The 72089-nt window shown below is 33.5% G+C and overlaps 3 long non-coding RNA genes across 3 annotated transcripts; 1 reads left to right on the top strand and 2 right to left on the bottom strand.

The window, feature by feature from the left end:
• Positions 1-6372: 6372 nt before the first annotated feature.
• On the bottom strand, positions 6373-9907 carry LOC141553325 (uncharacterized). The gene is made up of 3 exons (XR_012485399.1): positions 9837-9907; positions 9619-9701; positions 6373-6650 (listed from the first exon to the last, which is right to left on the bottom strand). It is a non-coding gene; the product is annotated as an uncharacterized LOC141553325 (long non-coding RNA).
• Positions 9908-24132: 14225 nt separating this feature from the next.
• LOC141553324 (uncharacterized) lies at positions 24133-27465 on the bottom strand. Its single transcript, XR_012485398.1, has 3 exons — positions 27414-27465; positions 27227-27309; positions 24133-25697 (listed from the first exon to the last, which is right to left on the bottom strand). It is a non-coding gene; the product is annotated as an uncharacterized LOC141553324 (long non-coding RNA).
• A 666-nt stretch (positions 27466-28131) lies between these two features.
• On the top strand, positions 28132-69348 carry LOC141555230 (uncharacterized). The gene is made up of 5 exons (XR_012486104.1): positions 28132-28218; positions 29829-29939; positions 30189-30239; positions 34664-34745; positions 69239-69348. It is a non-coding gene; the product is annotated as an uncharacterized LOC141555230 (long non-coding RNA).
• Positions 69349-72089: the final 2741 nt, after the last annotated feature.

Below are 72089 nucleotides of genomic sequence, written 5' to 3'. Positions count from 1 at the left end.
TCTTCCTTTAAAACGTTTTAAATGTAGGAATTCTGTGTGTGCTAAAGTCATCCTAATAGAGGCTCCCAATGACCTTATCTCTTTGTGATCATTAGACCATGCTCCTTACCTCTCTGGAGTTCCTTCAGATTGGATTCTTCCCTTGTAAAAAATGTTTCTGAGATGAGGAGCAACAATTCTTCTCTGTGGACTGCAAGTTTACTCTAGAACAAAGCAGATTAGTCAATATTGTACAATATTGTTACTTAATAAGAAAAATATATTCTAATGTACATATAGATCTACATAAATTTATATGCACAAGTGTTTGTGTGTGTTTTTTTTCCTAATAATCTTACTAATATCCTTTATGCTTCAGGGTCTCCACTCTCCAATCCATCTTCTAAACAGCTGTCGAAGGAATATTCTTGAAACATGAATGACCATATCCCTTCTCTGCTGAAAAACCTTCAGGCATTCTCCACATATGGACTCATACTTAAGTTCCTTTGTCTGACATTTAAGGTCTTCCATTACTAGATTTCTAAAGACTTTTCCAATCTTATTTTACACAACTTTACTACATGAATTCTACATGAATCCAATAATCTGGACTATGTATTCCATAAAATTAGTTCTCTACCATCCCTCTTTATGCATAGACACTGGAGGTTTTTCATGTCTAGAACAAATTATCCCTTACCTCTTACCTTCACCTGTAACAATCTTTTAGCTCAAAGGCACCTACTCTATCATATCTTCCTATTGTTCCCCAATTATTTATTCTCTCTCCCAATTTAGAAAAAAAAGAGTATTGGTCTTGGGAACTTGAACTGAAGTCTCTCCCATGGCACATAATTGCTTTTTTAACCTAGACAAGTCAATACAACTCTCTAAATTCTGAAAACGCTCTTCTTTTTTTTTTATATTTTTAATTAATTTTATAATTATAACTTTTTTTTTACAGTACTTATGCATGGGTAATTTTTTACAACATCATCCCTTGCATTCACTTCTATTCTGAATTTCCCCTCCTTCTCTCCACTTCCTCCCCTAGATGCCAGAAAATGCCATACATGTTAAATGTGTTATAGTATATCCTAGATAAAATATATGTGTGCAGAACCAAAACTTGACTAAAAACTTCCACACTGGGGAAATTAGAGCTTCTGTCCATATATAATATATAAATATTGATATATATGAACCCATTAGATTGTACCTCTCTATCTCCTTTTTGTGGATTCCTATCCAGACAAATCTTCTAAAAGTAGACTTCCCACAGTACTCTATCCTGAACCCTTCTATCTTCTTCCTCTATACTATTTCAAGTGGTAATCTCATCGGGTCCCATGTATTTAATTCTTGATTCTTTGTTGATCTTTCCCAAATCAACCTATTAGGCCCTAACCCTTCTGTTGCCCTCCAGTCACCCATGTTGATCTATTATTCAAACATCTCAACCTGGATGTCCAGTAGACATCTCAAATTCAACAAGGATAAATTCAGTCTCTCTCCATCCTCCCCAACCTAACTTTGGTATTGCAGAGATTACCCCTATCGTTCCAATGTCCTCAGCTCCCTACTATATCTCATAACCCCATATTCAACATGTGGGAAAGACATGGATTTTTTCCTTTTCAACATTCCTAAGATTTATTCTAGACATCGTCTTTTTGATACTGCTACCGTGCTATTTCAGACACTTTTCACCTAATAATTTCACCATCATCTAATGGGTTTGCCAGTTGCTTCAAGTGTCTCCCTATTCTAATCTTTCACTCAAATATCAAAGTGATTTTCCTAAAGCATAGTTCTGACCAAGTCACTACCTTTATCAGTGAATGCTAGTATTCATGATCACATCCAAAATCAAATATAATTTTGTCTTTTTGGTGTTCAAAACCCTTTAAAATCTCACCTCTCCCTCCTACTTTTCGAGTTTCTTTATATTTTAATGCTTTTTCATCCAGTGAATCCAGTTTCCTTGCTGTTCAATGAATACAACACTCCATCTTTCCTTTCTAGGCATTTTCTTCTATGTGTGGAGTACTCTTCTCCATTATCTCTGCCTTCTAGATTTCAAGGTTTTTTTGATATGAAAATTCAATTTCTATCCTCTACAAGTAACTTTTCCCAACTACTCTTAATACTAGTGACTTCTCTCTGTTAATTTCTATTTATACTACATATAATTTGTTTGTATATTGTTTTCTGTATTATTCTATGAGTTCATTGAAGGAATAGATGATGTTTTGCTTAATTTTTATATCAGCAATGGTTAGCAGAGTGTCTGCCACATGGTAGATGCCTAAGAAATGACTCTTCAGACACAAGAACACAAATATGTTATTATATATTCTTCATGTATATGTGCACATGAAATCATCTCAAAGTGAGGGACCAGTTAATGCTTGTTTTGGTATCCGTAACACTTCAAATAATACCTGATACTTGGAAGGACATAAATTAATACAAATATATAAGAAAATATGAAGAGACAGAAAAACAAAGAAAACAGAATTAATTAAATACTATACTAAATCAACAATAATAGAAACAATACTTGAAAAAAACCCAGGAAATTTGAACAGAAATGGATATAGAAACTAATTACATCTATTATTATTTAAAGGAATTTTCCACTCTCTAAATAGTTGCTTTCTTGTCCAACAAGGGCAGAAAAAGGAGTTTCCTATGAAAATGCAACTTATATTTGACAACTTAAGAGAAATCCTCTCAGATAAATGCTGACATATTAGAAATCAATTCCAAGGAAAAAACACTGAATTATGACTATAATGCTGGACTATAGTATATCATTGTCTATCAGCTCTCTCTCTCTCTCTCTCTCTCTCTCTCTCTCTCTCTCTCTCTCTCTCTCTCTCTCACACACACACACACACACACACACACACACACACACATATAAATATACATATATTTTCAAGGAAAAATATCATTCCAAGAAGGGATTAAAAACCTAGGAAAAATCACACAATGATTATGTTAAACCTGATGTTGCTAGATATTCACAGATATTTAATGTGACAGAATCAGGTAGATTTAACAATCCTTACTTTAACCTTACTTGACAGGTTAGTAGTCACACGGAGAACTTGATACATAATATTTGAAGCTATGTTAAAAGCCTAAGGAAAAAATGAGAAAACATCTTCCATTTGAAGAGAGAAGATAGTAACAAAGAAAGAGGGCATCAGAGGTATCCCAGCAGATATTCTTCCAAAAAAGAAGAGCAGCTGCTCTGGATTGAAACAAGCTTCATTCTGGACCAGCGCCTGGAGCTACTTTGGGAGACATGTCCTAGGATTTCTGAGAACTACTTGAGAAAGCAGACTCCTTTTCAGAGAAGAGCTTAAGAAGTTGTTATTAATCTCTAGTACTATCTAAGTGATAAACCTCAGTATAGACAAGTCTACTAATTGATGTAGATGTTATTTTAATTGGATGAAAGTTCTACAACTTCTGGTTAATTGCTGGACAAAGTGGAATTCTACTTTCTCTTGTGATAAGAATTGTCAGTACTTTATTGCATTGCCTGGAGAACAGATCCGAGGAGTTCTGAAATTTTTAAGCTGAAGAAGAATGATATTGAAACAACTTAATTCTGCTTCAAGGTTAAATCAAGGTAACATACATGAGAAGCTGCCCACTTCAAGTTTAGGGTTCAAGTTTCATTAGTGAATGTAATGCTCCTTTTTACTTAACAAGCATAACACTCCTTTTGCAGCCCAGTTGTAAGATAGAAGAGTCTTGCTGCTCTAGGAGATTGGAAACTATTAAAGAGGGTGCAGGTGATGGCAGAGAATGTTTCCTACAAGAGATGCTTGACATGTGGGCAGTTTAGAAAAGTTCCTCTAGAAACCTGGGTTTCTATACTTATTAGCCTTATAACTAGTTATTCGTGTGTGGTAATTTCCCCTATGCCCACAGAATTTGTTTGTATTCATAGGAATATATATTCTTGTACAGTCTTTTTCACTCCTATTAAACTTTTACAACAAGATCACTGTATGAATATGTATACATATATTGTATTTAACATACAGTTTAACATATTTAGCATGTATGCAACTAGCTACCATCTAGGGGAAGGGCTGGAGGAAAGGAGGGAAAAGAAATTTTTGCAAGGGTCAGTGTTGAAAAATTACCCATGCATATTTTTGTTAAGCAGAAGCTAAAATAAAATTAGTATTATGCACCCTGTACTATGCTCGGGACAGAAAAATAGCTAGAGAAACGTGGTTGTTTTTGAAGAGCTCAAAATCTACTGAGAGAAGCAACTATGTATATAAGAAACATGCAAGATAATGTCTGATCATCTCAGAGGAAGACCCAGCATTAGAGATAATGGCATAGATAATGGCAAGTTATCATTTAGAAAGTAGGATCTCTGCTCTGTTTTGTATGACGTTGTGGAGACAAGTTGAAAGTGAAGAGAATATTATTACAGGCATGGAATACAAGTCAAAAGTCAGAGACAGAACAGAGTATTGTATGTGGGGAACATCAATAAGACTGAATTGTAGAATGTGTAAAGGGTAGAAAAGTATAAGAAATCCAGAAAAGCCATTTTAAGACCATTTGAGAGTATTTTGTAGTTGACATAAAACTCTAGAGATAATAGGGAGCTATAGGAATTTATTAAGTTTGGAAATGACATGGTCATTGTATTTAAAACCTGTATTTTAGAAAGATCTTTTTGGCAACTGAGAGAAGAATATATAGGAGTGCAGTAAGATATACTTGTAGGATGTTTCCAATGTATAAATGAGATAATGAGGACATGCTCCCAGGGGTTCTTGACTCTTTGGTTGGTATAGCTCTCATCTTCTAAGTTCCTTTAAGTAATACTTTCATTTTCACCACACTCAAAGGAGGCATCTCTTATCCTTTATTACAGAATTCACTGTGTAATAGCTCATTTTGTAAGTGATTTCATACTGAAAGGACAGCATACAAGTTTATGTAGAAATCTTGAATGATCTTTCATAGATCAAAACCCAGATATTTTTATGCAATTTTAATTAATTTGATGGATTTCTTTCATTTATTTTGATTGTTTTATTAGTCTTCTATTAAAATGACAACAATTTTTGTCAATTTATTTTAACTCCCAATATTTCAGGGGTTATATATTAGTTTACTTCTTTAAGTTTTACAAGTTAAAAACTGTCATCTGCCAAAATATGTATGTCTTGTATGTCCTTTGCTTATTTGTATATATTTTAATCATCTTTCTTACACTTACTGTTCTACCTACCACTTCCAGAGCTATATCACTCAATAATGAGGAGAGAGAAGACATCTTCCAACACCTTAGAGTAAATGTGCCCTGAATCCTTAGAAGAAAATCTTCAAGTGTTTTGTTACTGCAGAACAAACCATATTTTTTGTAGATGTATACTTTCCTCCACCCATATTAAAGGCCTTTCCAGGCTTATCCTTTTAAACATAAATGTAAAATTTTCACAAAGATCTTTTCTGTGTTTATTAATGACAAGTTTTTAATTGTTTTATGATCACTTAGATATTGAAATACTAAAAACAAGCTCACTTTTTCCTTAATATTGAAACAGCTTTGAAGTCCTAAATTAATACAATTTGATTAGAGTGAATAATTTTTTTAAATGTTGTAGCCTTTTTGCCAAATTTTGTTGAACATCTTTACTTTGAAACTCATAAATGAGATTAGTTTATAGTTCTGTTTCTTCATTTTTTCCTACCTGGATTCAATATTAAGCTCTATCTCCTTTTTTGCTCTGATAGCTCATTCTGATGTTAAGGGGATCCTGGACTTTGGAGTTTTTTGAGCAGAGTTCAAGTTCTGGAATATCACACCACATCACTAATCCTTTGATTACATTTAGTGATGGACTATGTGATTCCCCTTTTGTATTACCCATGTTTAAGATGAAGATGTACACTGCTATAGGACTAGGTTTCTATAGGTGATTTTGGGGGGGGCTATAATATCCTTAAAGACCATGCACATAATTGGGAAGGGAATATAACTTATCAGGGGAAGAAGTGTTCTGGAAAATCGGAATCTGATTGAAACATTGAGTAAAATATAGAGAGGGAATTGCCCTGGGATTTCATCAAGATAAGCAGCTTCCAGATGAGGAAATTTCTTCTGCTAACAAGTTGGTAGTTATCTGTGACTTAAAGATATACTGAGTTGTCTATAGCATGGAGAAAGTGGTCATTTCTCTGGGATTTCACTTCTAGTATGTGTCAGAGATGGGACTTCAGATTTTTGTGGTTTCATTGCTTATTCTCTATCTATACTCTCCTCCATACTAAGGAATATACATTTTATTATGGTTTCTTATAGAAATTTTATCTCATCAAATGAACAAAAATCCAGGAATCATTTTTTATTTCAAGTATGATTTTTAACACGGGACTCTCTTTGGTAAAATAACAATATTCAATCCAATGAATTTCATCCAATCTTCTACCTTTATACATTTCCATTCTCCAAAACCTCCACACACCAGGTTTTTCTCTTTATATTCAATACTTGCAGCAGACGTATTTCCCATTAGCACAGGTTCCAATGGTTGCTTTCACAGTATTACAAGCTCCTCTAACACACATACCTCTGTCAAGCATACACTCATAAATGTCCTTATTTGAATTCAACGCTGTAAAAAAGAAACATTTCAGAATTATTGTTTAGCAATAAGGTAATACAATGGAGAGAATTAAGCAATTGATAATTGAAATGGTTTCCAATTCCAACATTTAACACTTCTTAGCTTTCCTACCTCGTGAAAATTATCTCAAATCTTTGAGTCAATTTCCTTTTTCAAAAAATTATAATCATTCTACCCAAATTTAAAAAAAAATCCCAAAATTGTTATGAGAATCACATTGGGATATGACTGGACTTATTTTTTCATTGGCATAGTATGTGTATTATCATGACTCTCTCCTATTCAGGAAACTTCCCTGGCTTTGAAGATCAAAACCAGATTCTTCTCTTTGACCTTTAAATTCTCTTCTATCTCATATGAAGATATCTTTTCCCCTTAAGTACATAATTCATTGTTTATTTATTTTTTTTTAGTAATTGCTTCACCTTGACCTTTCAGAAATTCTAATTTTTAGGATTCAGCAAAATTTGAGATTCAAGTACCATCTACATGCAAGCTATGCAAATTCCTCAACATTCTAGTGTCTTTACCATTGGATTTATTTTGACATATGTATACACACACACACATACATACATACATACATACACAGATACACGTAATGCACGCCCACATTGCCATCCCCAAAAGAATGTCATATTTCACAATTTCCTTTGTATTCACTATCACTGGAAAGGAGGAGGCAATAAATACTTCAGCATGAATTGATGTTTAAGGCACTTTTTGCTTGATTGTAAGGAACTATACATGAAAAAAAAATTCCTTCTAGTGAGGAATGTTGCAATTTGGTGAGGAAAAAGAAATAGAGACAAATGAGTTAAAAAAATAAAGTATCATGTTGTTTTGAAACAAAAAACAAACCAGCATCTCAGATATTCATGATAAAAAAAAATCACTTCTGACTTGATCAGGAAAGTTCCTGGAAGAAAGTCTTCTTAGAGAAGGCAAGGACAAAGTACAGTATGTGATCTGATATTTGATTTAGTAACATGAGGGGATACAAAGGACTACAGAGTGCAATAGTGGAAATAATTTTATCCTAGAATTAGGGACCTAGTTTCCAAATCTATTTATAATGGAAAAAAATTATCTTCTTTTTAAAATTAATTTTGCATGTACATAGCAATTGGAATTCAGTGACTTTCCCAGGATCGCACAGCTACTGTCTGAGGACGAGTTAGAAGTCAGGTCTTCCTGATTGCTGTATCAGCCTTTTTATTTACTGCTGCCCCAAGGAAATACTATCTTTCTCCAGATAAAGATGCCATGGACTCTGAAAGCTGATTGAAGCAATTATTTCACTTATTTTATTCTCTTTTTCCCATTTGATCTATTTCTTCTTTCACAACTATGACTAACATGGAAATATGTTCTATGTGATATCACATATATAAATTATGTCAAATTGTCTACCATCTTTTCAAGAGGTAAGGGAAGAGAAGGGGGAAAATTTGTAACTCAAAATCTTGTAAAAATAAATGGTAAAAAATTTCTTGATACAATTGGGGGAAAATAAAATGCTATTTAAGAACACTTGTTTATTGAATGAAAAGTTTATATTTGATATTGACACTGATTTTGATATCATGAGATTTAAGAAGCATCAGGAAATGGTTCTTCACCTTCCTCCTACTCATTTCTTTAAAACAAAAACAAAAAAAAGCCTTCCATGTCTGAGGGCATAATAATATTGTTTACATTTCTCCTAAATGTAACCCTCATCTACTAGACTTCTTTAAAAAAAAAAAAAACAGAATGTTTTTGGACTAGTAAGCTTCTCAGAGAAGGTTTCTACCAGCTCAAGGACCAATGCTGCTCGCTTCTCTCTTACTATAAGAGTAATCTGGGCTTAGGGGAAAAATAACATAAAATAGAGCCCTAATTCCATAGTGCCAAGTGAGTTTAGATAGAACACCCAGAATGGGGACAATGAATTGAACAAAGGCACAGATACTGAAATCTATAGAAAATTTTAATTTGACCTGAATCTTACTATTTGTGATCTGATTTACCTTGGAAAAGAAATTAACAGATGTAAAGGAATGTGAGATCTGTCATCACAGTAGCTAGGTAACAATGCTAGTTGAGTTTTAATCTTATAAATTAAAAAAAAAAAACTTTCTCTTCATACCTTTGTCTAGGGACAAGCATATTGATCATAACTATAACACATGGTCAATTTTCATTGCAGGTTACAAGATATTGGCATTATTAACTTCATTTTTACAAGTAACAAGATGAAGTTCACAGTATTTAAATAAGTGGAAAAATCAATAAGCACTAGAGAAGGACAATACACTAAGTGTTCTCAAAGTTCAGGGTTTTTCTTTACAAAAACAGGCCTTCCTTCGTTTTCTTCCTAGATTCTAAACCAAACCTTATAGTTTTTTTTTTTCTTTTTGCTTTAGACAAGTTCTCATTTGATCTTCATAATGCTCTTTGGAATTGATCAGTGCATTAAGAAATCTAAGGCCAGGGAGGTTCATTGACTTACTTAGGCTCATGCAAAAGTTGGTGTGACCTTTTCATTCAATGTTAGTAGGTGCTAGAGCTGACTTTCCCATTCTGGACTTTTGACTTTGAAGTCAATGATTGAGTCATCTTATCAGAGTTGACACTAATGAAACAATCTTTGTATGATATTGGAACCACATTAGAGATATCTCATTCTTCCTTGACCTCTCTTCCCATGATGTTTTAAAATTCCTTTAAATACGTAATTACAATCACCCCTGTACTCCCTATCCTTCTACCTGCTGGATACAAAGAAGCATTTGGTTACCTGAGTGAATACTGTTTTACTAAACATCCCCTTAGAATATTAAAAGGTGACATTCTCAATATAATTTAAGGGTAAGGAAGACCCAGGACTAGTCCAAGTTGCACTTCTTAAAAAAAAATAGAGGGACCAACAGGACCCATCTTCCACTTATCTTTTTGTTAATCTTCTCCTTACCTGTTTCAGCAGGAAAGAAAATAACAAAAAGCACCATAAACACAAGGTAAAGATTTCTCATCGTGAATTGACTCATGATGAACCTGGGAATTATAGGAAACAAGATGAAAGGCCAGTTCAGCAGAAGTTAGGAGAAGATAAGAAAATTAAGACCAGAACAGAATAAACCCAACAATATAAAAGTTGTCTGAGTTCAGTAAGTGTTAGCTTCTGATTACCTGAAATTCATTGAGAGAAACTTCCCTGGAGCCTGGAGTATCCTTTTATTTATTGATAATAGATATTAAACAACAGATTATTCAAATTTAATAAGCAAGTGTTGCAATTCACAGTAAGATTCTTAATCAAGCCAAATTAAATAACTAATGTTATTTATTCTGAAGACTGTCCAAGTCATGCAGCTTTATCTCTGGTTTTAAATCGTGTGCAATGGAGAGAACCAAGATGAATGTTTTGATAAAGTAAATCCTTCTTGCAAAGATGGCTCAAGGCCAGAATTTCTCCTCCCAGAATTATCTCAGCCAGGGTTCCTGGAGAGCCCATAAAGAATCTCATCCATCCACAAACTGATAGTCAAATATCTTAAAAGTCTGATTTGAAAAATAATGAGTTGATTCTCACCAGTTTAGAAAATCACAAACTGGACAGTAATCCCCAGTAAGAGTATAAAATGACTTCAAATGGACCTTGTTTGACAATATTCAGCTTCCATTCAATTAGTAAGCAGCAATAATCAATAAGCAGCATTCTGTGCTGAATTAGAGTAGATAAATAACATCTTTTACTGAAAAGGACAGGAAAGCCCAGTAGAGGAAGAGGAGAAAAAAGCTTCTAGAGGAACATTTGGCTTGTAGGTGCCAGTATTTATCATCAGAATGAGAAAACACTTCCTTTTCAAAGGTAGCAAAGAAGAGGAGATAAAGAAATATTTCTAGATTTGCTGAAGAAATCTCTTTGATCAAAGAGAAAAGGGTTGAGGGTAATCATTAATAGAATGTTGTAAGTGTCTTTTTATCAATTTATAATAAAAAGTACTTACAGCAGTTGAAAAGATCATCAGGTTTTCTATGTGCATGGAATATTTCTTATGTTTATTTCTCCATAAAAAGTAATTTTATTTCCTTCCAATTTCAATGTGTAAAAAGTCAATTAGCTATATTTCATGTTTTCCCCTATAAGAGGGCTAGAGATCATCACATATGATCGATCTTCCTATATCTCTTCCATTCTCTCCTGGATGAATCAAATCTTGACTTACTGTATTAAGAAGCACTAGTTAGTTTCAGTAACACATTCTGCAATTCTAAGTCAAAGCTCTTAAGTTATGATTTTCAACTCCAAAAATCCTTCTTCTAGACTAATTTTTCCCTCAAAAATTATTGTCAGTTTGGGAATCCTTTTCTCTTTGCTTCCTCTCTTGCCAACCTTTCTGTTTTACCTGGTTGCCAAACTGTTTTCAAAGTACGGTAATACCAAGGAGACAGGAGGAAAGACCACAGTTTGGGTTCATGGCTTCCAACATTCCCCTCCAACTATTTGCGTGGTATTTGCACATCCCTTCTCCTCTTTGGCCTTTTCTATTCTCTACTATAAAGAGAAAATTTAGAGCTAAAGAATTATTCATTCAAGAATCTGTAGATAAATGCTAAATTACTCACATAGCAGGTAAAAAATTATATTTGTAATTATTTTTTATTGTTTTATTTTTTCTGGTAATACATGTACATTGAATTTTTAATAAACATTTCTTTATTAATAATGTTGGGAGAAAAAATCAGAACAAAAGGAAAAAACAATGACAAAAAAAATTTATATTTATATTGCTCTCCAGAATGGTTAGATCATTTCACAAATTCACTAACAATTCATTACTGTCTTGATTTTCCCTCATATCCATCAACATATATCATTAACTTTTCTTGTTATTTAACCAATTTGAGATGTATGAAATGGTATCTCAGACTTGTTTTAATTTGCATTTCTCTAATCAATAGTGATTTAGACCATTTTTTCACATGACTATAGATGGATTTAATTTCATCACCTAAAAATTGTCTGTTCATATCCTTTAACCATTTGTCAATTGGGGAATGACTTGTCCTTTTATAAATTTGACACAATTCTTTATGAATTTTAGAAATGAGGTCTTTCCAGTTCCAATGGTCATGTGCTGTCAAGAGCTATCTATTCCCAGAGAGAGGACTGGGGGGACTGAGTGTGGATCACAAGTCAATAGTTTCACTTTTTTGCTGCTGTTTGCTTAAATTTTGTTTTCTTTCTCATTTTTTTCTCTTTTGATTTGAGTTTTCTTGTACAACATGATAATTGCAGAAAATGAATAGAATATTTGCACATTTTTAACATACATTGGATTACTTGCTGTCTAGGGGAAAGGGTTGTGAGAACAGAAGTAGAAAAAATTTGGAACACAAGGTTTTGCAAGGAAAAATACTGACAATTATCAATGACTTTGTTTTGAAAATAAAGAGCTTTAATAAAAAAAAATTAAAATTCCAATAAAAAATAGATCTGTATTAGAAATGCTGGCTGTAAAAATTATCCCCCAGCTTTGTTCTTCCCTTTTAATCTTGTTTATATTGATTTTGTTTGTGAAAAACCTTTCAAAATTTGTCATAAAGTTGTCTATTTTGCTGTTCATAATGTTCTTTAGTTTTTCTTTGCTCATAAATTCCTCCCTTTTCCAAATGTCTGATAGATATAGTATCTCTTTGTCTCCTAACTTGCTTATTTGCTTATTTATGTGCAAATCATAGATCCATTTTGATCTTATTTTAGTATGGATATGAGATGTAGATGGTAACAAGTTTCTGACGTTATTTTTTAGTTTTCTCAGCAATTGCTGTGAAATAATATGCTCTTACACCAGGAGCTAGAGTTTGGAAATTTATCAAAAACTAGACTACTATTGTAATTTATTATCGAGTCACCTCTATCTACCCTATTTCATTGATCCAGCACTCTTTTTCTCAACCAGTATCAAATAGTTTTGATAACTGCTACTTTGTCATAGAGTTTTATTTCTGATAATGCTAAGCCACCATCCTTTGTATTTTTTTCCTCAATCCCCTTGATATTCTTGTCATTTTGTTCTTCTGGATGAGTTTTGTTGTTATTTTTTCTAGTTCCATAAAATAGTTTTTTTGGCACTTTGATTGGTATGGCAATGAACAAGTAGACCAAGAATTGGTATTTTTGTGATATAAAAGTAGGCTACCCATGAGCAATTGACCTATTTCCTATTGCTTATATTTTACTTTCTTTATGTGAGAAGTGTTTTGTGGTTATGTTCATGTAGTTACTGGGTTTGTTTTAGCAGATAGGCACCTAAATATTTTATTTTATCTATTGTTTTTTAAAGTGGAATTTCTCTTTCTGCCTCTTACTTCCGGGCTTTATCAGTAACATTCAAAAATGCTAATGATTTGTGTGGGTTTATTATATATCATACAACTTTGCTAAATCTGTAATTGTTTAAAGTTGGTTTTTGAGTCATTTTCTAGTATTCTCAAAATATATCATCATACCATCCACAAAGAGTGATAATTTTATCTTCTCATTGAGTATTCTCATTTGTTTAATATCATTTTATTTTCTTATTCATAAAGTCTACATTTCCAGAATAATATTGAATATTAGAGGTGATAATGGGCATCCTTAGTTTACATAGTATTGGAATTCATTGTTCTTTAAATGTTTGGTAGAATTCAGTTGTAAATGTATTGGCCTTAGAGATTTTTTCTTATGGAGTTTATTATTGGCTTGTTCAATATCTTTTTTCTAAAATGGGACTATTTGTATAATTTTTTCCTCTTCTATTAATCTGGACAATTTATATTTTTGTAAATATACATCCATTTTGATTAGATTATCAGACTGTGGCATCCAGTTGGGCAAAATGTTCCTAATTATTTCTTTAATTTCTTTTTCATTCATATAAGTTCAACTTTTTCAGTTTTGATCTCCTTTTCCTCTATTTTGTTCATATAGCTATTTATATATATGAAATTTCCCCTAAGAACTGCTTTGGCTGCATCCCATTGTTTTTGGTATGTTGTTTCATGATTTTCATTGTCTTAGATAAAATTGTCAAGTATTTCCATGATCTGTTGTTTGACGCACTCATTCTTTAGAATTGAATTAGGGTTTAGATTCAAGCTATTCCTCATTCCTACATCAGGAAGAAATCCTATGAGTTAGTTATCTATACAAAGATGACGTCTTTCCAACCAAATATCACTGCCACAATGAAGCTATATAGCAAAAGGAAAAATAAAATTATTTAATCAAGCAGAGCAAACAGAAGTCAGCAAAAGATAATATATGAGATGATATACTAGATAATATCCAGAGTAATTGAGCCCTCTTTTCAAGAGAATTTCAAGATTTTTTGCTCAGCCAAGTCCCAGTTCTTACCCAAAATTCTTCAGTCTTTACTGTAGCAAATTAGGAATAGGAACATCAAAATTCTAGGTCTAGACTTCTTCCTAGATTATTTCCCCTTCATCAACCAGAAGGGAGGGTGGAATCCCAAACTTATTTCCTTAACTCCAAAAGCCAGACTTTTAGTCAAATTTTTCCCTAGTTTTCAACAACTCTATTTGTCTCTCACAACGTGAAGAATAAATGTATAATAAATTCCCATTTATGAGTAGAGTATCAATGGAAACTTTAAGGCAAGGTTTATATTAGAATTCCTTTGTTAGATGGAATGACAAATATTAACTTCAACTGAAAACAAAGATCTTTTCTATGAAATCCTTTACATGCAGCCAACTATTCTGAGTCTTATATTTTCAATGATGTTATACTCCTGGATAGATTGTTTCCACGTCTTAGATCTGATTTTCTTCATTTGTGAAACAAGAGTAAATAATCTATAAAGGTTCTCCTAGTGCTTAATTCTTTAATCTTAGGCAACAGAAAGTAATGAAGAATTTTTGGGCAAACTGAGCCATTGCCGAGGTGTAAAAAAAATTAAAAAACAACTGACAGGGGCAGCTAGGTGGTGCAGTGGATAGAGCACCAGCCCTGAATTCAGGAGGACCCAAATTCAAATCTCAGACACTTAAGACTTCCTAGCTGTGTGACCCTGGACAAATCACTTAACCCCAGCTTCAGAAAAAGAAAAAAAAAATAATTGACAAAATTTAGCTCAAGGGAATGGAGGTTTCTAATGGAGACATGGCTAAAAGGAACAGGTCCCTATTCTTCAGACAGGGCTCTAGAATGTCCAAGGAAGCTCCAGATGGAACATCTGAGAGAGGCTATGTTTTTATTTTTTGATCTTTTCTCGGTGTTAAATAGTCCCAATTCTTCATTAAACTAACAATCACAAATATGCTAAACTGCAGTTAGAGGTTTTCCTATACAAGCAAGCAGCAGAGAATAGGTACTGAGATATATAATGACCTGATATAGAGATTTCAAAGAACAAAATAATCTAGGAATGGAAGGAATACATTATCTTGTCATCTCCCATCTCTTTGGTTACATCTGAGATCAAGAAACACAATGTTTGGAATTCTCCTATCTGTGAGATGTCTACAAGTTTTATATTCACAAACTTCTTTACCAGGAATGTACCCTCTGTAAAAAATAAGCATTGTGCTCCGTGTGGAGGTTATTGTTTGTCACAGATAAAGGGCTGGGCATGTTGCTTGTGGCAGTTTCCATTGATCAGAATGGGGCATCTTTCTGAATGGCACAAAATAAACAGTGATTCATTGATTTAAAAACCTGTATTTATTTCCCTTCTGTCCTTTGCTTCTCATCTCGAAAATAGGGTAATGAAGTAGACAGAGAGCTGTGTTCTGGGACAGAAAACTCTGGGTTGAAGTCCTATATCTGATAACAAACTTCCTGATTGATTCCTGTCAAATCATCTTAACTCTCTGTGCTCCAAGTAGCTCAAGATGTCCAAATGCCATTATTTTCTCCTAAACTCTTCTCTACCTTCTACATTCTCTGTTAGTGGAAAAGACATCCTTCTAGTCTCTTTGTCAGCCTGAAACTCACCCTGGATTCCTTGCTATTTCTTTTCACCCACATTAAATGTGTTGTTTGGGGCTATGAATTTCACCTATGAAACATCCTCGGTTCTATGCCCAGCCCTTGTGCCAGTGACATTAGCCTTCTGGTAAGTTGCACAAATATGACATTTTCTCCAGTGTTCCTCCATGCCTAGAACAGTTTCTCTCCTCCATTTTGCCTACTGATCTCCTTAGCTTCTTTTAAGTCTCAAATAAAATTTCTTCTTTTTCTGAAAGACTTCTCTGGTTTGTTATTATTATAAACCTCATTCAGTCTTTTAATTATTTTGTTTTCATCCTGTATGTAGTTTACTCTATGTATGAATATATATATATTGTATATGTTTTTTTATGAATTATAGAAATGGGGTCTTTCCAGTTCCAATGGTCATGTGCTGTCAAGAGGTATCTATAGCCAGAGGGAGGACTTGGGGGACTGAGTGTGAATCACAAGATAATATTTTCACTTTTTGCTGTTGTTTGCTTACATTTTATTTTCTTTCTCATTTTTTTTTCCTTTTTGATTTTTCTTTTGCAACATGATAATTGTGGATATATGGATAGAAGAATTGCATATTTTTAACATACTTTGGATTATTTTCTATCTAGGAGTGAGGGTGGTGATAATGGAAGGAGAAAATGATTTGGAACACAAGGTTTTTAAAGGAAAAATGGTGAAAATTATGAATGAATATGTTATGAAAATAAAGAGCTTTAATAAATAAAAATTTCAAATTTCAAATAACAAATAGACCTTTATTAGAATACTGGCTGGAAAAATTATCCCCCAGCTTTGTTTTTCCCTTTTAATCTTGTTTATGTTGGTTTTGTTTGTGCAAAACCTTTTAAAATTTAATGTCGTAAAGTTGTCTATTTTGCTGTTTGTTATGTTCTGTAGTTTTTCTTTGCTCATAAATATCTCCCTTTTCCAAGATCTGATAGACATGCCATATTTCTTGCTCTCCTATTTTGCTTATGGTATGACTGTTTAAGCCCAAACCATGGACCCATTTTGATCTTATTTTGGTATGCGATGTGACATGTAGACTTTTTTACAAGTTTGTGACATTATTTTCTAGTTTTCCTAGCAATTTTTGTGAAATAATGAGTTCTTGTACCAGGAGCTGAAGTTTGGACATTTATCAAAAGCTAGACTACTATCGTAATTTATTATTGAGTCACCTATATCTATCCTATTTCATTGATCCAGCACTCTTTTTCTCAACCAGTGTCAAATAGTTTTGATAACTGCTGCTTTGTAATAGAGTTTTATGTCTGATACTGCTAAGCCATTATTTGTATTTTTTTCATTAATTCCCTTGCTATATTTATCCTTTTGTTTTTCTACATGAGTTTTTTTATTATTTTTTCTAGTTCCATAAATTAAGTTTTTTGGCAGTTTTATTGGTATGGCACTTAACAAGAAGACCAAGAATTGTCATTTTTATTATATAAAACTGGGCTACCCATGAGCAATTGACATATTTCCAGTTGTTTAGATCTTACTTTATTTATGTGATAAGTGTTTGGTAGTTATGTTCATATAATTACTGGGTTTGTTTTAGCAGATAGGCATCTAAATATTTTATTTTATCTATTATTTTTAAGTGGGATTTCTTTTTCAACCTCTTACTGCTGGGCTTTATCAGTTTTTCTTACAGGATTTATTATTGGCTTATTCAATTTCTTTTTCTAAAATGGGACTATTTATATAATTCATTTCCTCTTCTGTTAATCTGGACAATTTATATTTATGTAAATATACATCCATTTTGATTAGATTATCAGACTTGCTGTCATACAGTTGGGCAGAATAGCTTCTGATTATTTATTTAATTTATCTTTCATTCATAAGTTCACCTTTTTCATTTTTGATTCTGGTAAGTGGCTTTATTTTACTTTCCTTTTTCCAATCAAATTAACCAAAGTTTTATCTATTTTAGATAAAATTTAGAATTTTAATTATTTCATATTTATCCTGTATCTAGTTTATGTGTGTGCATATATATATATGTATATATATATATATTTTTTTTTTCTTTTCATGTGGTCTTCCCCTATTACATTAGACACTTTGTGGTGAGTGATGAGGGACTGTATTTTACCTCTTTTTTTGTATATTCAGTATTTATCACAGTACCTAACATTTAAGAGATACTTTAAAATGTTTAATAAATGATTGATTACACCCACAACATAACAATTCCTCATATTAAACTTTAATAAGTTATTATATTCTCCAGGTACAGGTGCTCTCTCCTATTCTATTGAATCCTGATCATTGAGATGAAGACAAACATTGAAAAAAGGAATCCCACACAGGTTTAGACAAGAGCACAAGCAAAACTTTCATGGCAATATTCTGAGCATTCTTCCTGGAAGAAAGTCAGGAGAAGAATAAGAGTAGTGGGATGAGAATAATATTCAGTGGTTCTTGGGGATTCTCATTCTCTAAAGACTTTAAAAGAAATATTGTATTTTCTTTATTTCTATTCAGTTGTTTCTCAAATGGTAATTTTGGCTTCTGAATCTATGTAATTGAAGTTTATAAGCAATGCCAGAAGACTGAATTTTAGCTATGTTTGTATAGCAGAGGGTAACTTAGAGAACAGTGGATAAATAATAAAGAAAATAATTAAGATAAGAGAACTTTTCAAATGCCTATCAAGTTCTAGGCACTCTGCTAGAAATTTTAAAAATAGAGAAGCGATAGATTATCTCGGAGAGGAAGAAAATAGCAGCAAGGCCAATGTGAAGGGAAATGAAGGAAAATCTTTCTCTAGAAGCAGGGATTGGAGCCGAATCTTAAAACAATCGAGGAGACAAAAGTGAGAAGAGGGGTGAGCATTTCAGGGATGTGTAAGAAATAATAGAAAATGGATGGTATCCAAGGATAATGTTTCAATTAAAATAGTTCTGTTAATTTTGGAGTGAACAAATTCAGGCAAATGACTAGATTTGAATCAATAAGATGGAAGACTTGAAGACAGAGTGAGAGGAGAGGAAATGAATGCACCTAACTCAGTGATCGCAAAAGTAACATTTAAACACTTTTTGATTGTTTAACCGATTGTTTTTTCTTGGGCTCAGACCATATGCCCTCAGCAACTTCTCATCCTTTCTGATGGCTCAAAGATTGACCTATTGCAAACAAACATTTTCTTAGGTGTGATCATATTACTTATTAGACAAAGGACTAGGTAAGGAGACTCTTTTCCTCTAAAAAGTTTTAAATATGAGAATTCTGTGTGTGCTAAAGTCATAATAGAGGCTCCCAATGACCTTATCTCTTTGTAATCTTTAGATCATACCCCTTACCTCACTGGAGTTTCTTCAGATTGGATTCTTCCCTTGCCAAAAAATGTTTCTGAGATGAGGAGGAACACTTCTCCTTTGTGGACTGCAAGTTTACTCTAGAACAAAGCAGATTAATCAATATTGTACAATATTGTTACTTCATAAGAAAAATATATTCTAATGTCCATATATATTTACATAAATTTATATACACAAGTTTTTGTGTGTGTTTTTTTCCTAATTATCTTACTAATAGTCTTCAAGCTTCATGATCTCCTCTCTCTAATCCATCTTCTAAAGAGCTGTGGAAGGGATATTCTTGAAACATAAATAACCATATCCCTTTTCTGCTGGATAACCTTCAGGCATTCTCCACATATTGACTCATACTTAAGTTCCTTTGCCTGGCATTTAAGGTCTTCCATTGTTAGTTTCCTAAAGACTTTTCCAATCTTATTTTACCCAACTTTACTACATGAATTCTAAATGAATCCAATAATCTGGACTATTTATTCCTTAAAATTAGTTCTCTACCATCCTTCTTTATGCATTGACACAGGTTTCTCATGTCTAGGACAAATTATTTCTTACCTCTTACTTTCACTTGTCACAATCTTTTAGCTCAAAGGCACCTACTCTATCATATCTTCCTATTGTTGCCTAGTTATTAATTATCTCTTCCAATTTAGAAAAAAGAGCATCAGTTTTGGGAACTTGAATTGAAGTCTCTCCCCTGACACTTAATTGCACTTTTAACCTCAGCAAGTCAAGAAATTCTCTAAATTCTGAAAAAGCTCCTTTCTTAAACTTCCACACTGAAGCAATTAGATGTTCCGTCCATATATAATATATAAATATTGATACATATGTAACTATCAGGTTGTACTTTTCTATCTCCTTTGTGTGGATTCCTATCCAGTAGTTCCAGTATACCATAAGTAGATTTCCCAGAGTACTTTATCCTGAACCCTTTTATCTTCTTATTCTATATTATTTCAAGTAATAATCACCTCAGATCCCATGTATTTAATTCTTGATTCTTTGTTAATTGTTCCAAAATTGACCTATTCGGCCCTAACCTTCTGTTGCCATTCAGTCACCCATCTTGATCTGTTGTTCTAACATCTCAACCTGGATGCCCAGTAGACATCTCAAATTCAACAAGGACAAATTCAGTCTCTCTCCATCCCCCCAACCCAACTTTGTTATTGCAGAGATTACCACTATCATTCCAATGTTCTCAGCTCCCTATTATATCTAATAAACCCATATTCAACGTGTGAGGAAGACATGGATTTTTTCCTTTTCAACATTCCTAAGATTTATTCTAGACAGTCTTTTTGATACTGCTACCGTGCTATTTCAGACACTTATCACCTAATGGTTTCACAACAATTTAATGGGTCTGCCAGTTGCCTCAAGTGTCTCCCTATTCCAGTCCTTCATTCAAATATCAAAGTGATTTTCCTAAAGCATAGATCTGACCATGTCACAACCTTCATCAGTGAATGCTAAGTATTCATAATCACATCCCCAATCAAATATAATTTTGTGTTTTGGGTGTTCAAAACCCTTTAAAATCTCACCTCTCCCTCCTACTTTTCCAGTTTCTTTATATCTTAATTCTTTTTGATCCAGTGAAGGTAGTCTCCTTGCTATTCAATGAAGAAAATACTCCATCTCTCCTTTCTAGGCATTTTCTCCAATGTATGGAGTACTCTTCTCCATTATCTCTGTCTTCTGGATTTCAAGGCTTCTTTGATATAAAAATTAAAATTCTGTCTTCTACAAGTAACTTTTCCGAACTTCTCTTAATCCTAGTGACTTCAGTCTGATAATTTCTATTTATCCTGCATATAATTTGTTTATATATTGCTTTCTGAATTATTCTATGAGGTCCTTTAGGAAAGAGATGAGGTTTTGCTTCATTTTTATATCAGCAATGGTTAGCAGAGAGTCTGGCACATGGTAGATGCTTAAGAGATGACTCTTCACACACAAACACATAAATATTTTATCATATATTCTTCACGTACTTGCGTACATAGAATGAAAGAATCTCAAAGGCAGGGACAAATTAACTCTTGCTTTGTTATCCCTAACACTTCAAACAGTACCTGATACTTGGAAGTCACTGAATAATTTTTACTGAAATAAATTAATACAAATGTATAAGAAAATATGAAGAGAAAAATAAACAAAGAAAATAGAATTAAACACTGTAATAAAAACAGCAATAATAGAAACAATATTTGAAAAAAACAGGAAAATTAGAACAGAAAAAGACATAGAAACTAATTACATCTATTAGCATTTAAAGGAATTTTCCCTTTCATAAACAGTTGCTTTATTGTCCATTAGGGACAGAAAAAAGGAGTTTCTTGTGGAAAAAGAAACTTATATTTGACAACTTAAGAGAAAGCCACTCAAATAAATGCACTGGCATATTAGAAAGGAATTCCAAGACAAAAGCACTAACTTATAACTATAATACTGGCTATATTATATGATTTTCCATCAGCTCACACACACACACACACACACCAACAAACACCTACATATGGGTATTGTGTGTGTGTGTTTGTGTGTGTGTATATATATATCTATATACACACACACAAACACACACACTATATATATGTATGCATGTATGTTTTCAGGCTTTCAATGGTTTCTCATAGTTGGAAAAATATAATTCCAAGAAGGGATAGGGAACTTGGGAAAATCACACATTGATTATGTTAAACCTGATGGTGCTAGATATTCACAGATATTTAATGTGACGGAATTAGGTAGATTTAAAAATTCTTATTTTAACCTTACTTGACAGGTTAGTAGTCACACAGAGAACTTGATACATAGTATTTGTAACTATGTTAAAAGCCTATAAGGAAAAAATGAGAAGACATCTACCATCTGAAGAGAGAAGATAGTGAAAAAGAGAGAGGGCATCAAAGGTATCCCAGCAGATATTCTTCCAAAAAGGAAGAGCAACTGTTCTGGACTGAAACAAGATACATTCTGGACCAGAGCCTGGAGCTGCTTTAAGAGGAGAGTTATGGGATTGCTGAGAACTACTTAAGAAAGCAGACTCCTTTTCAGGGAAGATCTTGATAAGTTCTTATTACTCTCCAGTGCTATCTAAGTGACAAAGCTGAGTACAGACAAGCCTACTCATTGATGTAGATGCTGTTTTAATTGAATGAAAATTCTACAACTTCTGCTTAGTTGCTGAACAAAGCAGAATTCTACTTTCTCTTGTGATAAGAATTGTCAGGACTTTGTTGCATTGCCTGGAGAACAGATCTGAGGAGGTGTGAAATTATTAAGCTTAAGGAGAATATTGAAACAACTTAACTCTGCTTCAAAATTGAATCAAGGGAACAGACATGAGAAGCTGCCCACTTCTAGCTTAGGGTTCAGTTTTCATTGGTGAAAGTAATGCTCCTTTTTTATTTAACAAGCATAACACTCCTTTTGCAGCCCAATTGTAAGATAGAAGAGTCTTGCTGCTCTAGGAGACTGGAACATATTAGAGAGAGTGCAGGTGATGGCAGAGAATGTTTCCTACAAGAGACTATTGACATGTGGGCAGTTTAGAAAAGTTCCTCTAGAAACCTGGGTTTCTATACTTATTAGCCTTATAAGTAGTTATCCATGTGTGCTCACTTCCCCTATCCCCACAGAATTTGTTTGTATTCTTAGGGATATATGTTCTTGTTCAGTCTTTATCACACCAATCTGCTGTCAATGAAGCTATTCAGGGTTTTCCTGGCAAAAAATTTTAAATGGTTTCAATCTATTTCCCTTTAATCTCATTGTGCTGATGAGGAATTTGAAGTAAACAGGGAGAAGTTATTTGCCCAGTGTCATGAGGATAGTCTGAGACCAGATTTGAACACAAGAAGAGCAGTCTTTCTGATTCTAGATATGGCACTTTATTCCCTGTGGCAACTACCTACTGAAGAGAAATTTGATCCATTGGTATAAGTGGGCTGTTACGTGATGGTTTTTTAAAATACAAAATTACATGCACTCTCTTATTCTTTCTTCCTTTATATCCAATTACCTTCCTTTGTTATCTCTCCTATTTATATGTATTTTTATAAAGTCAAGAAACATTCTTTAAGTATTATGCCCACTAAAATGTTTGTGGCAGCCCTTTTCATAGTGGCGAAGAAATTGGAAATTGAATGGATGCCCATCAATTGGAGAATAGCTGATTAAATTCTATTTTATGAATGCTTTGGAATATTATTGTTCTGTAAGAAATGACCAGCAGAGAAACTGGAAAATGAATGGATGTGCATCAAGTGGAGAATAGTTAGGTAAATTATGCTATATGAAGGTTATGGAATATTATTGTTCTGTAAGAAATGACCAACAGGAGGAATACAGAGAGGCTTGGAGAGACATCAACTGATGCTGAGTGAAATGAGCAGAACCAGGATATCACTATATACTTCAAAAACAATACTGTATGAAGATATATTCTTACTGAAGTGGATATCTTTAACATAGAGAAGATCCAACTCACTTTCAGTTGATCAATGATGGACAGAAACAGCTACACCCAGAGAAGGAACACTGGAAATTGAATGTAAACTATTAGCACTACTATCTTTGTACCCAGGTTACTTATACCTTTGGAATCCAATTCTTAACCATGCAACAAGAAAATTGGATTTACACAAATATATTGTAATTAGGTTATACTGTAACACATTTAATATGTATGGGATTGTCTGTCATCTAGGGGAGGGAGTAGAGGAAGGGTGGGGAAAATTTGGAAAAATGAATACAAGGGATAATGTTGTAAAAAAAATTACTCATGCATATGTAATGTCAAAAAATATATAATTATAAAATTAATAAAAAAAAGAAATGACCATCAGAGAGGCTTAGAGAGACTTACATGAACTGATGCTAAGTGAAATGAACAGAACCAGTACATCATTATATACTTCAATAATACTATATGAGGATTAGTTCTGATGGAAGTAGTTATCTTCAGCAATGAGAGAATCCAAATCAGTTCCAATTGATCATTAATGAAGAGAACCAGCTACATCCAGACAAAGAATACTGGGAAATGAGTGTGGACCACAACATAGCATATACACTCTTTCTATTATTGTTGACTTGCATTTTTGTTTTTCTTCCCGTGTTATATTTACCTTCTTTATAAATATGATTCTTGTACAACAAAATAACTGTATAAATATGTATACATATATTGTATTTAACATATTTAGCATGTATGGGACTACCTGCCATTTAGGGGAAGCAGACGAGGAAAGGAGGGGAAAAGTTGGAGCAGAAGTTTGTAAGGGTCAGTGTTGAAAAATTATCCATGCATATATTTGTCAATAAAGAGATATAATAAAAATAATATTATTGCACCCTGTACTATGCTGGGGATAGAAAAATAGCTAGAGAAAAGTGCTTGTTTTCAAAGAGCTCAAATTCTACTGAGAGGAGGCAACTATGTATGTAAGACACATGCAAGATAATATCAGATCTTCTCCAAGGAAGACACAGCTTTAGAGATGAGAAGATAGGGTTGGGCAAGTTACCATTTAGAAACTAGGATCTCTGCTCTGTATTGAATGAAGCTGTGGAGACAAATTGAAGGTGAAGAAAGAGAGTATTACAGGCATGAAATACAAGTGAAAAGTCAGAGACAAATCTGGGAGTATTGTGTGGGAAGAACATCAAAAAGAGTGAATTGTAGAATGTGCAGAGGGTAGAAAAGAATAAGAAATACAGAAAATCAGTTTTAAGAAGGTTTGAAAGACAAAGAGAGAATTGACATAAAACTCTAGACATAATAGGGAGACATAGGAATTTATTGTTTGGAAATGACATGGTCATTGTATTTAAAACCTGTGTTTTAGAAAGATCTTTTTGGCAGCTGAGAGAAGGATATATTGGAGTGTAGAAATAACTTACATAACTGTAGGTTATTTCCAGAATATAAATATGAGACAATGAAGACATGCATCCAGGAGTTCTTGACTCTTTGGTTGGTATGGCTCTCAGCCTCTAAGTTCTTTTAAGCAATACTTTCATTCTCACTACACTCAAAGGAGGCATCTCTTATCCTTTATTATAAAATTCACTGTATAATAGCTCATTTTGCAAGTGATTTCATATTGAAAGTTCAGCTACAAGTTTATGTAGAAATCTTGAATGATCCTGCATAGGTCAAAACCCAGACATTTTTATGCAATTTTTAATTAATTTGATGGGTTTCTCTCACATATTCTGGGTTTTTTTTAATCAGGCTTGTATTGAAATGGCAACAATTTCTGTTGATTTATTTTAATTTATTTTATCTCCCAATATTCAAGTGAAGTTATATATCAGTAAAATTTACTTCTTTAAGTTTTCCAAATTAACAACTATGTTACCTTCCAAAATATAACTCTGTATGTCCTTTGCTTATTTTATCATTTTTGTTTCAAGTATGGTTTTAAAATGGGATTCTCCTTGATAAAGTAAGAATACTCAATATTCCATGAATTTCATCCAGTCTTCTGACTTTTTACATTACCATTGCCCAATAGCTCCACAGACTAGCCTTTTCTGTTTATATTCAATATTTGCAGCATAAGAAGCTCCCGCCATGGCAGGTACCAAGTGTTGCTTTCATAGTATTACAAGGTCCAGTAACACAGATACCACCTTTTCGATTCAGACAAGATGTGGTGTCCCTATATGGCCCCATGCCTGCGAAAAAATAATCTCTATTTCAGAATTTTTGTATTAGTTTAATACAATGGAGAGAATTGGATAATTGATACTATAAGTAGTTTCCAATTCCAACATTAACACTTCTTAGCTTTCTTACCTCATGAAAATTACTCAATTCTTTGAGTCAATTGTTGAAGATGGCCTCATCTAAATAGTGACTTAGTTTTATACTGCCAAAAAAAGTTTAGATACAAACCAAGAATTGGGAGAAAGAATGGAATAAATGGCACAGATCCTGAAATTTAGGACTAGAAAATTTTAATTTGGACCGGAAACTGATTACTTGTTATCTGATTTATCTTGGACAAGAAAATGAACAAGTGCCAAGGAATATGAGATTCTCCATCACAGTAGCTAGATTACAAAACTAGCTGAGTAATCTTATAAATTAAAAAAGGAAACAACTTTTTCTTCATACCTTGGTCTATATACAATCATATTGATCATAACTATATCAATTTTCATTGCACGTTATAAGATATTGGCATTATTAACTTCATTTTTACAGGTAACAACGCTGGAGCTCATAGTACTTAAGTTATTGGCCAAGTGGAAGAGCCAGTAAATACTAGAGAAAGACAACACACAAAGTATATGCAACATTGAAAGTTTTCCTTTACAAAAATAGGCTTTCCTTCATGTTCTTCCTAGATTTTAAACCATACCATATATATATATATATATATATATATATATATATATATATATATATATATATATATATATATATATATATATATATATATATATATATATATATATATTTATTTATTTATTTTTTTTTTTTTTAGGCTGGGGTTAAGTGACTTGCCCTGGGTCACACAGCTAGGAAGTGTTAAGTGTCTGAGACCAAATTTGAACTCGGGTCCTCCTGAATTCAAGGCTGGTGCTCTATCCACTGCGCCACCTAGCTGTCCCCATATCTTATATTTTTTTTCTCTTTGCTTTAGACAAGTTCTCTTTTGATCTTCATAATGCTCTTTGGAAGTGATCAGTGCATTAAGAAATGGAAGGCCAGAAAGGTTCATTGACTTACCTAGACTCATCCAATTAGTTGGTATGACTTTTTCATTCAGTGTTAGTAGGAGCTAGAGCTGACTTTCCAATTCTGGACTTTTAACTTCGAAGTCAATGTATGAGTCATCTTATAAGAATTGACTCTAATGAATCATTCATTGAATGATATTGGAACCACGTTAGAGATACCTCATTCTTCCTTGACCTCTCATCCCATGCTGTTTTAAAATTCCTTTAAATATGTAATTGCAATCTCCCCTGTACTCCCTATCCTACTACCTGCTGGATACAAAGGCACCATTTGGTTGTCTGAGTAAATACTGTTTTACTAAACAGCCCTTTGGAATATTGGAAGATGACATTATTTTTAATCTAATTTAAGGGTAAGGAAGACCCAGAACTCTTCCAAGTTCAAGTTGTTAAAAAAAAAAATTGAGAGGGCAACAAGACCCATCTTCCACTTATCTTTTTGTCAATCTTCTCCTTACCTGTTTCAGCAGGAAAGAAAATAGTAAAAAACACCATAAACACGAGGTAGAGATTTCTCATTGTGAATTGACTCATCGTGAACCTGGGAATTATAGGAAACATGATGAAAGGACAGTTTAGCAGAAGATAGAAGAAGGTAAGACAATTAATACCAGTCCAGAATAGATCGAACAATATGAAAATTACCTGAGTTCAGTAAGTATTAGCTTCGAATTACCTCAACTTCATTGAGAGAACCTTCCCAAGAGTCTGGAATATCCCTTTATTTATTGGCCATAGATATTGATCAACAGAGTATTAAAATTTAATAATCAAGTGTTGCAATCCACAATAAGATTCTAAATCAAGCCAAATTAAATAACTAATATTATTTAAGCTGAAGACTGTCCAAGTCATGCAGCTTTATCTCTGGTTTTAAATCAAGTTCAATGGAGAGAACCAAGATGAATGTTTTGATAAAGCAATTCCTTCTTGCAAAGATGGCTCAAGGCCAGAATTTCTTCTCCAAGAATTATCTCAGCCAGAGTTTCTGGAGAGCCCATAAAGAATCTCATCCATCCACAAACTGATAGTCAAATATTTTAAAAGTCTGATTTGAAAAATAGTAGGTTGATTCTTAACCAGTTTAGGAAATCACAAAGTGGACAGTAATCCCCAATAAGAGCATAAAATCACTTCAATTGGACCTTGTTTCCCAATATTTAGCTTGCATTCAATTAGTAAGCAGCAATAATCAATAAGCAGCATTCTGTGCCGAATTAGAGTAGATAGTAACATCTGGTACTGAAAAGGACAAGAAAGACCAGTAGAGAAAGAGGAGAAAAAAGCTTCTAGAGGAACATTTGGCTTGTAGGTGTATTTGTCATCAAAATGAGAAAACTCTTACTTTTCAAAGGTAGCAAAGAAGAGGAGATAAAGAAATATTTCTAGATTTGCTGAAGAAGTCTCTGATCAAAGAGAGAAGGGTTGAGGTAATCATTAATAGAGTGTGGTAAGTGTCATTTTTATCAATTCATAATATAAGTATTTACAACAGTTGAAAAGACCATCAGCTTTTCTATGTGCATGGAATGCTTTTATGTTTATTTCTCCATAAAAAGTAATTTTATCTCCTTCCATTTTCAATATGTGTAAGAAGTCAATGAGCTACATTTCATGTTTTCCTCTGTAAGGGGGCTAGAGATCATCACTTATGATCAATCTTCCTATATCTCTTCCATTCCCTCCTGGATGAATCAAATCTTGACTTACTTTATTAACAACCGCTAGTTAAGTTTCAATAAAACATTACGCAATTCTAAGTCAGAGATATTAAGCTGTAATTTTCACCTCCAAAAGTTGTTCTTCTAGACCAATTTTTTCCCTCAAAAATCATTGTCAACTTGGTAATTATTTTCTCTTTGCTTCCTCTCTTGCCAGCCTTTCTGTTTTACCTGGTTGCCAAACTTTTTCCAAAGTACAGTAATAACAAGGATGTCAGGTGGAAAGAACACCCTCTGTGTCCAAGACTTCCAATTTTCCCCTCCACCCATCTGTGTGGTATTTGCACATCCCTTCTCCTCTTTGGCCTTTTCTATTATTTACTATAAAGCGAAAATTTAGAGCTAAAAATATTGATTCAAGAACATGTAGATAAATGCTAAATTATTCACATACCAGGTAAAAATTATATATGGAATTATTTTATTGTATTATTTTTTCTAGTTATACATGTACTAAGTTTTTAATACATTTTTCTTTATGAATAATGGTGGGAGAGAAAAATCAGAACAAAAACAAAAAACAATGAGAGCAAAAAAAAAAAAAGATAACATAGCATGTGTTGGTTTATATTAAATCTCCATACTTCTTTTTCTACATACAAATGACATTTTTTATACAGAGTTTATTGGGATTGCCTTAGATCACTGAACCACTTAGAAGAACCAAATCTTTCATGGTTAATCATTGAGCAATCTTGCTGTTATTGTGTACAATGGATTCCTCATTCTTTTTATTTTGTTCAGCATCAATTTATGTAAATCTTTCCAGACCTTTCTAAAATCAGCTTGTTCATAATTTTTTGCAGACCTATAATATTCCATTACATTCATATAGCTTAACTTATTCAACCATTTCCCAATGGATAGGTATCTACTCATTTTCCAATTTTTGTTTGCACAAAAAAGCTGCTTCTAACATTTCTGCACATGTATGTCTTTTTTCCACCTTTATTGTTTTCCTTGGGATACACAGACATCATAAGGGTATTTCTGGGTCAAAGGGTATGTAAGATTACAGACGTTTGGGCATAGTTCTATATTGCTCTCCAGAATGGTTAGATCATTTAACAAAACCACTAACAACGCATTGGTGGCCCAATTTTTCCACACCTTCTCCAACACATATCATTAACTTTTCTTGTCATTTAAACAATCTGAGAGGTATGAAGTGCTATGTCAGCATTGTTTTAATTTGTATTTCTCTAATCAAAAGTGATTTAATATGATATAGAGGGCTTTAATTTCAACATCTGAAAACTGATCATATCCTTTAAGAATTTGTCAATTGGGGAACGACTTGTACTTGTATAAATTTGACATGATTCTTTATGAATTTTAGAAATGAAGTCATAACATGTCCATTGGTCATGTGATGTCAAGAGCTATCTATAGGCAGAGGGAGGACTGGGGAGATATTCATATAAGTTCAGCTTTTTCATTTTTGATTCTGGTAAGTTGCTTTATTTTACTTTCCTTTTTCTAATCAAATTAACCATTTTTACCTGTTTTGTTTTTTGTTTTCTTTTTTCATAAAAACAACTCTTGATTTTATTAATTAGTTCAATAGTTTTCCTAGATTCAATTTACTTTTCAGGGTTTCAAATTTGGTATTTAATTGGGGTCTTTAATTTGTTCTTTTTGTAACTTTTTAAAGTCCATTGATCTTCTTTTTTTCAATTTTGTTCATATAACTATTTAGATATATGAAGTTTCCCATAAGAACTGCTATGGCTGCATCGCATTGTTTTTGGTATATTGTTTCATAATTTGCATTCTCTTGGATGAAATTATCAGTTATTTCCCTGATTTGTTGTTTGACCCACTTATTCTTTTTTTTTTATTTATTTTTCCAAATTTTCCCCTCCCTCCCTCCACTCCCTCCCCCCAATGGCAGGTAATCCCATACATTTTACATGTGTTACAATATAACCTAGATACAATATATGTGTGTAAATACCATTTTCTTGTTGCACATTAATTATTAGCTTCCGAAGGTATAAGTAACCTAGGTAGATAGACAGTAGTGCTAACAATTTACATTCGCTTCCCAGTGTTCCTTCTCTGGGTATAGTTATTTCTGTCCATCATTGATCAACTGGAAGTGAGTTGGATCTTCTTTATGTTGAAGATTTCCACTTCCATCAGAATACATCCTCATACAGTATTGTTGTTGAAGTGTATAGTGATCTTCTGGTTCTGCTCATTTCACTCAGCAACAGTTGATTTAAGTCTCTCCAAGCCTCTCTGTATTCCTCCTGCTGGTCATTTCTTACAGAGCAATAATATTCCATAACCTTCATATACCATAATTTACCCAACCATTCTCCAATTGATGGACATCCATTCAACTTCCAGTTTCTAGCTACAACAAAAAGAGCTACCACAAACATTTTGGCACATAAGGTCCCTTTCCACTCTTTAGTATTTCTTTGGGATATAATCCCAATAACAGAAATGCTGGGTCAAAGGGTATGCACAGTTTGACAACTTTTTGGGCATAGTTCCAAATTGTTCTCCAGAATGGCTGGATTCTTTCACAACTCCACCAACAGTGTATCAGTGTCCCAGTTTTCCCACATCCCCTCCAACATTCATCATTATTTGTTCCTGTCATCTTAGCCAATCTGACAGGTGTGTAGTGGTATCTCAGAGTTGTCTTAATTTGCATTTCTCTGATCAGTAGTGATTTGGAACACTCTTTCATATGAGTGGAAATAGTTTTAATTTCATCATCTGAGAATTGTCTGTTCATATCACTTGACCATTTAACAATTGGAGAATGGTTTGGTTTCCTATAAATCAGGGTCAGTTCTCTATATATTTTGGAAATGAGACCTTTGTCAGAACCTTTACTTTTAAAAATATTTTCCTAATTTGTTACTTCCCTTCTAATCTTGTTTGCATTAGTATTGTTTGTACAGAAACTTTTTAGTTTGATGTAATCAAAATCTTCTATTTTGTGATCAATAATGATCTCTAATTCTCCTCTTGACCCACTTATTCTTTAGAATTAAATTAAGGTTTAGATTTAAGGTATTTCTCATTCCTATATGAGAAAGGAACTCCATAAGTTAGTTATCTATACAAAGACTCCACTTTTCCAACTAAATATTACTGCCAGAATGAACCCATAAAGCAAAAGGAAAAATAAAATGATTTAACCAAGCCGAGTAAACAGAAATCAGAGAAAGAAAACATATGAGATGATATACTAGATAATATCCCAAGTAATTGAGTCCTCTATTCAAAAGCATAGTGACTTTGCTCAGCCAATTCCCAGTTCTTACCCAACAGAAAATTTTTCAGTCTTTAGTGTAGCAAATGGGGACGAGAAACCACAAGTCTACATCTAGAATTCTTTCTAGATCTTTTCCCCTTCAAGGACCTGAAGGGAGGATGGAATGTCAAAATTCCTTTCTTAACTATAAAAGTCAGGCTTTTAGTCAATTTTCCCCAGTTTTCACCAACTCTACTTGTCTCTTACAACCTAACGAATCAATGTATAATAAATACCCACTAATGAGCAGAGTACCAATGGAAACCTTAAGGCAAGGGTTATATTCGAATTCCTTTGTTAGATGAAATGACAAATACTAACTTCAACCAAAAACAAAGATCTTTTCTATGAAATCCTTTACATGCAGCTATTCTTAATCTTATACTTTCTATTATGTTATACTCTTGGATAGATTGTTTCCACATTCTAAGTCTGATTTTCCTTATTTGTGAAACAAGAGTAAATAATCTATAAAAGCTCTCTTAGTTGCTTAATTCTTTGATCTTTGACAATAGAAAGAAATGAACAATTTTTGGCAAAGTGAGCCATTGCAGAGATGGAAAAAAAAAAACCTGATAAAATTTAGATCAAGGGAATGGAGGTTTCTAGTAGGGACGTGGGTAAAAGGAACATTCACAGAATGCGCTAAATTAGAATGTCCAAGGAAGCTCCACATGGAAGGTCTGAGAGAGGCTATGTTTTTGTTTTTTGGTCTTTTCTGAGTATTAAGCAGTCCCAATTCTTCATTAAATTAACAACCCCAAATCTGGGAAACTGCAACTAGAGGTTTTCCTATACAAGCAAGCAGGAGAGATTAGGTACTGAGATATATAATGACCCGACATAGAGACACCAAAGAACAAAATAAACTAGGAGTGGAACAAATATATTATCTTGTCATCTCCCATCTCTTTGGTTGCATCTGAGCCCAAGAAACACAATGTTCGGAACTTTACTATCTATGAGATGTCTACAAGTTTTATATTCACAAATTTCTTTAACAGGAATGTACCCTCTGTAAAAATAATCATTGTGCTATGTGTGGAGGTTATTGTTTGTCACAGATAAAGGGATGGGCATGTTGCTTGTGGCTGTTTCCATTGATCAGAGTGGGGCACCTTTCTGAATGGCACAAAATAAATGGTGATTCCTTGATTTAAAAATACCTGTATTGATTTCCCTTCTGTCCTTTGCTTCTCATCTTTAAAATATAGTAATGAATTGGATAGAGAGCTATGTTCAGGGACAGAAAACACTGGGTTGAAGTCCTATCTCTGATACAAACTTCCTGATTGACTCCTGTCAAATCATCTGAACTCTCTGTGCCTCAGGCAGCTCAAGATGTCCAAATGTCACCACTTTCCCCCAAACTCTTCTCTACCTTCTACACTCTATGTTAGTGGAAAAGACACCCTTCTACAAGTCACTTTGTTAACCTGAAACTCACCCTGGATTCCTTGCTATTTCTTTTTACCCACATTTAATGTGTTGTCATTGCCTATGAATTTCACATGGGAAATATCTTCCATTATATGACAAGCCCTTGAGCCAGTGACATTGGTCTTCTGGTTGTTGCACAAATATTACATTTTCTCTGGTGGTCCTTCATACCTAGTACAGTTTCTCTCCTCCATATTGCCTACGGATCTCCTTAGCTTCTTTTAAGTCTCAAATAATATTTCTTCTTTTTCTGAAAGACTTCTCTGGTCATTTTTAATTTGTTATTATTATGAACGTCATACAGTTTTTTAATTATTTAATATTTATCCTCTATTTAGTTTACTCTATGTGTGTGCAGACATATATATATATATATATATATATATATATATATATATATATGTATGTATGTATGTATGTATTTCTTTTCATGTGGTCTTCCCCTTTTATATTAGAAATTTTGTTTTGAGGGACTCTATTTTAATTCTTTTTTTAATCCCCAGTATTTATCATAGTACCTAACATTTAAGAGATACTTACTAAATGTTTAATAAATAATTTATTTCATCCACAAAATAACAGTTCCTCATATTAAACTTTAATAAGTCACTATATTCTCCAGGTACAGGTTCTCTCCTATTCTATTGAGTCCTGATCATTGAGATGAAGACAAACATTGAAAAAAGAAATCCTATAGGCTTAGACAGAGGACAAGCAAAACTTTCATGGCAATATTCTGAGCCTTCTTCCTGGAAGAAAGTCAGGAGAAGAATAAGAGTAGTGCAATGGGAATAATTTTAGTGGTTCTTGGGGATTCTCATTTTCTAGAGACCTTCAAAAAATATTGTCTTTTCTCTATTTCTATTCAGTTGTTTCTCAAATAATGATGTTGACTTCTGGATCTCTGTAATTGAAGTTTATAAGCAATGGCAAAAGATTGAATTTTTTGCTAGGTTTGTATAGCAGTGGGTAACTTAGAGAATAGTGGATAAATAATAAAGGAAATAATTAACATAACAGAACTTTTCTAATGTCTATCAAGTCCCAGGCACTCCACTAGACCTTTTACAAATATTGAAGTGATAGATTATCTCAGAGAGGAAGACAATAGCTGTAAGGTCCATGTGAAGGGGAATGAAGAAAAGGCCTCCTACAGAAGCTGGAATTGGAGCTGATTCTTAAAACAATCCAGGAGACAGACATGAGAAGAGGGGTGAGCATTTCAGAGATGTGTAAGAAATAATAGAAAATGGATGGTATCAAAGGATAATGTTTTAATTAAAATAGTTCTGTTAATTTTGGAGCTAACCAATTCAGGCAAATAATTAGATTGGAATCAATATGACAGAAGACTTGAAGAAAGAGTGACAGGAGAGAAAATGGATGCCCCTAATACAGTGATGGCAAAAGAGACATTTACATGCTTTTTGATTGATTGACTGATTGATTTCCCTTAGGCTCAGACCATGCGTCTTCAGGAACTTCTGATCCTTTCTGATGGCTCAAAGATTCACCTCTTGCAACCAAATATTTTCTGAGGTAGTGATCATTTTATTTATTAGACAAAGGACTAGATAAGGAGACTCTGTCTTTGAAAAGTTTTATATATGGGAATTCTGTGTGTGTGCTAAAGTCATAATAGTGGCTCCCAATGAGCTTATGTCTTAATAATCATTAGATCATGCTTCTAACCTCACTGGAGTTCCTTCAGATCAGATTCTTCCCTTGCAAAAAAAATGTTTTTATGATGAGAAGGAACACTTCTCCTCTGGGGACTGCAAATTTACTCCAGAACAAAGCAGATAAGTTACTATAGTACAATATTGTTGCTGCATAAAAATATTCTAATGTATATATACATATACATATATATATGTATATATACATAAATACATATATATGTATATATATTTACATAAATACATATATATACATATATATATACACACACAAGTGTTTGTGTGGTATTTTTTCTAACAATCTTACTAATAGTCTTCATGCTTCAGGGTCTCCTCTCTCCAATCCATCTTCTAAAAAGCTGTCGAAGGAAGATTCTTGAAACATGGATGAGCATATCACTTCTCTGCTGAAAAACAATCATATGGACTCATACTTATGTTCCTTTGCCTGGCATTTGAGGTCTTCCATTATTAGTTTCCTAATGACTTTTAAACAACTGTACTACATGAATTCTATATGAATCCAGTAACATGGACTATTTATTCCTTAAAATGAGTTCTCTACCATCCTTCTTTATGCATGACACAGGAGGTTTCTCATGTCTAGAACAAACTAACCCTTACCTCTTATGTTCTCTACCACAATCTTTTACCTCAAAGGGATCTGCTCTATCATATCTTCCTATTGTTGCCCAATTATTAACTCTCTCTCACAACTTAGAAAAAAGAGCATTGGTCTTGGGAACTTGAATTGAAGTTTAACTCCTGATACATCATTGCTTTTTAACCTAGGCAAGTCAAGACAACTCTCTAAATTCTGAAAAATCTCCTCACTTAAACTTCCACACTGGGGAAATTAGAGGTTCTGTCCATATATAATATATAAATACTGATACATATGTACCCATTAGATTGTACTTTTCTCTATCCTTTGTGTGGATTCTTATCCAAACAAATCTTCCAAAAGTAGAATTCCCACAGTACTCTATCCTGAATCCTTTTATCTTCTTACTCAATACTATTTCAAGTGATAATCTCATCACTTCCCATGTATTTAATTCTTGATGCTTTGTTATGAATTCTCAAATTGACCTATTAGGCCCTAATTTTCTGTTGCCCTCCAGTCACCCATGTTGATCTATTATTCAAACATCTCAACCTAGGTATCCAGTAGACATCTCAAATTCAACAAGGATGAATTCTGTCTGTCTCCATCCCCCCCCCAACTCAACTTTGGTATTGAAGAGATTACCCCTATCATTCCAATATCCTCAGCTCCCACCTATATCTCATAATGCTATATTCAACATGTGGGGAAGACATAGATTTTTAACTTTTAAATATCTCTAAGATTTATTCTAGACATCATCTTTTTGATACTTGCTACCGTGCTATTTGAGACACTTATCACCTAATGATTTCACAACCATTTAATGGATCTGCCAGTTGCCTCAAGTGTCTCCCTATTCCAGTCCTTCATTCAAATATCAAAGTGATTTTCCTAAAGCATAGTTCTGACTATGTCACAACCTTCATCAGTGAATGCTAGATACATTATCACATTCACAATCAAATATAATTTTGTATTTTTGGTGTTCAAAACCCTTTAAAAATCTCACCTCTCCCTCCTACTTTTCCAGTTTCTTTATATCTTAATTCTTTTTGATCCAGTGAAACTAATCTGTATGCTATTCAATGAATAAAACACTCCATTTCTCCTTTCTAGGCATTTTCTCCCATGTGTGGAGTACTCTTCTCCATTATCTCTGTCTTCTGGATTTCAAGGCTTCTTTGATAAAATTAAAGTTCTGTCCTCTACAAATAACTTTTCCCAACTTCTCTTAATCCTAATGACTTCCCTCTGTTAAGTTCTATTTTTCCTCCATGTAATTTGTTTGTATATTGTTTTCTGCATTATTCTATCAGGTCCTTGAGGGAAGACGCGATATTTTGCTTCATTTTTATATCAGCAATGTTTAGCAGTGTATGTGGCATATGGTAGATATTTAATAGATGACCACACAAAAACTCATAAATATTTTGTTATATATTCTTCACGTACATACATACATAGAATGAAAACATCTCAAAGGCAAGGTCCAGTTAGGACTTGCTTTTGCATGCTTAACACTTCAAACAGCAAAATTTTTACTGAAATAAATTAATACAAAACTATTAAGAAATATTGAGAGACAGAAAAACAAAGAAAATAGAAACAAACACTGTATTAAAAACAAAAATAATAGAAACAATACTTGAAAAAAAACAGGAAATTAGAACAGAAAGGGACATCGAAACTAATTATATCATTTAAAGGAATTTCCCCTTACATTAACAGTTACTTTATTGTCCAACAGGGGTAGAAAAAAGGAATTTCCTGTGAAAAAAGCAACTTATATTTAACAACTTAAGAGAAACCCCCTCAGATAAATTTGCTGACATATTACAAAGGAATTCCAAGACAAAAACACTGAATTATGACTATAATGCTGACTATATTATATCATTGTCCATCAGCTCAAACACACAAACACACAAACACACACATATATATGTGTATATTGTATGTCATTATATTATATATCATATATCACATTTATATCATAGGTATATATATTTGTATGTATGTATGTATATGTATATGTTTTTAGTCTTTCAGTGGTTTCAGATAGTTGGAAAAATATCATTCCAAGAAGGGGCTGGGAAGTTGGGAAAATCACACATTGATTATGTTAAACCAGATGCTGCTAGATACTCACAGATATGTAATGTGAAGGAATTAGGTAGATTTAACAATCCTTACTTTAGCATTACTTGACAGGTTAGTAGTAGTCATACAGAACTTGATACATAGTATTTGAAGCTATGTTAAAAGCCTGAGGGAAAAATGTGAAAGCATCTTCCATCTGAAGAGAGAAAATAGTGACAAAGAGAGAGGGCATCAAAGATATCCCAGCAGATATTCTTCCAAAAAGGAAGAGCAGCTGCTCTGGACTGAAACAAGACATTCTGGACCAGCGTCTGGAGTTACATTGAGAGGAAAGCTCTGGAATTATTGAGAACTACTTGAGAAAGCAGACTCCTTTTCAGGGAAGAGCTTGATAAGTTCGTATTACTCTCCAGTACCATCTAAGTGATAAACCTCAGTATAGACAAGTCTACTCATTGATGTAGATGTTGTTTTAATTGGATGAAAGTTCTACAACTTCTGGTTAGTTGCTGGACAAAGCAGAATTCTATTTTCTCTTGTGATTAGAATTGTCAGGACTCTGTTGCTTAAGAAGAATGATATTGAAACAACTTAACTCTCCTTCAAGGTTAAATCAAGGGAACAGACATTAGAAGCTGCCCACTTCTAGCTTAGGGTTCAGGTTTCATTAGTGAAAGTAATGCTCCTTTTTTCTTTAACAAGCATAACACTCCTTTTGCAGCCCAATTGTAATTTAGAAGAATCTTGCTGCTGTAGGAGAATAGAAACTATTAGAGAGGGTACAGAGATGGGAGAGAATGGTTCCTTCAAGAGACTCTTGACATGTGGGCAGTTTAGTCACAAGTTCCTCTAGAAACCTGGGTTTCTATACTCATGAGCCTTATAACTAGTTATCCATGTGTTATCACTTCCCCTACCCAATTTGTTTGTATTGATAGGAATATATGTTCTTGTTCAGTCTTTTTCACTCCTATCTCACTGTCAGTGAAGCTATTGAGGGTTTTCCTGGCAAAAATTTTTAAGTGGATTCAATCTATTTCCCTTTTCATCTCATCGTGCTGATTAGGTAAACAGTGTCATGAGGGTAGTGTGAGACCATATTTGAACTCAAGAAGAGCGGTACTTCTGATTCTAGATATGGCATTTTATTTCCTGTGGCACCTACCTACTGAAGAGAAGTTTCACCCATTGGTATAGGTGGCCTATTACGTGATGGATTTTTTATTATTCTACTGGCTTTTTATTTCAATTGAGTCAAACTTGGGTCAATTTTGAAATAAATATTTATTGCATCATCAGGACTTGATATTGTCAATGGCCTTTGCATAAATGAGAAGTATATCAATGAGAAATGAAGAGCTTGTCTGGTGAATAACAGAGAATAATCCTTCTCACTGTCCTAACACTTTACATACACCACAATGTAAAACCTGTGCTCTTGCCATATTGTCTTACTGAAATTTTGGGAATGTGTTTCTGTTCTCAATTGATGGTGTCCTTGGCTACCTATCTCTCTGCTCAGGAAAATCATCTTAGCAAGAATGTTTATGTATCTTTTTCAAGGTTACAGAATACTCCTATCACAATTCCTTTGGTGCTCTCAACAATCCTTTCTGATAGGTATTCATATTAATCTCCATTTCACAAAATTGGAACTGAGGCAGGCAAATTGTCTAATGACATACAAGCATGAGTTCAGCAGATGGAGAACCCAACAGATAGAGCACCAAACATGGAGTCAAGAAGACCTGAACCCAAATCTAGCCTTAGATACTTCCTTTTGTTGTGACTTTGGGCAGCCCATTTAGTTTTTTCTGCATTAGTTCCCTCAAATGTAAAATGGAGATATTGGGAGTACCTGCCTCCCAGTGTTGTTCTAAGGATAAAATGAGATAAGGTATATTACAAAATGTTTTACAAAACTCAGAGGTCTCTGTATATTATCTCTTATGTTCACTATCTGAGGTGGGCTTTGAATCCACATTTTCCCTGAATCAAAAACACTTTACTGTGGAGTGGTCAGACTAGAACCAAAGGTAATATTGTAAATCATATGAGGCATGTCTTTCAAAGTCTACTATTCCTAAATATTCTCCATATCTCTGTTCTTGCTCTAGAACAGTACCGCTCCATTCTGAATGCCTTTCTTCATGTTGTACACAAGACACTTTGTCTCTGAACTCCATGTTTTTCCTCTGACTTTTCCTCAAACATGGAATTCTCATGTACATTTCCATGAGAATCCCTCAAAACTGAACTCAAATTCCACTTTCACTTTGCCTGTACTGTAACTGAAAAGTTACACTGTAAGTTACCCTACAATGATCTTGTCAGTAAATAGTCATTTGCCTATTTTCTACCCCCATTAGAATGGGAGGTCATTCAGGATAGGGACCATTTTATATCTTTATATCTCTGATGCATAACTAAGGACGACAGACTTAGTAAATCCTTAACTATTGTCTGTGTCATGGCAGTAGACTTAATGCCTTTTTATACTTATCTCCATACCATCTTTTTTTCATAGAATCTTTTTAAAGAAGCTATTTGCTTTGCATATTCAAAATTCATTTAAAAACAAAATTACATGCACTCTCTTCTCTTACTCTTTCTTCCTTTATATCCAGGTACCTTCCTTTGTCATTAATATGATTATCTCTCCTTTTTGTGTATATTTTTATCAAGTCAACAAACATTTTTTAATTATTATGCCCACTAAAATGTTTGTGGCAGCCCTTTTCATAGTGGCTAGAAATTGGAAATTGAATGGATGCCCATCAATTGGAGAATGGCTGAGTAAATTCTACTATATGAATGCTATGGAATATAATTGTTCTGTAAGAAATGACCGGCAGAGAGGCTTGGAGAGACTTACATGAACTGATGCTAAGTGAAATGAACAGAACCAGCAGATCATTATATACTTCAATAATACTATATGAGGATCAATTCTGATGGAAGTGGTTATCTTCAACAATGAGAGAATCCAAATCAATTCCAATTGATCACTAATGAACAGAACCAGCTACATCCAGACAAAGAACTCTGGGAAATGAGTGTGGGCCACAATATAGCATTTACACTCTTTCTATTGTTGTTGACTTGCATTTTTATTTTTCTTCCCATGTTATTTTTACCTTCTTTATAAATCTGATTTTCTTGTACAAGATAACTGTATAAATATGTATACATATATAGTATTTAACATATACTTTATCATATTTAGCATGTATGGGACTACCTGCTATCTAAGAGAAGCAGAGAAGGAAAGGAGGGGAAAAATTGGAGCAGAAGTTTTATAAGGGTCAGTGTTGAAAAATTACCCATGCATATGTTTGTCAATAAAAAGCTATATTAAAAATAATATTATGCACCCTGTACTATACTAGGATAGAAAAATAGCTAGAGAAAAGTGCTTGTTTTCGAAGAGCTCAAATTCTACTGAGAGGAGGCAACTATGTATGTAAGACACATGCAAGATAATGTCAGATTCTCTCAGAGGAAAACCCAGCTTTAGAGATGAGAAGATAGGGTTAGGCAAGTTATCATTTAGAAACTAGGATCTCTGCTCTTTATTGAATGAAACTGTGGAGACAAATTGAGGAAGAAGAAAAAGAGTATTACAGTCATGAAATACAAGTGAAAAGTCAGATCCAGAATTGGGAATATTGTGTGTGAAGAACATCAAAAAGAGTGAATTGTAGAATGTGTAGAGGATAGAAAAGAATAAAAAATATAGAAAATCAATTTTAAGAAGATTTGAAATACAAGGAGAGAATTTTATACTTGATTTAAAACTCTAGTGATAATAGGAAGACATAGGAATTTATTAAGTTTGGAAATGACATACTCATTGTATTTAAAACCTGTGATTTAGAAAGGTCTTTTTGACAGCTGAGAGAAGGTTATATTGGAGTGTAATAAGACATACCTGTAAGTTATTTCCAGAGTATAAATATGAGAAAATGAGGGCATGCATCCAGGAGTTCTTGACTCTTTGGTTGGTATAGCTCTCAGTCTGTAAGTTCATTTAAGTAATACTTTCATTTTCTCCACACTCAAAGGAGGCATCTCTTCTCCATTATTAGAGAATTCACTGTATAATAGTTCATGTTGTCAGTGATTTCATATTGAAACTTCAGCATAAAAATTTATGTAGAATTCTTGAATGATCCTTCATAGGTTAAACCCCAGATATTTTAATGCAATTTTTAATTAATTTGATGGAATTTTCTCATTTATTCTGGGCTTTTTATTAGTCTTGTATTGAAATGCCAACAATTTTTGTTGATTTATTTTATCTCCCAATATTCAAATGAAGTTATATATCAGTTTAATTCACTTCTTTAAGTTTTCCAAGTTAACAAATCTGCCAAACTACACCTCTGTATGTCCTTTGCTTAATTTATATATATTGATCATCTTTCTTAATCTTACTGTGCTACCTACCACTTCCAATATTATATCACTCAATAATGAGATGAGAGAAGACATCTTCCACCACCTTAAAGTACATGTGCCCTAAATTTTTAGAGGAAAATCTTCAAGTGTTTTGCTATTCCAGAAAAAACCTTTTTTTTGATAGATGTGTACTTTCCCTCCACTATATTAGAGGCCTTTCCAAGCTTATGCTTTTAAACATAAATGTAAAATTTTCACACAGATCTTTTCTGTGTTTATTTGTAAGACATGTTTTAATTGTTTTATGATCATTTAAATATTGAAATACTCAAAACATGGTCACTTTTTTCTTAATATTGAAACATCTTTGAAGTCCTAAGTTAATACAATTTGATTAGAGTGAATAATTTTTTTTAATCTTGTAGTCTTTTTGCCAACTTTTCTTCAAAACTTTTACTTTGAAACTCATAAATGAGATTAGTTTACAATTCTGTTTCTTAATTTTTTCCTACCTGGATTCAATACCAAGCTCTACCTCCTTTTTTCTATGATAACTCATTATGATATAAAGGTGGCATTGAACTTTGGAGGTTCTGCTCAAAGCAGAGTGCAAGTCGTGTAACATCACACCACATCACAAGTCTTTGACTACATCTAGTGATGAACTATGTAATTACCCCTTTTGTATTACCCATGATTAAGATGAAGATGTACACTGCTAATAGGACTAGCTTGCAAGAGGTGATTTTTTTTTTGGCTTAGAACATTCTTAAAGACTATATATGTAATTGGGAAGGGAATATAACTTATCAGTGGAAGAAGTGTAAAGAAAAATCTGCATCTGATTGAAATGTTGAATAAAATAGAGTGGGAATTAGCCTGGGATTTCATCAATATAGGCAGCTTCCACAAGAGGAAATGCCTTCTGCTAACATGTCGGCAATTATCTGTGACTAAAAGTCATAGAAAGTTGTCAGTAGCATGGAGAAAGTGATCATTTCTCTGAGATTTCACTTTTAATATGTATCAGACACAGGACTTCAGATTTTCTTAGCTTCTTTGTGAATTCTCTATCCATTCTTTCCTGCATACTAAGTAATATACATTTTATTATGGTTTTTATAGACATTTTTTCTCATCAAATGAACAAAAATCCAGGAATCATTTTTGTTTCAAGTATGATTTTAAAATGGGATTCTCTTTGGTAAAGTAAGAATACTCAATATTCCATGAATTTCATCCAGTCTTCTAACTTTTTACATTTCCATTCCTCAATGCCTCCACAGACCAGCTTTTTCTCTTTATATTCAATATTTGCAGCATACCTGTTTCCCACCAAAGCAGGTTCCAAGTGTTGTTATAATATTATTACAAGATCCAATAACACAGGTACCATGTCTATACTTCACACAACATATGGTGTCCTTATATGGCCACATATCTGTGAAAAAAGAATCTCTCTTTCAGAGTTATTGTTTAGAAATAGTTTAATACAATGGAGAAAACTGGGTAATTGATAATATAACTGGTTTCCAATTCCAACATTAAAACTTCTTAGTTTTCTTACATCGTGAAAATTATCTTAACTCTTTGAGTCAAATTTTTTTCAAAAAATTATAATTGTCCTACCCAAATTTAAAACAACCCAAGATTGTTGTGAGAATCACATTGGGATAGAAATTGGACTTTTTTATTAGCATAGTATCTGTATTATCATGTCTCTCTCCTACTCAGGAAAACTCCCTGGATTTTAAGATCAAAACCAAATTCTTCTCTTTGACCTTTAATATCCCCACTACCATCTTATGAAAATATCTTTCCCCCTTAAGTACATAATTCATCATTTATTTGTTTACTTATTTAATTTAGTAATTGCTTCACTTTGACCTTTCAGAAATGTTAATTTTATTCAGGATTCAGCAAAATTCAAGATTCAAGTAACATCTATGTACAAGCTATTCTAATTGTTCAACATTCAGTTCCCTTTACAACTGCCATTACCACTGGATTTATTTTGTCATATGTATATACATACACACATATATGCATACAAACATACATACATACACAGATATATGTAATGCATGCCCACATTGCCATCCACAATAGAATGTCTTATTTCACTATTTCCTTTGTATTCATTATCTCTGTAAAGGAGAAGGCAAGTAATAAATATTTCAACATGAATTGATTTTTAAGGCACTATTTCCTTGATTGTAGGGATCTATACATGAAAAAAAAGCTTTATTTTAGTAGTGAGCAATGTTGCAATTTAGTGAGGAAAATAAGATATAAAGACAAATAATTTGATTTGAAATAAAATAATATATCATGTTGTCCTACAGAAAAAAAAAACCACCATCCCAAAAATTCATGACTAAAAAAATCATTTCTGATTTGATCAGGGAAGTTCCTGGAAGAAAATCTTCTTAGAAAAGGTGTGGGCAAAGTACAGTATGTGATCTGATATTTGATTTAGTAGCATGAAATGATATGTGGGACTACAGAGTCGAATAATGGAAGGAATTTTGTCCTAGAATTAGTGATCTGGATTCCAAATCTACTTACAAAGGGAAAAAATTATCTTCTTTTTAAAATTATTTTTTTGTGTACATGGTAATTGGAATTCAGTGAATTTCCCAGGATCGCACAGCTACTGTTAAGTGTCTGAGGACAGATTAGAAGTCAGGTCTTCCTGACTCCTGTACCAGTGTTTTATTTACTGCTGCCCCAGCAAAATACTGTCTTTATCCAGATAAAGATGCTATGGGCCCTGAATGCTGATTGAAGCACTTTTTTCACTTATTTTATTCTCTATTTTTTGCCCATTTGATCTGTTTTCTTCTTTCAAAACTGCGACTTACCTAGAAACATCTTGTATGTGATATCAGATGTATAAATTACGTCAAATTGTTTACCATCTTTGCCAGATGGAAGGGGTGACAGGAGGGAAAATTTGGAACTCAAAATCTTATAAAAATAAATGGTAAAAAAAATTTTGATACAATTGGGGAAAAGTAAAATACTATTTAAAAACACTTGCTTATTGAATGAAACGTTTATCTTTGATATTGACACTGACTGCTATATCATGAGATGTAAGAAGCATCAGGAAATGGTTCTTTACCTTCCTCCTAGTCATTTCTTCAAAACCCAGAAATAAGAAACTTCATATATGAGGACATGATACTATTTTTATTTCTTCTTTATGTAACCCACATCTACTAGACTTCTTTTTAAAACAGAGTGCTTTTTTACTAGTAAACTTCTCAGAGAATGTTTCTACCAGTTCAAGGACAATTGATGCTCCCTTCTCTCCCACTATAAGAGTAATCTGGGCTTTGGGAGGAAAAAAACATAAAATTGAGCCATAATTTTATTCTGCAAAGGGAGTTTAGATAAAAGACCCAGAATGGGGTGAAAGAATGGAATAAATGGCACAGATACTGAAATTTGGGACTAGAAAAATTTAATTTGAACCTGAATCTTATTACTTGTTATCTGATTTATCTTGGACAAAAAAATAACAGGTGCCAATAAATGTGAGATCTGCTATCACAGTAGCTAGGTTACAATACTAGCTAAGTCTAAATCTTATAAAGAAAAAACAAAACTTTTTCTTCATGCATTGGTCTATAGACAAGCATATTGACCATAATTGTAACACATGGCCAATTTCATTGCAGGTTATAAGATATTAGCATTATTAACTTCATTTTTACAGGTAAAAAGGTTGAAAATCACAGTGCTTAAATAATTGGCCAAGGGGAACAGCCAGTAAATAGTAGAGAAAGACAATACACCAAGTGTTCTCAACAAGGTTCAGGGTTTTTCTTTACAAAAATAGGCCTTCCTTCATACCCATCCTAGATTTTAAACCAAACCTTATTTTTTTCCTCTTTGCTTTACACAAGTTCTCTTTTGATCTTCATAATGCTCTTTGGAATTGATCAGTGCATTAAGAAATCGAAGGCCAGAGAGGTTCATTGATTTACTTAGGCTCATCCAACTAGTTGGTGTGACCTTTTCATTCAGAGTGTTAGTAGGTGCTAGCGCTGGCTTTCCAATTCTGAACTTTTGACTGTATAGTCAATGCTTGAGTCATCTTATCAGAGTTAACACTAATGAAACACTCATTGTATGATATTGGAACCACATTAGAGATATCTCATTCTTCCTTACCTCTTCACATGCTGTTTTAAAATTCCTTTAAATACGTAATTTACAATCACCCCTATACTTCCTATCCTTCCACCTGCTGGATACAAAGGCAGCATTTGTTTATCTGAGTGAATACTGTTTTACTAAACATCCCCTTAGAATATTGGAAGGTGAAATTATTCTCAATCTAATTTAAGGGTAAGGAAGGCCCAAGACTAGTCCAAGTTGCAGTTGTTTTAAGAGCCCAACAGGACCCAAATTCCACTTATCTTTTTGTCAATCTTCTCCTTACCTGTTTCAGCAGGAGGGAAAATAACAAAAAGCACCATAAACACAAGGTAGAGATTTCTCATCGTGAATTGACTCATCATGAACCTAGGAATTATAGAAAACATGATGAAAGGACAGTTTAGCAGAAGTTAGGACAAGCCAATAAAGACCAGTCCAGAATACACTGAACAATATGAAAGTTACCTGAGTTCAGGAAGTATTAGCTTCTGATTACCTGAAATCATTGAGAGAATCTTCCCAGGAGCCTGGAGTATCCTTTTATTTATTGGCCATAGATATTGACCAACAGAGTATTCAAATTTAAAAGGCAAGTGTTGCAATTCACAGTAAGATTCTTAATCAAGACAAAATAAATAACAATGTTATTTAACCTGAAGAGTGTCCAAGGCATGTAGCTCTATCTCTGGCTTTAAATCTAGTGCTATGGGGAGGACCAAGATGAATGTTTTGATAAAGCAATTACTTCTTGCAAAGATGGCTCAAGGCCAGAATTTCTCCTCCCAGAATTGTCTCAGCCAGGGTTCCTGGAGAGTCCATAAAGAATCTCATCCATCCACAAGCTGATAGTCAAATATTTTAAAAGTCTGATTTGAAAAATAGTAAGTTTTTACACACATATATTGTATCTAGGTTATATTGTAACACATCTAAAATGTATGGGATTGCCTGTCATAGGGGGAGGGAGTGGAGAGAGGGAGGGGATAATTTGGAAAAATGAATAAAAAAAAGAATAAAAAAAAGAAATGTGTATTAAAATTAATTAATTAAAAATAAAAAAAACATGTACAAAATAAAAAAAAAGAAAAGAAAAATAGGTTTGATTCTTAACCAGTTTAGGAAATCACAAACTGGATAGTAATCCCCAATAATAGCATAAAATGACTTCAAATAGACCTTGTTTCCCAATATTCAGCTTGCATTCAATTAGTAAGCAGAAATAATCAATAAGCAGCATTATGTACTGAATTAAAGTAGATAAGTAACATCATTTACTGAAAAGGACGGGAAAGCCCAGTAAAGAAAGAGGAGGAAAAGGCTTCTAGAGGACCATTTGGCTTGTAGGTGAATTTGTCATCAGAATGAGAAAACACTTCCTCTTCAATGGTAGCAAAGAAGAGGAGGTAAAGGAATATTTTTAGAATTGCTGAAGAAGTCTCTTTGATCAAAGAAAGACGGGTTGAAGTAATAATTAATAGAGTATTGTAAGTATCATTTTTATCAACTCATAATAAAAGTATTTACAACAGTTGAAGAAACCATCAGATTTTCTTTGTGCTTAGAATGATTTTTATGTTTATTTCTTCACAAAAATAATTTTATCTCCTCCCATTTTCAATTATCTGTAAGAAGTCAATGATCTACATTTCATGTTTTCCTCTGTAAGGGGCCTAGATATCATCACATATGATCTTCCTATATCTCTTCCATTCTCTCCTGAATGAGTCAAATCTTGACTGACTTTATTAAGAAGCACTAGTTAGTTTCAATAAAACATTATGTGATTCTATGTCAGAACTATTAAGTTGTAATTTTCACTTCCAAAAGTCCTTCTAGACCAATTTATCCCTTCTAAAATCATTCTCAATTTGGGAATCCTTTTCTCTTTGCTTCCTTTCTTGCCAGCCTTTCTGTTTTGCCTGATCGCCAAACTATTTCCAAAGTACAGTAATACCAAGGATGTCAGGTGGAAAGAATACTCTCTGGGTCCATGGATTCCAATTTTCCCCTCCACCTATTTGCATGGTATTTGCACATCCCTTCTCCTCTTTGATATTTTCTATTTTCTACTATAAAGTAAAAATTTAGAGCTCAAGAAATACTCTTTCAAGAATCTGTAGATAAATGCTAAATTATTCACATACCAGGTAAAAATTATATATGGAATTTTTTTATTGTTTTATTTTTTTCTAGTTATACATGTACATTAACCTTTTAATATAAAATGTTGGGAGAGAAAAATCAGAACAAAAGCAAACAAGTATTATAGAAAAAAAAAAGTGAATATAGCATGTGTTGATTTATATTCAATCTCCATACTTCTTTTTCTGGATAGAGATAGCAAAAATACACACTTTATTGGGATTCCTTTAGAGCACTGAACCACTTAGAAGAACTAAATCTGGTTCTTGATTAATCATTGAACAATCTTCTTGTTATTGTGTACAATGTATTGCTTGTTCTGCTTATTTTGTTCAGCATCAGTTTATGTAAATCTTTCCAGACCTTTCTAAAATCAGTGTGTTCATAATTTTTTGTAAAACTATAATATCCCATTACATTCATATAACATAACATATTCAACCATTTCCAAATTAATAGGTTTTCCAAACCTACTATTTTTCAAATCATTTTCCAATTTTTGGTTACCACAAAAAAAGTTGCTACAAACATTTTTGCATATATGGGTCTTTTTGCCTCCTTTATGTTTTCCTTGGGATACAGATATAGTTAGGGTATTCTGGAATCAAAGTGTATGCAAGATTATATAGTCTTTTGGGTATAGTTCTATATTTCTCTCAAGAATGGTTAGATCAGAGTGTGGGACTTCCGGCCAAGATGGTGGCGTGGAGGCAGACAGCTGCTTGAGCTCCTCGTTTTCTCTCAGAACTTACTTCATAACAAGCCTCTGACTTAATGCTTGAACCAGAAAGAAATCCACAAATAATCACCAAGAGAAGACATCCTTAAAAGTCGCCAGAAAAGGTCTGTGTTTGCTCGGGGGAGGGTCAATCAGACTGGGCTCAGACTGAGGTCAGGCAGCCAGAGCAAGACAGGCAGCTCACACAGCTCAGACCGGAGGGGGAGGGGTGTGATCTCTGCCCTTTCTGTGAAAGGGCTTTTGCCCCAGTGTGGATGCTCCGTCTTGGCAGCAAGCCAGGAGCAGCGGAGAGGGTGTAAACACCAGAGGTGAAGATTAAAACCCCAGAAAGCCAGTGTCTCTCAGAGCCCGGCCACCCCCAACCCCCACCTGGACTGACTCGGTGCGTTCTCGGAGCCTCAGAGTGCAGACTCAGTACAGTCATTGCTGTTCTGTTAGTGGCTCTCTGCTGCCCTACCCCCAGTCTGTAGAGGAAGCCCATTAATACCATCCAGCCCCATCACCCGCAAAACAGACCAATTGTTTCTCTTGTCAGTTTGTTTTCTTTGATTCCTACTCTGACAAAATGAACAAAAAATTCAAAAGGGCTCTAACCATTGACAGCTTCTATGTGGAGAGGGAGCAGACTTCAAATGCTGAGGAGACTAGGAACAGACTGTCCCCAGATGTATCCCCTGGGAGGGATATAAGCTGCTCCTCAATACAAAAGAACCTCATAGAGGAAGTCAAAAAGGCTCTCTCAAGAGAGCTGGAAGAGAAATGGGAAAAGGAAAGGGAAGCTTGGCAAGAGAGCCTGGAGAAGTCATCCCATGCATTCAAAGACAGAGTGGATAAAGAAATCAAATCATTGAGAAACAAGATTAGTGAGCTGAAAAAGGTAAACAACTCCAAGGAAAATAGGATTAATGAGCTGGAAAAAGAAAACAGCTCTCTAAAAAATAAAATGGATAAAATGGGAAAAAATTCCATAGAAGATAAAAACTCAATTGGACAATTACAAAGAGATATAAAAAAAGTGAGTGAAGAAAATACATCATTGAAAATTAGACTGGAACAAGTAGAAACGAATGACTCAAGGAGAAACCAAGAGGTAGTCAAGCAAAACCAGAGAAATGAAACAATTGAAAAGAATGTCAAGTAACTTACCAGAAAGACAACAGACCTGGAAAACAGATCCAGGAGAGACAATTTGAGAATAATCGGACTCCCTGAAAAATGGGAGGAAAAAAAGAGCTTGGACACCATTTTTGAGGAAATTATCAAAGAGAACTGCCCAGACATTCTGGAAACAGAGGGTAAAATAGACATTGAAAAAATTCATCGATCACCTACTGAAAGGGACCCTAAAATCAAAACGCCAAGAAATATAGTGACCAAGTTCAAGAACCATCAGACAAAGGAAAAGATATTGGAAGCTGCTAGAAAAAAGCAATTCAGATATGGATGATCCACAATAAGGATAACCCAGGATCTAGCAGCGTCCACATTAAAAGAACGCAGGGCCTGGAACATGATATTCCGAAAGGCTAAGGAACTTGGTATGCAGCCAAGAATAACTTACCCAGCAAAAATGAGCATCATTTTCCAGGGAAGAAGATGGACATTTAACAAAATAAATGAATTTCATCTATTTTTGATGAAAAAAACAGACCTACATAAAAGGTCTGATCTTCAAATACAGAACTCAAGAGATTTCTAAAAAGGTAAAAAGAAATCTTGAGAACTATACTTCTGTCAAAAAAATATGTAAAGAACATATGCACAATTTGTCTTAGAAACTTGAGGTGGAAAGGAGATTATATCATAAATAAGTGTAAAGTGGTGGTACTACATTTCATGAAGAGGCAAAGGTAACCTATTATATCTGAGAGAAAGAAAGGAGGGAGATGAACATAGCGTGTATCAATAGACATATTCGATTTATGGTGAAACTTCTTCCACTTCATTGAAAAGTGAAAGGGAAGGAGTAAGCTAAGGGGAAGGGAATACAGAAATTTTGAGGAAAAGGGATAAAATAAGGGGAGGATCTTTAAGGTGGGGGAGGGATCCTAAAAAGGGAGGGCTGTGAAAAGCAAGTGGTGTTCACCAGTTTAATACTGGGTAGGAGGGTAAAAGGGAAGAAAAGGGAAAAGCATAAGCAGGGGTTAATAGGATGGCAAGCAATATAGAATTAGTCCTTCTGACCATAAATGTGAATGGGACAAACTGCCTCATAAAGAGGAAGCAGTTAGCAGACTGGATTAAAAGTCAGAACCCTACTATATGTTGTTTACAGGAAACACACCTGAAACAGGGTGAGACATTCAAACTAAAAGTAAAAGGGTGGAGCAGAATCTATTATGCTTCAGGCAAAATCAAAAAAGCAGGAGTAGCCATCCTCATCTCAGATCAAGCAAGAACAAAAAATTGATCTAATTAAAAGAGATAAGGAAGGGCATTATATCCTGCTAAAGGGCAGCATCAATAATGAAGCAGTATCAATATTAAACATATATGCACCAAGTGGTGCAGCATCTAAATTCTTAAAAGAGAAATTAAGAGAGCTGCAAGAGGAAATAGATAGCAAAACTATAATAGCGGGAGATCTCAACCTTGCACTATCAGAATTAGATAAATCAAACCACAAAATAAATAAGAAAGAAGTCAAAGAGGTAAATAGAATACTAGAAAAGTTTGATATGATAGATCTTTGGTGAAAGCTAAATGGAGATAGAAAGGAATATACTTTCTTCTCAGCAGTTCATGGAACCTATACAAAAATTGATCATATACTAGGGCATAAAAACTTCAAAATCAAATGCAGTAAGGCAGAAATAGTAAATGCATCCTTTTCAGACCATAATGCAATCAAAATAACATTTAATAAAAAGCCAGGGGAAAATAGACCAAAAAATAATTGAAAACTAAATAATCTTATACTAAAGAATGATTGGGTAAAACGGCAAATCATAGACATAATTAATAACTTCAACCAATAAAATGACAATAATGAGACATCATACCAAAATGTGTGGGATACGGCCAAAGCAGTAATAAGGGGAAGTTTTATATCTCTACAGGCCTACTTGCATAAAATAGAGAAAGAGAGGGCCAACGAATTGGGCTTACAACTAAAATTGCTAGAAAAGGAATAAATTAAAAACCCCCAGACAAATACAAAACTTGAAATTCAAAAAATAAAAGGTGAGACTAATAAAATTGAAAGTAAAAAAACTATTGAATTAATTAATAAAACTAAGAGTTGGTTTTATGAAAAAACCAACAAAATAGACAAACCCTTAGTAAACCTGTTTAAAAAAAGGAAAGAGAAAAAGCAAATTGAGAGTCTTGAAAATGAAAAGGGTGAACTCACCACTAATGAAGAGGAAATTAGAACAATAGTTAGGAGCTACTTTGCTCAACTTTATGCCGATAAATTCGATAACTTAAATGAAATGGAAGAATATCTTCAAAAATATAGCTTGCCCAGATTAACAGAGGAAGAAGTAAGTAGTCTAAATAGTCCCATCTCAGAAAAAGAAATAGACCAAGCTATTAACCAACTTCCTAAGAAAAAGTCCCCAGGACCAGGTGGATTTACAGGTGAATTCTACCAAATATTTAAAGAAAAATTAGCCCCAATGTTATATAAACTATTTTAAAAAATAGGAGACGGAGTCCTACCAAACTCCTTTTTTGACACAGACATGGTACTGTTACCTAAACCAGGCAAGTTGAAAACAGGGAAAGAAAACTATAGACCAATCTCCTTAATGAATATTGATGCTAAAATCTTAAATAAGATATTAGCAAATAGACTTCAGAAAATCATCCCCAGGATAATACACTATGACCAAGTGGGATTTATACCAGGAATGCAGGGCTGGTTGTATATTAGGAAAACTATTAGTATAATTGACCAAATTAATAAAAACCATATGATCATCTCAATAGATGCAGAAAAAGCATTTGATAAAATCCAACATCCATTCCTACTAAAAACGCTAGAGTATAGGAATAAATGGACTATTCCTTAAAATAATAAAGAGCATATATTTAAAACCTTCAGTAAACATCATATGTAATGGTGATAAACTAGAACCTTTCCCTGTAAGATCAGGAGTGAAACAAGGTTGCTCACTATCACCATTACTATTCAATATACTACTAGAAACTCTAGCCTCGGCAATAAGAGCCGAGAAAGAGATTCAAGGAATTAGAGTAGGAAATGAAGAAATCAAATTATCACTTTTCGCAGATGACATGATGGTATACTTAGAGAACCCCAAAGACACTGCTAAAAAGCTATTAGAAATAATTCAGAATTTTAGCAAAGTCGCAGGATACAAAATAAATCCACATAAATCCTCAGGATTTTTATACATTACCAACACAATCCAACAGCAAGAGATACAAAGAGAAATTCCATTCAAAATAACAGTCGATAGTATAAAATATTTGGGAATATATCTACCAAAGGAGAGTCAGGAATTATATGAGCAAAATTACAAAACACTTGCCACAAAAATAAAGTCAGATTTAAATAATTGGAAAGACATTCAGTGTTCTTGGATAGGCCAAGCGAATATAATAAAGATGACAATACTCCCCAAACTAATCTATTTATTTAGTGCTATACCAATCAGACTCCCAAGAACCTATTTTAATGACCTAGAAAAAATAACAACAAAATTCATATGGAAGAATAAAAGGTCGAGAATTGCAAGGGAACTAATGAAAAAAAAGTCAGAGGAAGGTGGTCTAAGTGTACCTGATTTAAAGCTATATTATAAAGCAACAGTCACCAAAACCATTTGGTATTGGCTAAGAAATAGACTAGTTGATCAGTGGCATAGGTTAGGTTCACAGGGCAAGATAGTGAATAAAAAGAGCAATCTAATCTTTGACAAACCCAAAGATCCCAAATTTTGGGATAAGAATTCATTATTTGACAAAAACTGCTGGGGAAACTGGAAATTAGTATGGCAGAAACTAGGCATGGACCCACATTTAACACCACATACTAAGATTAGATCAAAATGGGTCCAAGATTTAGGCATAAAGAATGAAATCATAAATAAATTGGAGGAACATGGGATGGTTTACCTCTCAGACTTGTGGAGGAGGAAGGAGTTTGTGTCCAAGGGAGAACTAGAGACTATTATTGATCACAAAATAGAAAATTTTGATGACACCAAATTAAAAAGTTTCTGCACAAACAAAACTAATGCAAACAAGATTAGAAGGGAAGTAACAAATTGGGAAAAAATTTTTACAGTTAAAGGTTCTGATAAAGGCCTCATCTCCAAAATATACAGAGAATTGACTTTAATTTATAAGAAATCAAGCCATTCTCCAATTGATAAATGGTCAAAGGATATGAACAGACAATTTTCAGATGATGAAATTAAAACTTATTTCCACTCATATGAAAGAGTGTTCCAAATCACTATTGATCAGAGAAATGCAAATTAAGACAACTCTGAGGTATCATTACACACCTGTCAGATTGGCTAAGATGACAGGAACAAATAACGATGAATGTTGGAGGGGCTGTGGGAAAACTGGGACACTGATGCATTGTTGTGGAGTTGTGAAAGAATCCAGCCATTCTGGAGAGCAATCTGGAATTATGTCCAAAAAGTTATCAAAATGTGCATACCCTTTGACCTAGCCATACTACTACTGGGCTTATACCCCAAGGAACTACTAAAGAGGGGAAAGGGACCTGTATGTGCCAAAATGTTTGTGGCAGCCCTTTTCGTAGTGGCTAGAAGCTGGAAGATGAATGGATGTCCATCAATTGGAGAATAGTTGGGTAAACTATGGTATATGAATGTTATGGAATATTATTGTTCTATAAGAAATGACCAGCAGGATAAATACAGAGAGGCTTGGAGAGACTTACATCAACTGATGCTGAGTGAAACGAGCAGAACCATAAGATCATTATGCACTTCAACAATGATACTGTACGAGGATGTATGCTGATGGAAGTGGATTTCTTCAACATAGAGAAGAGCTAATCCAATTCCAATTGATTAATGATGGACAGAACCAGCTACATCCAGAAAAGGAACACTGGGAAATGAGTGTAAACTGTTATTTTTACCTTCTGAATCCAATTCTTCCTGTGCAACAAAAAATTCGGTTCTACACATATATATTGTATCTAGAATATACTGTAATATATTTAACATATATAAGACTGCTTGCCATCTGGGGGAGGGGGTTGGGGGAAGAAGGGAAAAAATCTGAATAGAAGTAAGTGCAAGGGATAATGTTGTAAAAAATTACCCATGCATATGTACTGTCAAAAAATGTTATAATTATAAAATAAAATTAAAATTAAAAAAAAAGAATGGTTAGATCATTTCACAAATCCACTAACAATGAATTAATATCCCAGCTTTCCCACATCTCCTCCAACACATATCATTAACTTTTCTTGTCATTTAATCAATCTGAGAGGTATGAAGTGGTATTTCAGAGTTGTTTTAATTTATATTTCTTTAATCAATAGTGATTTCATAATACAATAGATGGCTTTAATTTCACCATCTGAAAACTGTCTGATCATATTCTTTAACCATTTGTCAATTGGGGAATGACTTGTCCTTTTATGAATTTGACAAAATTCTTTATGAATTTTAGAAATGAGGTCTTTCCATGTCCATTGGTCATGTGATCACAAGAGCTATTTATACCTAGAGAGAGGACTGGGGTGATTGAATGTAGATCACAAGATAATATTTTCACTTTTTTTGCTGTTGTTTGCTTACATTTTGTTTCCTTTATCATTTTTTCCTTTTTGATTTGAGTTTTCTTGTGCAACATGATAATTGTGGAAACATGAATAGCAGAATTGCATATTTTTTTAACATACATTGAATTACTTGCTATCCAGGAGAGAGGGTGGTGAGAACAGAACGAGAACAAGATTTGGAACACAAGGTTTTGCAAGGTTAAATGGTGAAAATTAACAATAAATATGTTTTGAAAATGAAGAGCTTTAATAAATAAAATTTGAAAATTCAAATAAAGTAGACGTTTATTAGAAATATTGATTGTAAAAATTATCCCCCAGCTTTACTCTTCCCTTTTAATTTTTTTTTTTATGTTGGTTTCATTTGTGCAAAACCTTTTAAAATTTAATGTCATAATTTTTCTATTTTTACTATTCATAATGTTCTTTAATTTTTCTTTGGTCATAAATTCCCCTTTTCCAAGGATCTGATTGATATAGTATTTCTTCTTCTCCTTTTTTGCTTATGTTATGGCTGTTTATGCCCAAACCTTGGAGCCATTTTGATCTTATTTTGATAAGGGATATGAGATGTAGACTATGCCAAGTTCCTGACATCATTTTCTAGTTTTTCCAGAAATTTCTGTGAAATAATGAGTTCTTATATCAGAATGTGGAGTAAAAATTTTTGTCAAAAACTAGACTATCGTAATTTATTTTTGAGTCATCTTTATCTACCCTATTCCACTGATCCAGCACTCTTTTTCTCAACCAGTATCAAAGAGTTTTGAGAACTGCTGCTTTGTAACAGAGTCTTAGGTCTGATACTGCTAAGCCACCATCCTTTGTATTTTTTTTTCATCACTGCCCTTGAGATTCTTGTCCTTTTGTTCTTCTAGATGAGTTTTGTTATTATTTTTTTCTAGTTCCATAAAATAGGTTTTTTTTGGCACTTTGATTGGTATGGCACTGAACAAGTAGATCAAGAATTGCGACTTTTATTATATAAAGGTAGGCTACACATGAGCAACTGACATATTTCCAGTTGTTTAGGTCTTACTTTTATTCATGTGAGAATTGTTTTGTAGTTATGTTCATATAGCTATTGGGTTTGTTTTAGCAGGTAGGCACCTAAATATTTTATTTTATCTATTGTTTTTTTAAGTGGGATTTTTCTTTCTACTTTTACTGCTGGGCTTTATCAGTAACATACAGAAATGGTAATGATTTGGGGGTGGGTTTATATTATTTCATACAACTTTGCTAAAGCTGTAATTGTTTCCATTAGGTTTTTTGTCATTGTCTAGTATTCTCTAAATATATCATCATATCATCCACAACAAGTGATAATTTTACCTTCTCATTGAATATTCTCATTTCTTTAATTTCATTTTCTTTTCTTATTGATAAAGGCAACATTTCTACTACAAAACTGAATATTAGTGGTGATAATGGGCACCCTTAGTTTCCATAGTATTGGAATTAATTGGTCTTTAAATTTTTAGTAGAATTAATTTGTAAATGCATTGGCCTTGTAAATATTTTTTTTACAAAGTGATTATTGGCTTCTTCAATTTTTTTTCTAAAATAAGACATTTATATAGTTTATTTTCTCTTCTGTTAATAAGCCAATTTATATTTTTTTGTAAATACACATCCATTTTGATTAGATTATCAGACTTGCTGGCATACAGTTGGGCAAAATGGCTCCTAATTATTGCTTTAATTTCTTTTTCATTCATATAAGTTCACCTTTTTTATTTTTTATTCTGGTCAGTTGCTTTATTTTTCTTTCCTTTTTCTAATCAAATTTTTTTTCATTAAACCAACTCTTGATTTTATTAATTAGTTCAAAAGTTTTCTTAGTTTCAATTTAATTTTCAGAATTGCAAATTTGGCATTTTTTGTTTCCTTTTTTTACTTTATTTTTTATTACTTTTATAATTATAACTTTTTTGACAGTACATATGCATAGGTAATTTTTTATAACATTATCACTTGCACTCACTTCTATTCCGAATTTTCCCCTCCTTTCCTCCACCCCCTCCCCTAGATGTCAGGCAGTCCCATAAATGTTAAATGTGCTATATAGTATATCCAAGATACAATATATGTGTGCAGAACTGAATTTCTTGTTGCACAGGAAGAATTGGATTCAGAAGGCAAAAATAACCTGGGAAGAAAAACAAAACTACAAACAGTTTACACTCATTTCCCAGTATTCCTTCTCTGGGTGTAGCTGATTCTGTCCATCATTGATCATTGGGACTGAATTAGATTTTCTCTTTGTTGAAAATATCCACTTCCATCAGAATACATCCCCATACAGTATTGTTGTTGAAGTGTATAATGATCTCTTGGTTCTGCTCATTTCACTCAGCATCCGTTCATATAAATCTCTCCAAGCCTCTCTGTGTTCATCCTGCTGGTCATTTCTTACAGAACAATAATATTCCATAACATTCAAATACCATAATTTACCCAACCATTCATTTTCCAATTTCTAGCCACTACAAAAAAGCTGCCACAAACATTTTGGCACATACAGGTCCCTTTCCCTTCTTTAGTATTTCTTTGGGATATAAGCCCAGTGGTAGCACTGCTGGATCAAAGGGTATGCACAGTTTGATAACTTTTTGGGCATAATTCCAGATTGCTCTCCAGAATGGCTGGATTCTTTCACAACTCCACCAACAATGCATCAGTGTCCCAGTTTTTCCACATCCCCTCCAACATTCATCATTATTTTTTCCTGTCATCTTAGCCAATCTGACAGATGTGTAGTGGTATCTCAGAATTGTCTTAATTTGCATTTCTCTGATCAATAGTTTTTTGGAACACTCTTCCATATGAGTGGAAATAGTTTCAATTTCATCATCTGAAAACTGTCTGTTCATATCCTTTGACCATTTAAATTGGAGAATGGCTTGATTTTTTATAAATTAGAGTCAGTTCTCTATATATTTTGGAAATAAGACCTTTATCAGAACATTTAACTGTAAAAAATATGTTCAAAGTTTGTTATTTCCCTTCTAATCTTGTTTGCATTAGTTTTTTTTTGTTTGTTTTTTGTACAAAAGCTTTTTAATTTGATGTAATCAAAATTTTCTATTTTGTGATCAATAATGATCTCTAGTTCTCCCTTGGTCACAAATTCCTTCCTCCTCCACAAGTCTGAGAGGTAAACCATCCTATGATCCTCTAATTTATTTATGATCTCCTTCTTTATGCCTAAATCCTGGATCCATTTTGATCATATCTTGGTATGTGGTGTTAAGTGTGGGTCTATGCCTAATTTGTGCCATACTAATTTCCAGTTTTCCCACAAGTTTCTGTCAAATAATGAGTTCTTATCCCAAAAGTTGGGATCTTTGGTTTTCTCAAACACTAGATTGCTCTAGTTGTTCAATATTTTGTCCTGTGAACCTAACCTATTTCACTGATCAACTAGTCTATTTCTTAGCCAATACCAAATGGTTTTGGTGACTGCTGCTTTATAATATAATTTTAGATTAGGTATAGCTAGGCCACATTCTTTTGATTTTTTTTTCATTAATTCCCTTGAAATTCCCTTGATCTTTTGTTCTTCCATATGAATTTTGTTGTTATTTTTTTCTAGGTCATTAAAATAGTTTCTTGGGAGTCTGATTGGTATGGCACTAAATAAATAGATTAGTTTAGGGAGTATTGTCATCTTTATTATATTCTCTTGGCCTATTCAAGAGCACTTAATGTCTTTCCAATTATTTAAATCTGACATTATATTTTTGGCAAGTGTCAAATTTGGTATTTAATTGGGGATCCTTAATTCATTCTTTTTGTAGCTTTTTTAGATCCATTCATCTCCTTTTTCTCTATTTTGTTCATACAGCTATTTAGATATATTAAATTTCCCCTAAGAATGCTTTGGGTGCATCCCATTGATTTTGGTATGTTGTTTCATGGTTTTCATTCTCTTGGATGAATTTATCAATTATTCCCATAATTTGTTGTCTGACCCATTCATTCTTTAGAATTGAATTAGTGTTTAGATTTAAGCTATTCCTCATTCCTACATGAGGAAGGAATCCCATAAGTTAGTTATCTATAGAAAGATGACACCTTTCCAACCAAATATCACTTTCACATTGAAGCCATATAGCAAAAGGAAAAATAAAATGATTTAACCAAACCGAGCACACAGAAGTCAGAGAAAGAAAACATATGGGATGATATACTAGATAATATGCAGAGTAATTGAGCCTTCTTTTCAAGAGCATAGTAACTTTGTTCAGACAAGTCCCAGTTCTTACCCAAGAGAAAATTCTTCAGTCTTTAGTGTAGCAAATTGGGATGAGGAACATCACAATTCTACATCTAGAGTTCTTTCTACATCTTTTCCCCTTCATGAACCAGAAGGGAGGGTGGAATTCCAAACATCCTTTCTTAATTGTAAAAGCCAGGCTTTTAGTCAAGTTTTTCTCCAGTTTTCACCAACTCTACTTGTATCTCACAAAGTGAAGAATCAATGTATACTACATACCCACTTATGAGTTCAGTATCAATGGAAACCTTAAGGCAAGAGTTATATTAGAATTCCTTTCTTAGATGGAATGACAAATACTATCTTCAAACTAAAACAAAGATCTTTTCTATGAAATCCTTTACATGCAGCTAACTATGCTGAATCTTATACTTTTAATGATGTTATAGTCTTGGATAGATTGTTTAAACTTCTTAAATCTGATTTTCCTCATTTCTGAAACAAGAGTAAATAATCTATAAAAAGCTCTCCTAATGCTTAATTCTTTGATCTTAGGCAACAGAATGCAATGAAGAATTTTTGGCAAAGTGAGCTATTGCTGAGGTGGAAAAAAATAAAAAACAATTGACAAAATTTAGCTCAAGGGAATGGAGGTTTCTAGTGGGGACATGGCTAAAAGGAACATTCACAGAATGCTCTAGATTAGAATGTCCAAGAAAGCTCCAGATGGAAGGTCTGAGAGAGGCTATGTTTTTGTTTTTTTATCTTTTCTGGGTGTTAAGTAGTCCCAATTCTTCATTAAACTAACACCCCCAAATCTGGGAAACTGGAGATATAGGTTTTCCTATACAAGCAAGCAGGAGAGATTACGTACTGAAATATATGATGACCTGATATAGACATATCAAAGAACAAAATAAATTAGCAGTGGAACGAATACATTATCTTGTCATCTCCCATCTCTTTGGTTACATCTGAAACCAAGAAACACAATGTTCAGAATTTTCCCTATCTGTGAGATGTCTACAAGTTTTATATTCACACATTTCTTTATCAGGAATGTACCCTCTGTAAAAATAATCATTGCGCTCTGTGTGGTGGTTATTGTTTGTCACAGATAAAGATCTGCTTGTGGACATTTCTGTTGATTAGAGTGGGGCATCTTTTTGAATTGCACAAAATAAATGGTGATTCATTGATTTTAAAAACCTGTTTTGATTTCAGCTTCTGTCCTTTGCTTCTCATCTCTAAAATATAATAATACAGTGGACAGAGAGCTGTGTTCAGGGACAGAAAACTCTGGGTTGAAGTCCTATCTGTGATACAAACTTCGTTATTGATTCCTGTCAAATCATCTTAACTCTCTGTGTCCCAGGCAGCTCAAGATGTCCAAATGTCACCATTTTCCACCAAACTCTTCTCTACCTTCTACATTCTCTGTTAGTGGAAAAGACATCCTTCTAAAAGTCTCCTTGTCAACCTCAAACTCACCCTGGACTCCTTGCTATTTCTTTTCCCCAATATTGAATGTGTTGTCATTGCCTATGAATTTCACCTGTGAAACATCCTCCATTTTATGACCAACCCTTGTGCCAGTGACATTGGCCTTCTGGCTATTCCACAAATGTGACATTTTCTCCTGTGATCCTCCATGCCTAGGACATTTTCTCTCCTCCATTTTGCCTACTGATCTCCTTATCTTCTTTTAAGCCTTAAATAAAATTTCTTCTTTTTCTGAAAGATTTCTCTGGTCATTTTTAATTTGTTATTATTATAAACAGCATTCAGTTTTTTAAATTATTTCATATTTATCCTGTATGTGGTTCATGTATATATATACATGTATGTATATATACATGTATACATATATATATATGTATGTATGCATGTATGTATATATATATGCATATATTTGTTTTTACGTGGTCTTCCCCTATAAGATTAGAAACTTTGTGGTGAGGGATTGTATTTTACCTCTTTTTTGTATCCCCAGTATTTATCCTAGTACCTAATACTAATAATAATGTTAAGAGACTCTTATTGAATGTTTAATAAATGATTACATCCACAAAATAACAGTTCCTCATGTTAAACTTTAACAAGTTATTATATCCTCCAGGTAATTATCATTGAGATAAAGACAAACATTGAAAAAAGGAATCCAACACAGGTTTAGACAGAGGACAAGCAAAACTGAGTGTTCTTGCTGGAAGAAAGTCGTGAGAAAAATAAGAGTAGTGGGATGGGAATAATATGTGTTTCTTGGTGATTCTCATTCTCTAGAGAACTTCAAGGAAATAATGTCTTTTCTTTATTTCTATTCAATTGTTTCTCAAATGATTTCAGCTATTGTTAATATACATTCTGTAACTTATAGCCTATACAATGACTGGGAGGAATAGACTGGAAGATTTCTTCAAATTTCAGAGTTAGAACATTACTCAGGACTTCTGACTGCAATGCAGTATCTTTATCTGGGATTCCAGATTGCATCTTTCACAGTACCAAACTAAATATAAGTTTGTATAGCTTTGTATGTCTAAATATTGCATCCAAATTAATAGAACAAAAGCCCCTTTAAAACTGAGGCTGTTTAATATTTTTCTCTAATATCTAGCTCATTGCCTGCCACTAAATCAGGTTTTCTTGAATGATATATGTAAAGAGCAATTTCCAACATAATTGTCTAGAGAAGGTATAGACAAGAAGGAATACTTATGCTTGCATACTCAAACTTGTTCAGCCATTCCCAAATTGATGAGCATCCCCTCAATTTCCAATTCTTTGTTATCATGCCAAAAACAAAACAAAAACCTGATATTTTTGTACATATTGCTCCTTCTGCCTTTTTCTTTGACCTTTTTAGGATATAGACATAGTAGTGGTATTGCTTGATCAAAGAATACATAGTTTCATAGCTCTTTGTGCATTGTTCTCCAAAATGTTTAAACCAGTTCACTATTCTACTGACACTTCATTAATTTAATCTTTCCCTCTTATCTCTCTAGAATTTTTATCATTTCTGATATATATGAGATGGTATGTCACTTTTATTTTATTTTACCTTTCTCTAATAAATAGCAATATGGAACATTTTAATTTAACTATATACATAGCTTTGAATTTATTCCCCTGAAATGTGCCTGTTCATAAACTTTCCACTTATTTTATGCTTTTTATAAATTTGATTTAGTTCCTTATATATTTGAGAAAGGAAGCCTTTATCAGAGAAATTAGCTGTTTTGATATTATTTCTTTGTCTTTTCTAGGTTTTAAGAAAAATATCTTTCAGGGGCAGCTAGGTGGCGCAGTAGATAGAGCACCAGCCCTGAATTCAGGAGGACCGGAATTCAAATCTGATCACAGACACTTAACACTTCCTAGCTGTGTGATGTGTGACCCTGGGCAAGTCACTTAACCCCAGCCTCAAAAAAAAAAAAAAAATCTTTTGTTTTCTTTTTTTAGTGTAGTTTATTTATTTATTATTTAATTTATTTTTTTAATTTTAGAAATATAAAATTTTTGACAGTTTATCTGCATGAGTAATTTTTTAATAACATTATCCCTTGTATTCATTTTTCCAAATTTTCCCCTCCCTCCCTCTACTCCCTCCCTTAGATGACAGGCAATCCCATACATTTTACATGTGTTATAGTATAACCTAGATACAATATATGTGTGTAAATCCAATTTTCTTGTTGCATGTTAAGTATTAGATTTCAAAAGTATTAAGTAACCTGGGTAGATAGACAGTAGTGCTAACAATTTACATTGACTTCGCAGTGTTCCTTCTCTGGGTGTAGTTGTTTCTGTCCATCATTGATCAACTAGAAGTGAGTTGGATCTTCTTTATATTGAAGATATCCACTTCCATCAGAATACATCTTCATACAACATTGAAGTGTACAGCGATCTTCTGGTTCTGTTCATTTCACGCAGCATCAGTTCATGTAAGTCTTTCCAAACCTTTCTGAATTCATCCTGCTGGTCATTTCTTACAGAGCAGTAATATTCCATAACCTTCATATACCATAATTTATCCAACCATTCTCCAATTGATGGACATCCATTCATTTTCCAGTTTCTAGCCACTACAAAAAGAGCTGCCACATACATTTTGGCACATACAGGTCCCTTTCCACTCTTTAGTATTTCTTTGGAATATAAGCCCAGTAATAGCACTGCTGGATCAAAGGGTATGCACAGTTTGATAACTTTTTGGGCATAGTTCCAAATTGCTCTCCAGAATGGCCAGATTCTTTCACAACTCCACCAACAATACATCAGTGTGCCAGTTTTCCCACATCCCCTCCAACATTCATCATTATTTTTTCCTGTCATCTTAGCCAATCTGACAGGTGTGTAGTGGTATCTCAGAGTTGTCTTAATTTGCATTTCTCTGATCAGTAGTGATTTGGAACACTCTTCCATATGAGTGGAAATAGTTTCAATTTCATCATCTGAGAATTGTCTGTTCATATCCTTTGACCATTTATCAATTGGAGAATGGTTTGATTTCTTATAAATTAGGGTCAGTTCTCTATATATTTTGGAAATGAGACCTTTGTCAGAAGCTTTAACTGTAAAAATATTTTCCCAATTTGTTACTTCCCTTCTAATCTTGTTTGCATTAGTATTGTTTGTACAAAAACTTTTTAGTTTGATGTAATCAAAATCTTCTATTTTGTGATCGATAATGATCTCTGGTTCTCCTCTGGTCATAAATTCCTTCCTCCTCCACAGGTCTGAGAGGTAAACTATCCTATGATCCTCTAATCTATTTATGATCTCATTCTTTATGCCTAAATCATGGACCCATTTTGATCTTATATGGTGGAAAAATATCTTTCTCTGAGTATCTCATTCAATTAGGTCTATTTTTGCTTTTTATTTGTCTGAGAGTAAGATTGCCACTGCTGCCCTCTTTCCATCAAATGAAGCTTCATTGAATCTGTTCTAACCATCCATTTTCAACTCTATATGTCTGTTTCAAGTATGCCTCCCATGGACAATATATTGTTTGATTTTAATTTTCAATCCATTATTCTATCTACCTCCATTAGGGGATGGGATGGTTAATTTCCTTTGTATCACAATTATGAATATTTCTCTCCTTCCTATTTTCCTGTTGATCTTTTTTTTTTAATTTTGTTCCTCCTCAAAATTCTGTGATTCTCCTGACCACTGCCTCTGTCAAATAATATATCTTTCTTATTGCAGCAACAATATTGTACTATAGTAAATAATCTGCTTTATTCTAGAGTATATTTGCAATCACACAAGAGAAGTATTCCTTCTCATCCACCAATCTGTATGTAAGCCATCTATAATCCCCTTTACCTCCTATCTCCTTAATATATGAAATATATCTCTATACCTACAATATCTATAATCCCCTTTTCCTCCTATCTCCCTAATATATGAAATATATCTCTATATCCAACTGAGTCAAAAATGAAAAATATATATATATAAACAAAAACTGCCATCATCAGTAATAAGAAAGCATTTGCAGCATTTCTTCATAGTACACAGAGCAAATAAAGACACACCATTTCTTTTACTAATGTATATTATATTTATAAGGGTGCTTTTTGAGCAAAAATATATGAAAGATAATTGGAGTTTATAAGCAATGGCAGAAGACTGAATTTTTCACTATGTTTCTATAGCAATGGGTAACTTAGAGAACAATGGGTAAATAATAAAGGAAATAATTAAGATAAGAGAACTTTGTGAATGCCTATCAAGTCCCAGGAACTCTGGTAGACATTTCACAAATAGTGAAGTGATTATTTCACAGAGTAACACTAGCAGCAAGTTCAGTGTGAAGGTGAAGGAAGAAAAGGCTTCCTACAGAAGCTGGGATTAGAGCTGATTCTTAAAACAATCTAGGAGACAGAAGTGAGAAGAGGGGTGAGCATTTCAGGCATGTGGAGGAAGTAATAGAAAATGGATGATATCCAAGGATAATGTTTCAATTAAAATAGTTCTGGTAATTTTGGAATGAACAAATTCAGGTAAATGATTAGACTGGAATCAATATGATAGAAGACTAGAAAAGAGAATGAGAGGAGAGAAAATGCATGCACATTACTCAGTGATGGCAAAGGAGGCATTTAAATGCTTTTTGATTGATTGACTGATGGATTATTCTTGAGTTCAGATCATGTCCCCTCAGCAAGTTCTCATCCTTTCTGATGGCTCAAAGATTCACCTCTTGCAACCAAACATTTTCTTAGGTAGTGATCATTTTATTTATTAGACTGAGGACTAGCTAAGGAGACTCTCTTCCTTTGAAACATTTCAAATGTGGGAATTCTGTGTGAGCTAAATGTTTCAAATATGGGAATTCTGTGTGTGCTAATGTCATACTAGTGGCTACCAATGGCCTTATTTCTTCGTGATCTTTAGATCATGCCCCTTACCTCAGTGGAGGTCCTTCAAATCGAATTCTTCCCTTGCAAAAAAATGTTGCTGAGATGAGAAGGAATGCTTCTCCTCTGGGAACTGCAAATTTACTCTAAAACAAAGCAAAGAAATTACTATAGTATAATATTGTTGCTGCATAAGAAAAAATATATTCTAATGTATATATATATATACATTCATTGACATAAATATATATAAATAAGTGTTTGTGATTATGTTTTTTTCTTAATAATCTTACCCATACTCTTCATGCTTCAGGGTTTCCTCTCTCCAATCCATCTTCTAAAGAGCTGTCGAAAGAATATTCTTGAAACATGGATGACCATATCCCTTCTCTGCTGAAAAACCTTCAGGGTTTCTCCACATATTGACTCATACTTAAGTTCCTTTGCCTGGCATTTAAGGTCTTCCATTACTAGGCCCCTAAAGACTTTTCCAATCTTATTTTACACAATTGTACTACATGAATTCTACATGAATACAGTAACTTAGATAACTATCTGTCCTTAAAATTAGTTGTGTACCATCCCTCTTTATGCATTTACACAGGAGGTTTCTCATGTCTATAACAATCCCTTACCTCTTACCTTTACCTGTCACAATCTTTTAGCTCAAAGGCACCTACTCTATCATATCTTCCTATTGTTGCCTAGTTATTAATTCTCTCTCCCAATTTAGAAAAAAGAGCATTGGTCTTGGGAACTTGAATTGAAGTCTCTCCCCTGACACATAATTGCATTTTAACCTAGGCAAGTCAAGACAACTCTCTAAATTCTGAAAAAGCTCCTCACTAAAACTTCCACACTGAGGCAATTAGAGGTTCTATTCATATATAATATATAAATATTGATACGTGTGTACCTATTAGATTGTACTTTTCTATCTCCTTTGTGTGGATTCCTATCCAGACAAATCTTCCAAAAGTAGATTTCCACAGTACTCTATCCTGAACCCTTTTATCTTCTTATTCTATAGTATTTATAATGGTAATGTTATCAGGTCCCATGTATTTAATTCTTGATTCTTTGTTGATCGTTCCCAAATTGACCTATTCAGCCCTAACTTTCTGTTTCCCTCCAGTCACCCATCTTAAACTATTATTCAGACATCTCAACCTGGATATCCAGTAGACATCTCAAATTCAACAAGGATAAATTCATTCTCTCTCCATCTGCCCAACCCAATTTGGTATTGCACAGATTACCACTCTCATTCCAATGTCCTCAGCTCCCTCCTATATCTCATAACCCCATATTCAACGTATGGGGAATATATTGATTTTTGCCTTTTCAACATCTCTAAGATTTATTCTAGATATCTTTTTGATACTACTACCATGCTATTTCAGACACTTATCGCCTAATGATTTCACCATCATATAATGGGTTTGCCAGTTGCCCCAAGTGTCTTCCCCATTCCAATCCTTCAGTCAAACATCAAAGTGATTTTGTTAAAGCATACCATGCTCTGACCATGTCACTACCTTTATCATTAAATCCTAGTATTCATGATCACATCCACAAATATAATTTTGTGGTTTTGCTGTTCAAAACCCTTTAAAATCTCACCTCTCTCTCCTACTTTTCCAGTTTCTTTATATCTTAATTCTTTTTGATCCAGTGAAACTAATCTGTATGCTATTCAATGAATAAAACACTCCATCGCTCCTTTCTAGGCATTTTCTCCCATGTGTGGAGTACTCTTCTTCATTATCTCTGCCTTCTGGATTTCAAGGCTTCTTTAATATGAAAATTAAAATTCTGTCCTCCACAAGTAACTTTACCCAACTTCTCTTAATCCTAGTGACTTTTCTCTGATAATTACCTATTTCAACTGCATATAATTTGTTTGTATATTGTTTTCTGTATTATTCTATGAGATCTTTGAGGGAATAGATGTTTTGCTTCATTTTTATACAGTAATGGTTAGCAGAGTGTCTGGCACATGATAGATACTTAATAGATGACTCCACACACAAATATATAAATATTTCATTATATGTTCTTCATGTACTTGCATACATAGAATGAAAGCATCTCAAAGGCAGGGACCAATTAATGCTTGCTTTGTTATCCCTAACTCTTCAACCAGTACCTGATACTTGGAAGTCACTGAATATCTTTTTACTAAAATAAATTAATACAAAAATATAAGAAAATATGAAGACAGAAAAAAAATTAAACACTGTAATAAAAACAACAATAATAGAAACAAGAAAATTAGAACAGAAAGTGACATGGAAAGTAATTGCATCTATTCTCATTTAAAGGAATTTTCATTTTCATAAATAGTTGCTTTTTTGTACAACAGGGGCAGAAAAAAGGAGTTTGCTGTGAAAAAAGAAACTTATATTTGACAACTTAAGAGAAACCCCCTCAGATAAATATGCTGACATATTAGAAAGGAATACCAGGGCAAAAGCACTTAATTATGACTATAATGCTGCCTATATTATATCATTGTCCATCAGCTCACACACATATACACACACACACACACACACACACACACATATATATGTGTGTATTATATATATATATATATATATATATATATATATATATATGTGTGTGTGTGTGTGTGTGTGTGTGTATATATATATATGTTTTGAGGATTTCACTTGTTTCTCAGAACTGCAAAAAAAAATTTTTTTAATAATTCCAAGAAGGGGCTGGGAAGTTGGGAAAATCACACACTGATTATGTTAAACCTCATGGTGCTAGATTTTCACAGACATTTAATGTGACAGAATTAGGTAGATTTAACAATCCTTACTTTATTTTATTTGACAGATTAATAGTCACCCAGAGAATTTGATACATAGTATTTGAAGCTATGTCAAAAGTCTAAGGAAAAAATGAGAAAACATCTTCCATCTGAAGAGAGAAAATAGTGACAGAGAGAGGGCATCAAAGATATCCCAGCAGATATTCTTCCAAAAAGAAAGAGCAGCTGCTCTGGACTGAAACAAGCTAGTTCTGGACCAGTGCCTGGAGCTTCATTAAAAGGAAAGTTCTGGGATTGCTGAGAAATACTTGAGAAATCAGACTCCTTTTCAGGGAAGAGCTTGAGAAGTTCTTATTACTCTCCAGTACCATCTAAGTGACAAAGCTGAGTCCAGACAAGCCTACTCATCGATGTCGATGCTGTTTTAATTCGATGAAAGTCCTACAACTTCTGGTTAGTTGCTGAACAAAGCAGAATTCTACTTTCTCTTGCCTGGAGAACAGATCTGAGGAGTTCTGAAATTCTTAAGCTTAAGAAGAATGATATTGAAACAACTTAACTCTGCTTCAAGGTTAAATCAAGGGAACACATATGAGAAGCTGCCACTTCTAGCTTTGGGTTCATTTTTCATTACTGAAAGTAATTCTCCTTTTTTACCTAAAAACCATAACACACCTTTTGTAGCCAAATTGTAAGATAGAAGAGTCTTGCTGCTGTAGGAGACTGGAAAATATTAAAAGAGAGTACAGAAATGGGAGAGAATGTTTCCTAGAAGAGATGCTTGACATGTGGGCAGCTTAGTCACAAGTTCCTCTAGAAACCTGGGTTTCTATACTCATGAGCCTTATAACGGGTTATCCATGTGTGCTCACTTCCCCTATCCCCCCAGAATTTGTTTGTATTGATAGGGATATATGTTTTTGTTCAGTCTTTTTCACTCCTATCTGACGGTCAGTGAAGCTATTCAGGGTTTTCCTGGCCAAAAAAAAAAAAAAAAAAAAAAAAAAAGTGGTTTCAATCTATTTCCCTTTTCATCTCATTGTGCTGATTAGGAATTTGAGTTAATGGGGGAAAGTGATTTGTCCAGTGTCATGAGGGTAGTGTGACACCAGATTTGAACTCAAGAAGAGCAGTCTTTCTGATTCTAGGTATGGCACTTTATTCCCTGTGACACCTACCTACTGAAGAGAAGTTTGACCCATTGGTATAGGTGGTTTGTTACGTGATTAGTTTTTTTTTTATTCTACTGGCTTTTTATTTCAATTGAGTCAAAGTTGGGTCAATTTTGAAATAAATATTTATTGCATCATCAGGACTTGATATTGTCAACGGACTTTGCATAAATGAGAAGTATATCAATGAGAAATGAAGAGCTAGTCTGGTGAATAGTAGAGAATAATCCTTCTTATTGTCCTCACACTTTACATACACTAGACTGTAAAACCTATTCTCTTGCCATATTGTGCTTCTGAAATTTTGGGAATGAGTTTCTGTTCTCAGTTGATGGTGTCCTTGGCTACCTATCTCTCTGCTCAGGAAAATCATGTTAGCAAAAACATTTATGTAGCTATTTCAAGCTTTCAGAATACTTCCTATCACAATTCCTTTGGTGCTCTCAACAATCCTGTTTGATAGATATTCTTATAAATCCCCATTTCACAAATCTGGAATTGAGTCTCAGAGAAGACAGGTAATTTTTTAAAAATGACATACAAGTATAAGTTCAGCAGATGGAGAGCCCAACAGATAGAGAATCAAACATGGAGTCAAGAAAACCTGAGTCCAAATCTGGCCTTAGATACTTCCTTTATTGTGACTCTGGGCAGCTCATTTAGGGTTTTTTTTGTTGTTGTTGTTTGTTTTTCCTACATTAGTTCCCTCAAATGTAAAATGGAGATATTGAGAGTATGTATCTTAAAGGGTGGTTCTAAGAATAAAGTGAGATAATGTATATTATAAAATGTTTTACAAAACTCAGAGGCCTCTGAATAATTATCTCTTATGTTCACTATCTAAGGCAGAGTTTGATCCTATGTTTTCCCTAAATCAAAAACACTTTACACTTTTTTTGAGTGGTCAGAATAGTGCCCAAGGTAATATTGTAAAGCATATAAGATATGTCTTTCAAAGTCTACTATTCCTAAATATTATCCATATATCTGTTCTTGCTCAGTACCCCTTCCATTCTGAATGGCTTTCTTCATGTTCTTCACACATGACACTTTGTCTCTGAACTCCATGTTTTTCCTCTGACTTTTCCTCAAACATGGAATTCTCACATACATCTCCATGAGAATCCCTCAAAACTGAACTCAAATTCCACTTTCACTTTGCCTGTACTGTAAATGAATTTTCCTCTGAGAGGACCTTATACTTACCCTACATTGATCTTGTCAGTAAATAGTCATTTGCCTATTTTCTCCCCTCATTTGAATGGGAGATCTTTTTTGTCTTTGCATCTCTGATGGATAACTAATGACCACAGGCATAGTAAAAGCTTAATTATTGTCTGTCTCATGTCAGTAGACTTAATACCTTTATATATATATGTATATTGTTTTTGAAGAACTCAAAATCTACTGACAGAGGAAACTATGTATGTAAGACAAATGCAAGATAATGTCAGATCATCTCAGAGAAAGATCCAGCTTTTGAAATAAGGGCATAGAGTTGGGCAAGTTATCATTTAGAAAGGAGGCTCTCTGCTCTGTCTTGAATGAAGCTGTGGAGACAAGTTGAAGGTGAAGAAAGAGAGTATTGCAGGCATGAAATACAAGTGAAAAGTCAGAGACAAAACAGGGTGTATTATGTGTGAAGAAATCAAAAAGAGTGAATTGTAGAGTGTGTAGAGGGTAGAACAGTATAAGTAATACAGAAAAATCAGTTTTGAGAGGATTTGAAAGACAAAGACAGGAT

Source organism: Sminthopsis crassicaudata, chromosome 2, assembly GCF_048593235.1.
Source record: "Sminthopsis crassicaudata isolate SCR6 chromosome 2, ASM4859323v1, whole genome shotgun sequence".
Classification (NCBI taxonomy): domain Eukaryota; kingdom Metazoa; phylum Chordata; class Mammalia; order Dasyuromorphia; family Dasyuridae; genus Sminthopsis; species Sminthopsis crassicaudata.
Note: the sequence above shows the minus strand (reverse complement) of the source record. Positions and strands in the feature narration are given on the sequence as shown.